The sequence below is a fragment of the Tauraco erythrolophus genome, chromosome 11 (assembly GCF_009769465.1).
Source record: "Tauraco erythrolophus isolate bTauEry1 chromosome 11, bTauEry1.pri, whole genome shotgun sequence".
Lineage (NCBI taxonomy): Eukaryota > Metazoa > Chordata > Aves > Musophagiformes > Musophagidae > Tauraco > Tauraco erythrolophus.
The window spans coordinates 17,026,448-17,098,536 of NC_141475.1; the positions used below are offsets into that span (position 1 = coordinate 17,026,448).

At 46.0% G+C, this 72,089-nt stretch overlaps 1 protein-coding gene across 1 annotated transcript; it reads right to left on the reverse strand.

Moving 5' to 3' along the window:
- Positions 1 to 23,772: 23,772 nt before the first annotated feature.
- IL1RAP (interleukin 1 receptor accessory protein) lies at positions 23,773 to 57,523 on the reverse strand. Its single transcript, XM_086618458.1, has 10 exons — positions 57,457 to 57,523; positions 44,781 to 45,066; positions 43,831 to 44,023; positions 41,901 to 42,066; positions 40,867 to 40,938; positions 39,619 to 39,748; positions 38,529 to 38,677; positions 34,938 to 35,087; positions 33,838 to 33,981; positions 23,773 to 24,497 (listed from the first exon to the last, which is right to left on the reverse strand). The coding sequence occupies exons 1-10, from the start codon at positions 57,521 to 57,523 to the stop codon at positions 23,773 to 23,775; spliced, it is 2,082 nt and encodes a 693-aa protein (XP_086474584.1).
- Positions 57,524 to 72,089: the final 14,566 nt, after the last annotated feature.

Here is a 72,089-nt window from a genome sequence, read left to right on the forward strand (position 1 = left end):
TTCCTGTTAGTCTGTCTAGTGCCCAAGCAGGATGCTAAATCCAGATGCACTGCACCGCTGGCACAGCCGTGAAGTGGCAGAGTGCTGGGTGAGTGCCACATCAAAGCTTTGCATGCCAGACTTAAGCGCTCATCCTGTTCTCCTTAGCTGAGTACATGCTGCTTAGGTATCTTGAGAGAAGAGAGATGCAGCCTGGCATCAGCTCACCTCAAGTGTTATTTTAAAACACGAGGCATAGCACACTTAGACAATTGGACTGAAAAACAAACATAAGTAGGTTGATAGCTATTTACACTAGACTTAGAGTTCCCTTTTATATGATGTCTCAACTTACAAAAAATACACGTATTTAATTCTAATTTTCCAAGACCTTCATATATTCATCCTCATGGTAACGTCCTTTGGCACCTGAGCCCAAATGAAAAGAAATGAGGACAGAATAAATATACACTAAGAAAGTTCAGTCCTACCCACTTATTTGAGCTAATCGTCTCATCTGTACACTGCTTAGCAAACAAAAGGCAATCCAAATCATCTGTCCTCCTTAATTTGACTGGGGAATGTAGAGCAGGTAGAGCGTGTCACCTAGGGGGTGAGTTTGTTATTTCTCCTGCCAGCTTGCCAGAAGTCCTATTTTGGAAGCATTGGGCTCAGTGGGGAACCAAGAAAAATAAAGTGACAATGTTAAGTTGCCCATTTTGGAATGAAAATACTCCTCTCGTTCTTTCATTAGTGGTAACTTCAGTAGACGTTGTGGAGCAACTTGTAACACAAACTGGCAGCAATATTTGGGCAGTCTTCAGTTCTCTCTCTCTGGGCCTTGGGTCCCCATCTGCACACATGGGATACCAGCATTCTTCTGATCACAGAGGTTTTGAGAGGATAAAGAGGTCAAAGCAGGGGAAACACAAAAGGGATGTTTTCAGGTAACATAAGATGTTTTTGTTGCTGCTCCACGTGTAGATACAGCACACATCAAACCAGCTAGTAACAGCCCTGCCAACGGTACAGCTGTGGCACAGGGAGCTCAGGACCCTGCCCAGGACCAGGGACAGATGCTGAGGCCACCAATTCTCACCGTCATCTCTGTGACATAATCACACTCACAAGTGTGAACTTGCCCATATCCGGATGTGTGCCTGACAGGTTTTGGGGGTGTTTGATTTTGCAATGCCCTGTCAAGAGCTCCAGCTCTCTTTAAAGTCATAAGATGCAACTCCTGTCCAGCATGGTCAAGATCTGTCCCTAATTTCGGTGTGTTTTGACCAGGCAGTGGTGGAACGTTTGCTTACTACCAGCTACTTAAATTCCTTTTTCCTTTCCATCCAACAAATATTTCTCCAAGCCAAACACAGAGAGTTATATTGTACACAGTCTTTGAAACGTACACTTAGTTGTCAAGGAGGCTGTTTCAAGGAGGCCAGCATACTGGTAGGTGTTTTGAACTAGCAAAAGAAAAGGAAAAAAATAATGCAATGGTGGAGAATTGAAGCATGACTCTTCTGATGTTTGTTTTCTTTTCTGTGCCAGCAAAGATTCAATAGTGTGGAGGACTTGTCTGCAAAGTCATTCTTTGCCCTCCTTCCCTTTCTTTCCACTTCAGCCCCCCTCAGCTGTAGTAGTTCTTTATTCTCATGATAGCTCATGAAATGCCTCATTTGCAAAATAAAGTATCACCAGCACCTGTTAGGTAAAGGAAATCATGGCTGGCATGTTGCTGTAACCTCTCCACGGGATAAAAACAGACCAGCAAGGCGCTCAGGTGGGAAACCCCATTTGGAAACTACCCAGGCTGTAGAACCTGTAGTGTTGCAAGAGGTATTTCTCCTTTCAGTCAATTATAAACCACTGTGTTTGCAGAAGTGGTACATAAGCTGCAAAACAGAGACTGTGACTATTCATATTCACTGAATTGCTTATTTTTGCTAAGTTCAAATATACCCTTCAATCCCAAGGCTGCACATTGAGTTTCAAGGGCTGTGTTTGTAAGGAATTTCCACATGCACATCTCATGTCTGTAAGGAAGGTTGGCTGATTAATTCTCTCTATATCAGTTTTCTTTCCACAAAATCTGTGTCCACAGAGGTATGGGAAAAGGATGGGCAAGAGAAGAGGGCAAGGCTTCTACCGAGAGTTCCTGGAAAAGCATAGATCCTCAACGTCAGATATCTGCCAAAAAGCAACTGCAGTTACATGCTTTGACCTCTGCAGATTACACTACAGAGGGTAGAGCACGGGTTTCTTGGGTGCTGATGGTACAGCACTTTGGTGTATCTGGCTCCGTATATTTAAAAATAAAATAGAACAAGGTAGATCCAAGGTAGGTATTTTGTCAGAGTTGTTAACAATCCTTTACATTTTAATTTGCTGTAATTTCCTTAAAAGTCCTGCAAAAAGAATGTTTAAAATTTTGGGTTATTGAAGAGCATATCTTAATTGAAAGAAAACTTTCAGCCAAAGAGGTTTTTGGCAAAAGATCAGAACTATTGACCTTTTCCAGAAATGACTTATTTTTTTTTATTATAAAACATTTTATCAAAAAAATGCGTAGCAGAACTAGACATCAAATTTTGTTCTGATTTTCAGCATCATCATGAACATCCTGCTAAGTATTCATGGTGACTGGGTTGCTTATGGGTAAAAAATTGGGGATGAAGTGATTCCTTCTTATTACCAAAATGGTGGTTGGCATCAGGTGGGGTGTTAGCACCTGTGTGTATGTTTCTGAGAGGAAGAAAAAGTTTGCTTTCAGTAGTTTTATGGAAACTCCCAAGGAATAAACCAATAAACTTTTCAAAATCTGCCACTATGAACTCAGAGATCTTGCCAATACTTGAACAAAAATGATCCCCCAGCTCACTTCAGGAGGGTATTTAATCATTGGGGGTAGCAAGGTGACAGAGGTAGTGTCTGCTTTTTTACCTTTGCATCCTTTGACTCAGCTTGGAGCAGGATGCACTGCTTGGCAGTTGTTAGCTACCCACAGCAGCTTTGTGAGGATCGGACGTGTGTCAGCCTGTCCTACTTGCTTTCTCTTCTCTCTCTCTCAAAAGAATCAGTCTCAGTTGACTTGACTTGATTTCTTTGTCACCAGAAAAAAGCCAAGTGTGTACACTCAGGTGAGAGTGCAAGGCTGGTGCACAGACGTTCAGGTGCGACGGCAAGGAACACTTAATCCCACTCCCAACAGTGCAGCCTCCCTCACGCTGCACCCATCTGCCCCCGAAATGCTACACTCACTGCACCTGAGGCAGCTCTGATGAATGAAGGATTTAATCACAGTCATCTGAAGGGGCAGCAGAGGTGAAGGGTACAGGAGATGAGGTGTGGGCTTTGCCCTCATGAGGTGCTCGGTGGGTTCTTGGCCCCAGGGCTGAAGGAAAAACCATCTGCAGTGCTGGGCTGTTGGTGCTGCAGGTGGGCAGGATTGCACCCCAAAGGATAAATGTCTGCATGATAAAAGACTTTTCTGGATGTTTGGGCCTCTTCCCAGCAGAAAATATTTTGGCATGAAATTCCATAAAATGTGAATATTGTGTCCAGTTTTGGGCCCCTCGCTTTAAGAGAGATATTGAGCTCCTGGAGTGAGTCCAAAGAAGGGCGACTAAACTGGTCAAGGGGCTGGAAAATAAAACTTATGAGGAGCGGCTGAGGGAGTTGGGGCTGTTTAGCCTGGAGAAGAGGAGGCTGAGGGGAGACCTGATTACAGCCTACAAATACTTGAGAAGGGATGGTGGGGAGGTAGGGGAAGGGCTCTTTACATTAGTGTTGGGTGATAGAACAAAAGGAAATGGGTATAAGCTTAGTCAGGGGAGATTCAGGTTGGATGTTAGGAAGTATTTCAACTCTGAAAGGGTTGTCAGCCACTGGAATAGGCTGCCCAGGGAGGTGGTTGAGTCCCCATCCCTGGATGTGTTTAAGAATAGGGTGGATGATCTACTTAGCGATATGGTTTAATGGGGATTAGGGACAGTTGGACTTGATGATCTCTAAAGTCTTTTCCAACCTAGAAATCTATGAATCTATGAATCTATGAATGAAGCTGCTCTTGAAATCCTGTGGCACATGCACATCCATTGGAGGAAACTCAGGTTTCCTCCCTTTTTGAGGGGGGTTTCACAGCCCCAACAATTCAGTATATTGAACAAGTAAGAATTTTATTTACATGGAAATAAAAAAAGACCACTCATATTTTAAATAATTCCTATCTGTCACAACAGAAAAAGTTGCATTTCACATGTCTTGCGAGCAGACAGGTGACACACAACACACCTGGCCTCTGACTCATTTAATTTCCTACTGTTATTTTGTGCTTTATGATGGAATTGCTTTGCCACAAAGCCTTCAAATTCACTGAGGATCATCTGTGGATTTTCTAAGACTGTCTACATTAACAAGTAAGATGGACTAAGAGGAGCAGAGCCGTGGACCAGGAAGGTTTTTGCTGAGGATTTGACATCCGCGGTAAATGCATTTCATGGTTGGATTCTTCCCACCCCCCCTCCTCTTTTTAATTCATGCCATCCACAGTCTGATCCCAGGATCAGTTTCCCAGTAGTGACTGGAATGGATTTGGGGAACACATATTCCAGAAAAGTTTCCTCCAAAGGGACACTAATTCAAGCATCATTAAGATGGCACCACAATGCAAACCAATTTACTTGCAAAGTGATCCTGATCTCAACAGAAACCCTGGTGCAGACACACACTCATGTCCTCACAATATTTTCAATTAATGGATCTGTAAACTCCATCTACATTTAGGAAGAAAATCACCATTAGCAGTGCTAAGAGAAAAAAATAAAGACTCAGTTGTGATGGTTTGATGTCGGGGGGGACGACATCAGTATTCCTTGACTATTTATATTCTCTAGGATCACACTAGTTGAGGCATTATAGTTACTAAGGGTATGAGACGAATAAGGTTTGCTCTACCTTGATCTCCAAGGTTGTTGATTTATGAGTTTTATCAAGCCTCCAGCCTCATATAAAGCTGATAGAAGAAACTTCCCATCTTGTCAAATATGAGACAGGCCTATTTCTCTTTCTGTAAATCTCACCTGACCTTAGAGGGAGTGGAAGCAAAGGAGGGGGGGGGGGGAAGGGCTAAGAAAAGAAAAATAAACAAGAAATTAAACATGGGATAAGATCAACAGTACTATTCATTTGTCCTAAGTGTGTGAGATAAATTAAAGAATAGAGATCTCTATCTGGGCAAAATGTGCATCCAGTACCCTTCTTCCTCTCCACTGAAGTAGGAAATATGTAGTTTATGACCAGCTGGGACAATCTCTACTGAATGGCTTTGAGGCAATAAATCACAGAAGCTGGTTTGTCCACATTTCTTTCTTTTCTTCAGACTGTTTGGCTAAGTCTCCCACAGAGAAAGTTACGCCATGCAGGGGATTCAGCAAAACGCATGAAAAATGTACTCAGGTCACCTACAAATTCTTCAGCCCTGGACAAGGTCCAGTTGTGGCTTTAATACAAGACAATGCCTTACTGCTCTCCTTCCCTGAATCCTATGAGGGCAGCTGTTTAAACATTTATCATTAAATGTTTCAAAAAAGAGAGCTCACTGTAGTACAATGACGCTATTTGAGCCCTCAGTTTTGTTTCCGGGACCTGTAGAACACATGTGGGTTTAGGTGGGGTCATCTCATAGTCCCACAGTTGGCTTAATTTGCTCACATTCGTGCTAAATTCCTCACTAATATATTTTTTTCTGTATGTTCCTGATTCTTCACAAACTGGTTCAGCAAATCCAAAGCTATGGCAAAGACTCAGCATGTTGGGAAAAGGGCTTCCTACAGCTGCCTCAAGGAGAAATTGAGCCAGAAGAGAGCTGGCTTGCTTCCTCGTGCTGCTTCCGACTGTTCTTCACATTCGTTCTCTCTAATTCACTTCTCAGATTCATTCAGTCTATCTCTGTCTAAGTATGTTGTGGATGCAACAAGTCTATGTGAGACCAAGGAGGACAAACTTCCTGACAGATAAATGTGTTGAGTTACTAAAGACAGAAACTCCTTTGGGCTCTGGCGGTTCTTGAGCAGCAAATAGTCGGAGTTAGGAAGAGTAATGTGTCCTTGCCAAGTTCTTATGTTCTTTCCTGTGGATTGCTTTTGTCACTGCTGAAGACAGCACATTGGGCTAGATGAACCTTTGGGCTGAGGTGGTACAGCCTTTCCCATGTTCACAGGAGACTGCTTATATGAGGAACCAGGGTCCTTCTCCTCTGGACAGACAGGCTCCAAAAGAGACAGCAATCAGCTCATTTCACAGCAAGATACCAAGGGCCGCTATTTGAGTGACCTTCCAACCTGAACCAGGTACAAGCCAATGATCTAAAAATGTAGAACTCTGATTTCCACTTTCAGAGGTCCTGTGGGGCTGTGGATCTCCTCTGTGTTCTGTAAACATGGTTTCAGGAAAGGTTTGATTCCCCCTGAGAAGACAGATTATTAAATGCCAAGGTGGGCTTCACAGCATGTGTTTGCAGGCTCCCAGTTTGCCTGTGCTGTTGCAGTGCAGAAGGAAACAACAGCAGCAGGTCTGCACCCCGTGCTAATCTGAGCCTCTGTTTGCCTTTCAACAGCCAAATTTCTTCAGCCTGGGTGGCTGAAATGAGACAGCTAATGCTATACTTAATGACCTATTTAATGGCCCATTTTCCAGAAGTGATGAGAACTTACAATTATCCCTGTGTTCAGAGTGAGCTGTGGCTGCTTAGCAATCAAAAAGTCAAGACCAGGCATTCAGATGCCTCATTTTAAATGGGTAAAAGCAAAAAAAAATGTAGCCTTAGACCTTTGTCTGTCCTTCAGTAAGGTCAAATGTAAATACACCAAAATAAAATACATCCTCCCATTGACTTTCATGGAACTCTCAGTGTGAGCTGGAACAGTTGGTCTTTCCCAAAAGCAGAGTACTCCTGGCAGTGGCTCAGCAACTGCTGCATACTCTGGCCCCGCTCTGCATCATGTAAGCTGCTCGCAGACAGCCCACCAGTCTCTGCTGAGAGTACAAATTTGAGTTGAATGCTCAGCAGTGCAAATCCATGATTCCATTGACTGGAAAGTCCCAGCCTTTCCAACCTCCTTGGGGTTGCCGTAGACCTCCCTGACCATTACATGCACCATGCTCGTTTCAGGGTTTTCAAGGTAATAAAAGATCTCAGCTAAATGGCTCTATGTGGGACATTTGCACAACTCAAAAAGCAATTATCTTTTCACAGCAGCAAGGCTTGAGCACAGGCTTTGTTGTTTTTGGCTCAGGGTTGGGTGTATTCACCCAAGGTGCTATTTATGAGCTGACTTGCTGTCTCAGGATAAAGCCCTACAGACTGAAAAGTCTTTCCCTTGCAGGAAAACCCATGCTGGCACTCTGGAAAAGGAGACCCTGCTGCTCATATGAAATTCCTTGTCAGCCCATTGCAGGCCCTTTCCATCTGGAGCTCAATCCACCTCCATGGCACCAGGTACACCTGCCAACAGCCAAACTGTTACTGCCATGTAAGCTGACCCATAGTGATCTCCACTCCCCAGGTGAGCTGGATTTAGTAAGTGGCAGAATATGGAGTGATGGAGACTGACTGCAGAAGTTGGTTTGAATGTTTGTACTCAAAAACTTCTAGCAGAGATAGTTGAAAAATGGTTTTTCAGGTCTGTGAAGAATAGTGAATTTTTTTTTAAGTACTTCAAGATCTGCTTATCAGAAGAGACTTCAAACCAAAGTGTTCTAATTTTTTTATGAAGTCCACCATTTACTTTAGAAACACTAAAACATTTCTGCTCTGAATTTCAGGAGCCTAAATATCCACCAAGGTGCTGAGAATCAAAAAGTTCAGCAGCACAAATCTCAGGTGTAAAGTTCTTGCTGCATAAGCACTCTCCAAAGGCATTTTAGTGCACACTGACATGAAAATATCTTACTTTCGGGACAGTATCAACAGAGTACACTCCTACACATGTGATACTTAATGTTTCATTAGCACCTTTTATTATCCTCTCTTGGGTGTTTTTTTTCTCAACATGTTGAGGATGCAGCCATGCCAAGAAAAATATCCTGTTGCCCTGGAGTTGTCATCTCCAGGTTTCCCTCTCAGTTGACTTTTCCCTGATTAGCTTCACACTGACTTCAAGGGGTGGTTCCTGATCTGCCATGCAGGATGAATGGCGTAGTGAATGTTCAAACCACCACATACCTTAGGCATTTTCACCCCAGAAGGGAAAAAAATAGGTGAGAACATAGCAGAGCTACTTTAACTCACAATGGGCCTGCTGAGGATGAAAAGGCAGCTTCAGCTTGCTGCCTCTAATATCAACACAGGGGGACATGGTATGAAACAACAAGGCAGCATGTTCAAGACAGGCAAAAAGAGGTGTGTTTTTTTCATGCAATACCCAAGTAAACTCTGGTCCAAGAGCACTGTAGGTCCTCAGGGGCTACTGGGATGCAAAAATCAATCAGAAATTCAAGAAAAACATGCATTATCTACAAAGGTCCAAGCTCTGCATCCTGAATTATCTGAGCCACAGGTGGCTAGGAGGATATTCTGGGGAAAACAGTTCAATATTTTTCCCTTGGTGTCTCCTGATAGCGAAATGCATGACTGGATGGAAGCTGGACTACGAGGATCCTTGCTCTGACCTTATGAGATGCTCTTCTATAACCAAAAGAAGATCAAAGATGCCAACAGTGTGTTCCAAAACCAGAAACACACAAGAAATGCTGTCTCTGGGCAAACTTGACTGTGTCCCAAACCAGGTAAATCAGCAGCCAGGATGAGACTGTCCAGTCCTATCCCTGCAGACAGGAGCCCACACCAGAGACTCATGAGCCAAAGGCAAGAGCCAGGTAACCTCCCTTTGGGCTGCAGGATCGCCTTACGGAGACCTGCTTTGCCCTCTAGTGACTATTAAGCATAAAACAGGGGATTTTGCACTGTCTATTCCAACTAATAAAAATCAGGTGCTGCTACATCTGCTGGCTGGCAGAGAAGCAGTGGGGTCCTTCTGACTTTGGCCTGATTGAGGATCTCCCTTCCCGAGGCAGCCTGGTCACCGCTATCTGGAAGGCACATGGGATGGGGCAGGGGAAGGAGATGATATTCTGCAAAGTTGAGAACAGACACCCTAAATTGGAGAATGAATGTCTGAGTGAATTGTAAAGGAAAACCCTCCAGGGCTGATGCTATTTCTAGTCCACACATGCCTCGGAACTGAAAAGAGGCTATTTGGGGGAAAAAGGAATGGATGAATAATGGAAGCAAAAATATAGTCACTCCACATTCCTTTCCCAAGCTGCGTTGCCTACAAACCCTTTGGAAACAATCGACGATTCATCAGAACATGAGCTCATATTTTGTGATCTATGGGACCATAGACTTTGTGATCTGTGGTCAGTGTAAGTAACTGTTAAAAGAGCTCTGAGATGGAAAAATAATAACACTGATCTTTGTTTAAACAGTAGCCAGAGAAGAGAGGTATTACAGTAGATATCTAGATAGCTACAATTGCTGAGCTGTATGGAAAGCAAACTCTTTCAAAACACTGAATAGAAAACTTTTCCTTTAAACTTAAGAGTAAATGCTAGTATTTTATTTTTTGAAAATGCTAGTCTGTCTATGCTAAATTGGAGAGACTTCTGCTATGATCCAAGATAATCCAAAAAAGCAAATGGCGTTAGATTCCCTAGTATCACAGAAATGAAAAGAAATGAAATTTCCATTTGGAAACTCTCACCCAGTCAATTCTTGTGGTCAGAAAATAGGGTTATGATCATGTGATGGAAAAATACTTTTTTGTGGTTTTATATATAAACTATATATTTTGCAGAAACTCAAAGTCAATCTAGATGTTTTGATGAGTAAATATTAGTATTTTCTCAAATACTCAGACAAGAACATTAAGAAAGGCACTTTGAGTACTAATGTTCACTAAATAAAAAAAATTCAGGACCATAAATGAATTTTGATGAAACACTTGAGTCCAGAAATAGTCTTGAGCTTTTGTGCAAAGATTAACAGGAGTACTCCAGGCAGGCTGGAAGCCATTCTCTCACACCACTCACTAGAGTGAGTAAAAAAAAAAAGCCCAAGACACAAACAACAACAAAAAACAACCCCCCCAAAAAAAACAGAGTTCATCCCAACAAATTTGTGAATGAAAGAGGAGAGGCTGCATTAGATTACTTGCTCGGTTGCCAATTTCAAAACATGTTTCATTTGGGTATAACAATACCTACAATTGCACCTAAGATCTCAGTCTGAATTAGGATTTTCTGCAAATCAGTGTCATCAACTAGGACACTGTTGGTAGGGAGAAACATTTGGCTCCAGTTGTTAAATCTCTTGGATGTCCTGCAGAAGGCTTTGGAAGAAACTGGGAAGACTCACACAAAGTTTGTAACCATGTTTGAAACCGCTATCTGGCTGTCAGCTCCATATCTGTGCTGGATACCCAAAGCTTCATGTTAACACCGTTTTTTTAAGGCTGCTCCTTTTCTGTGTTTTTCTACAAGAATTTACTTTTACAGATTGTTTCCTGCTGGGCTTTTCTAGGCTACAGCTGGCCAGACTCTGCTGAGCCATGTCTGTGCTGGGCTCTGCCTTGGATTCAGTGTTTTGATTAATGCCAGCAGATGATTAGGAGTGCGTTCATCTGATTTTTAACTTTATGCCTGCAAGAATAATTATTACTTGCTGTGCTCACTTCCCAAAACTGGGTTGTTGTATGAATTCTGTGCTCTTTTTCTAAGAGCTCCTGGCCCCCCGCAGTCACTAGCTGACATCAGGTGAGGGGAGGACACTCAGTTTGAGCTTGGTTTAAAACTACACTGCCAAGTTAGTTTTAAAACCAGGTAAATATACCCAGAATGTCACTCAAAGACATGTGCTTCTTTTATATGGGCAAATGCTGTTTACCTGCATTCACTGTCAACTACAGTACATGCAGATGCCTATCCACACTTAGCTTTACTGTCCTTGAGGACCATAAACTAATGCAGGAAGTCCTTCCAAAATCAGATCGGCCTGAAAATACTGATCAGCTAAAACAGTGATTTTTGGGGCTTTAAAAACTTTCTTCCTGTTTTGGACCCTTTAGAGACACAGGAGTGACTGCTCCACAACCAAGTGTTCAAGATCTTGCTTCTGATAATAACCAAGTGCTTCACAGGAAGGAAAACCACAGCAGCACATGTTTGATAGTCTGTTGCACATTAGTTCGCTACTGATCTCAGTAGCTCATAACTGATTTAGACCTGGAAAACTAGAACTAAATCACTTGATTTTCACAGATCATGTGCTTCTTGACAGCTGCAAAAGGTAGAAAAGCATCAGGAAAAGAAATTTAATGTTCTTTTCTGAACAGTGGCAGCTGATAGCCATCCTGCAGAACAACTCAGGAATGTCAGGAAGCAATAAAAAGGGTTAATCAAGAAGCAGTTCTCCTCTGAATTTCCATATGTGTATCTAAATGAACCGGTTTCCCGCCCATTTCGTGTGGAGAGTTGTCCTCTGGGGCAAACACATGGGTATTAACGGACAGTTCCAGCTCTGCAGAGCTGCAGGGTGGGCTCAAACACAGTTGAGGCAGAGTGAGGCTCCTCTGGCTTCTTGGTGGGAGCTCCAAGGATGCCATTGTCCTCAACCTGGGAAACCCAGATAACAGAGACAGGTTCAGTTTAACACTGACGAAATCTACCCACGGCAGATCAAACAGCATCCAAATTAGCAAATGCATAAGAGGGCACAAACTGCCTTCAGAGTTGTCCACCTGCACCCAAGTATTGCTGACAAAGTCCCGCAGTCCCATGAAGGCTTTCCCAGGAGCAGAAAGGTGTCATCAACATGTACATCCCACCTGATTCTCCATCTCTGAAGATTTCCATGTGTCGTTTTTTCTCTGAAAAGTCCTGAGAAAGCAGCACTTTAGCCTGTCCTTCCACACGGAGGGAGGTGGAGATGCAAGGGAAAGAGGGAGAGGCTGTGTCAGAAGATGCTACCAGTCCATTACTTGGTAGGGAAAAAGAGCCAACAGTGAGAAAAAGCATGTTAAAGCTGAAATACTCAAAATTAATTTTGTTGTATTTTTCAGACAACTACATTTTAACCAAGCAGTTAAGATGGTTAATTGGATTAAGAGAATAGTTTACTCCGAAGCAGCATAGCAGGAGAATGATTTAAAGAAATATCCAGACTTATAAAAACCCCTTGCATTCAAGCTGGTGAGGGCTGCTGAAATTCCCCCTGGAGTGGTTAAAGAATTAGCTGAACTAAACCTCTGAACCATTAGTGATTGCATTTGGGAAGGCAAAGATGACAGCAGAGGTCCCGGAGGAGTGGAAAAGGGCAACTGTAACACTTATCTTAAAAAGCGGGCAGAGAGGGGCTCTGGGGATTAGCCTTTGCAGGAGCCAGGACATGCGAGTGATTACCGAGCATCCCATCATTAGCACCAAACAGACAATGAAATGATAAAGACCTGTCACCAGAGATTTGAGGAGAACAAGTATGTCAAACTAATCTGAACTCCCTGGGAAGTTGAGTGACCTGATAGAAAAGGGGAAACTGATGTGTCCTACCTTGAGAGCAGCAAGAATTTTAACACTCCTTCCCTCTGCCATCTCCTAAGTACACTGAGGAATTATGCTCTAATCACCGCAGACTCACAGGCACTGGTACTGAGCAGCTGGGCAGGAAAGTGCTAATATTCCTGTCACTCCTCTAATATATTTGGATCCCACCAGTGTCATTATATCAAGAGTATATTCTGCTTTCTTACCTGCGTAAGCTCACTTCTCATGTCCTCACCATAACAGGTGAGGCTGGAAGTTTTAGTGCAGACCTTTAAAGATCAGCACCCATGAGGCCACTGCAGACTATAAACATAATCAAAAAAGCTATATGAAGGTGGAGATAGTCCAGACAAAAGGCTAGATCTCCTTTGCACTCAATTTTGAGTCATTTTTGTTCTCCAAGCCTAGACATAGATTTAAAAAATGTAAGGGTTTATAAGCTCTCCATACCTTTATTAGAGTTTGAGCTAAAAGCCACCTAGGCTAGACATGCAGTCTAGCAGTGAAGCACGTTTGTGAGCCAGATCTGATTCTGTGCCCAGCCCTGTGGGTATGGGCCAAGAGTCAGCTGAGGGGTAAGTCTCCTTCCCCTTCCACAGGCTGCTATGATGCTTACTACGACATGTAGAGAGAGGAAAAAAAAGATAATTTCAAACTAAATTCCACCTGGGGAGACATGCTTTGCCTATCCCCAGTTTTGGGGGAAAGGTACCATGCCTCAGAGTAGTGCAGCATTTTTTGATCCTTTCTACCAGAGCCCACTTCAAATTGGGAGACATTAGAAAGCAGCTTGGCAGAGCCTGTTTGACCAGATTTGACATCTAAATTGAATGTCCAGCCCTTAGATTCCTAGGATTTGATTAAGAAGCCAGTAGGATTGCCTCTTGGTAACGCATGGGCTGTAAAACAGCCTGTGTGCTCCTCCAGATAAGGGCTTCTTTGTGCAGCATTGTGTAACGGCTGCCACAGGGTTGATGTGGGCCAGGCCATAAATAACTTCTGCATAAATATTTTTAGCAAATACTTTCCACTCACTTGAGATACAATGGACAGCTTGAAGTGTGCGTGTATCTGTGTGTGAAGTAGGTGGGGGAAGCTAGAAGAGCTCCCATCCAGAGCACAGAGCAAATATCACAGCACTCCTGCTACGCATGTCAACACAATAGGAGCTGACGTCTCCATGCAAGGGTGTCTAGAGCAAGCAAGACATCTCAAAAGAGCTGCCTTATCAGAGTGGCAAGGTGTGTTGTCCTGTGGTAGAAATGTTAATGAACCCAGTGCCCATGAGAGGTGAGTGCCAGCAGAAGTGCTCTGAGCAGGACGATCTGTGGCCAAGCCCCGTGCTACCATCTTCTCTGAAGGGCCCCTGCCAGCCATCTACTGACCTTTCTAGTGCATGCTTAATGCAGAGGGAAGTGCAAACTGCTGGTTGCATTTCTTATGAGGATAACCTGCCTTTTCAGCTGCACCTGAAAGGCACTGTCTGACTCCATCTCTAGAAAACACCACTAATCTCTGTAGATGGTTGTCCAACCCTGGAAACACAGCAAGGGTTAACAGGGAAGCACAGTTACTAGAAGGCTTCAGCCACAAGGAAAAAAATGAACCCTTCACCCTTACATATGAAGCCATGTATTAGGAGTCAAAACATCACAAAAACACAGAACAAGACAAAATAACCTACTCACATTCCCACCCCGCCCAGCCCACTCCACAGGCACTTCAGAAAGGTGTGATATACTCCCAGTGTGTTAATCAGCCTGTAGTAGCTACAGCTGATGGCACAGTGGGAAAGGTACAAGCTAGTTACAGATTTCACATGTATTTATCATTACTGATTATCTGACTACTTCTGTGCAAAGCAAGTCATGAACACAATGCCAGGCTTTTGCAAGACTCTGTGTGCGTCTCTTCAAAACCAAACGGGCCAGCAGAAAAGGGATAGTAAATAGTAAGGGGGAATATCAAAAGAAAAAAATATGTTTTGGGTTGATCCAGACTAGGATTGTCCAGAATAGCCTGCACATTGCAACAGCTAGTCTAGGGGAGCTCCATAAAAGAAGTTAACTTCACAAAAACATAGAGAAGGAGAGAGAGCGCTAGAAACTTTTAAGGTCACTAGTTAAAACATCCATTTCACATGTAACAGGACATGAGGATACACGGGAGAGAGTAATCTTGTCCAGTCAGCTCTGCAAGTGCTGGGAATCTGGATCCCCAAAACTCAAAGCTCTTTTTGAAAGCAGCAAGAAAGAAGCAGCACATTTACCTTGAATTTTTCTACAGAGGTAATGCAGAAACTGCATTTCAACTGAACAAGTTAGGCTTAATAGATGCAATAGTCATCTCTCTGCTCCACAATGAAGTCTCTATGGAACCAGGGGTGATTATCTAGAGTAAGGTATCTGGAGGTACTCAGACATCCACATCTCAGTGTTTTCTCCTAAGGGAGATAGTAAGTTATACTTTACCACAGTGATCCACAGGAAAAGTGGTTTCTGGTGACCTTCACTTCCACCTCCTGCTTCCAAAGAAGGCATATGGTGATACAACTCAAGTCAACTCAACTTAACTCTGCCTCTCAGTTAATTCTGTAGGGCTTGCCTGCCCAGCTATATTCCTCAGACATGACTGATGTAGTTAATAAGCATTGACTGATTAGTTAATGAGGTGACCCTTAAGGGAGTTGCTAAAGGCAGTAAAGGAGTTGCTGCAGGTGGGACTTAACGCAAGGATTCTCCCTGCCACCTGCTAGCGATGTTACTTAATTATTTGGTGCTTTCTATTTTTCAAAAATGAAGGAAAATATTAATGTAACCACTGTCTAGTATTAATCCTGTCTGCTCAGCTTTTGCAGCCAGGGATGAGAGGTAGTAAGAACTTCTAACTATCCCTAGTTGTAAGGGAAGGGAGGTTACAGCATACGATATTTAAAAAGAAAGGCCAAATGCCAACCTGAGAGGAAAGCAATGAAAATGAAATAATGTAGTAGTTTTTCCAACCGAGTGATAAAGGTGACAGCAGCTAATGGGGAATGCTGCTAAAGTGCCAGCCAGGCATCTGTGAATTCTCAACAATAGCCCTAGAGCTCGCTTTTGGGAAAGTTGCTTTTCTTATTCTTGTATTTCTGTAAAAGCATCGGCTAAACAGGGAATAATAAAGGTTACCTTTAGTCTGTGAAGTGAGTGGCCACAGTTTGACTTTGTAGTACTATAATGGAGAGCTGCTATTTGCCTGCCAAATGCTGTGTTTCCAATAAAAAAAAAAAACAACTAACTCTACCATAAATAAAAGTGCAACTGAAAATGCCAGGATGAATATTTTTTTTTAATTGGAATGATGTGATCTATTTTCTCTGCCACAGTTTTTCTTGTTCCATCTCCTTTCATAACATCACCTGCTAGAGACTGAATATAAGCTAACCACCAAACTGAAACAGCCGATGACAGGAGCTGACACCCTGCAGGCTGCTCAGATCTGGATGCTCCGGCATTAGGCTGGTAACTGGCAGACAGGCGTCTGCACACTGATTTGGACCATGTTTGCTGATGAAGTCACTGCTCAAAAGCATCTGCTGTGTTGACCTCTTCACTGTATGCAGGGCCAAACTGGGGAGACTTGTGTACCTTCAGGAAGTTTACTGTCGGGCTATGTATGGCAGCTGGTATCACACAAAATAAGAGAAGAGCCTCTTCAGAGCAGAAGGTGTCTCCTGACATCTGCATAGCACCTGGCACATGCTTCCATACCCGTGGAGGATGGAGAGAAAGAATACACTAGAGACTGAATTGTCCAGATACTGTTATAACAGAGGGGTATAAGGGCAGGAGGCAAGCTGCTATATTTCAGTGAGAAGAAAGTGAGAGAAAGAAAGCACGCAGGTAGGCTGGAGTACAGCCAGACAGTGAATCTCAAACACCTGCTAAGTCTATTTTCCTCTAATAGGCTGGTGTGCAGAGCAGCTGGGAACATTTCGATGCTGCTTGTGTGCATGTCAATGGTTATCAAGAAGCTTCAGACAGGCAAGAAAGAGGGGTAGCTAAACTACAATTGAAGATGGGAAGCTAAATCATCCTGATCTAGTTTACAAAGTGTTGACCTTGGATCCTCCCTTGGCATAAAATTAATGTAAGAGGAGTTCATAGAATCATAGTTCTCATCTAGTTCTACCCCCTCTGCCATGGGCAGGGACACCTTCCACTAGATCAGGTTGCTCAAAGCCTTATCCAACCTGGCCTTGGACACTTCCAGGGATGGGGCGTTCACAGCTTCTCTGAGCAACCTGTTCCAGTGCCTCACACCTTCAAAATGAAGAATTTCTTCCTTATATCTCATCTAAATCTACTCTCTTTCAGTTTAAATCCATTGCCCCTTGTCCTATAACTACACATCCTTGCAAAAAAAAATCGCTCTCCATCTTTCTTGTAGGCCCCATTTAGGTACTGGAAAGCTGCTAGAAGGTCTTTCGGGAGCCTCCTCTTTTCCAGTCTGAACAACCCCAATTCTTTCAGCCTGTCTTCATAGGAGACGTGCTCCAGCCTTTGGATCATCTTCATGGTCTGGACCCGCTCCAACAGTTCCAAGCAGTTGAGCCAGACTGAGCAAAGTATTAGGTTTGGAGAGAGCTCTGGACATCTTCCCAATGATGTCTGTGCATAGGAGCTTGGTAGAAGTGAGAGGGGGTGTGCGGGAAAGATCTGACACACTGATAAGAACAAAGCAAAACAGAGGTGCAAGGTGTCCCCAGGGAAAAGAGTAACTTAGCGCTCTTACTCGGGTCAGTTTCCATATGTCCCAAAAGAGGCAATAATAAATACTTACCATTAGAGTGATATGAATGGACTCTACTGACACTGTCAGCATTTACTAAACTGTATCCTTGAAGACCTCAAGGCAAAAGGGAGCACGAAGCCAAGCAAGCAGAAAACTAGTACCCAGCATTAATAGAGTAGCCCTGTATGGAGTCTGATGGCTATTTGAGGAGCTGGGTAGTAACTAGGTGTTGACGTAACCCAGATGCCAGCTCTCTTCTTCATTCAGGTCCAGCTTTGTGCCAAATGCTGGGCCAAAGTAGACCAACTGAGCATTTACTGTTGTTTGGGTGAACTGGGACTCTGGCAGGATTGTGCTGCTGGAGTGGATGAAACCAACCAAAATAGATGCAGATATTAGGGGACAATAGCCAGATATTTGTGGATTGTGTTTTTTTCACGTGTGCAAATCTGCAGGATATAGCGAGTGAGTCTGAGATGCTGTCTGCCTCCATCAGGATGTTAAATGCACGTAAATGAACATGTGCCAGTGAGGCTGATACTGAATGGGAGCGAGCAGCTGCTCTCTCGTGCATCACCACCAGTGGAGCAGATGCTTTCAAGGCAGAGATGTGAAACAAAATGCTAGATGTTACTCTCGGCTGCCTCCAGAAAAGAGCATGCAATTAAAATGTTAGCGTGAATGGAGCAGAATTTTCTTTCACTGGCAACAGAGTGCACTGAAAGAGCCTGAGAAAAGCAGAAGGCATGGATTACTGTCTTCAGAGACATCTCCATTTGTGTTGGCAATATATAGGAGGAAAAAGGTAGTAGGGCATTATCCACAGCCAAGTTCTTGGACCTGAGATTAGTGAGATTTGAGGAGCTGGTACAATCTGATATGCAAACATGTTGATTTTTCCAGCTAGCTGTGAGAATACAGTTGGAGGCTTTTCAATTGCTAGAGGGTCGGTTGAGGAGCTCATGGCATCACTGACCTAATTCTTTAATAAATCTTAGAAGACTGGGAAACTGCAAGTACTGAAAACTGAGACGACATGCAGAAAAAGGCAAGTGTGATAACCGATGCAGATCTGATAGTTTGTTTATAATGGAAGTTGTCTTTCAAAGGAAAATGCTGTTCCCGTTTAAGTTGAAGTGCTTTGAAAGATACTAGTCTTAACAAAACATGCTGCAAGCAAAACAGAAGTGAAATACCAAAATGTTTTTGACGCTCTTGGTGTAGCACATTTTGAGCTTTGTTTAAAAAACTTTTCAAAACATGTTTATGTTAAAGAAAATAGAAGTCAAAATTGGAATCAAATACTTTCCATTCGCTATGGATACAGATTGCTAAGAAAACATTTCTTTCAGAGAAAATTTTTAAGTCATCTTTTGCTATTTGTGCTCTGTTTGATGACAAGGGAGGAGAAAAAAAAAAAAAAAAGAAAAAAAAAAACAAACCAAAACAATACAAAACAATGGGCTTTTCTATGAATGGGAAACTCAAATTCTTTGTGAATCTGTATGGCACACTGCAGGGTCATTCCCAGACTGGTCAGTATGGAATTGCCCACATATGGAATTTCAAGGTGTCAGCATAATTAATTGGTAGCCAGTGAACATGGCTCAGTGGAAGCAGATATTCCCAAATGACCTTTTCCATCAATAGTATTTCCAGCTTGACTGGTAACTGTAGGTGCATAGATGTGGTAGTGTTTTGTAAGCATCACCCTGTGCATATTAACAGCAGGTTTTTGGTTCTTCATCCATTAACCTATAGATCTCAAAAGATGAGAACTTGTCATTGAACACATTTCTGATGGGAGTCGGTGTCTTCACGGCTGATCTGGAGATAAATAAAACATCATTTGCTAATAACTGTGGCAGATGGCACAAAGATTGTCTGTCATTGTTATTTCCCGCTTCACCAAGCATGCAACGTGATCTGGCTTGCCTGATGAACTGGCCCCAAGAAGATACAGTGCAGCATAACAAAAAGAAATTCATCTAAGATCATGCTGGTGGAGTGCTGGGGGGCATCTCAGCCATAACACCTCCTTGGAAAATGTGTTGGAGTGGATGAGCAATGAAGCCTGGTTTGCCACTTAGATGTGGTAGCAGGAAGGAAAGAACCTACGTGCAGCAGTGAAGAACCACGGGTCAGGGTCTTCACTGCCTCATGCAGCCCAGGAGACTGGAGAGGTGTCTCTGCCACCCAAGGTCTGAAAATGATTAAACAACAAAGAAAGGAAGAAAATCTTTTGCAAAACTTGAGAACAAACATTTCATGGGCAATCTATTGCCAGGTGATTTGGCAACAGTGTGCAAATACCGCCATGAACAGAAAAATCCCTGAGAAGTCTGTTTGCTGCAGCAGAGAAAGGCAGAACAAGAGCCCAGTCTAGAAGCAAAAACCAGGCAAGACAACAATCAGGCATGATATTAAGGGTGAGGCTGATTATTCACTTGAACAAATACTGATTAGTTGGAAAACTCTTTGATGTTTTCAAGCCAAATGACTTTGTGGCAGATATGTTTTAGTAAAGTACACATCATTAGCCTGATTACAGGCATATCGGTGTAAACGTTGTGTCCCCTGGGTCTGGCCATTACTGTGTCTGGCATTATGAAGAATTAAAGTCTTATTCTTCTACAAACCATTCTGCAACATTTACGTGTCTCATTAACATCTTTGCAAAAGGGGCCTGAGTTGTTCATTTATTATTTCTTTTTAGAGCTGCAGTCTCTCCCCAGGATGACCAGTAATGGTACGTAGCATGAACACCCATACGAGCAAGAGTCAAATCTTGCCTCTTTCACATGGACTTGGGCAGGGAACCACGGGGTCATTCATTAGTGTTTCTCTCTACTCCTGCCACGGTATTTTAACTCATATATTTCCAGAACAGCACTGCATCTTCCTGGGTACCAGGTGAGGCCAAGTACCTTAGTGGTGAGCAGGGAGCACCTACATCTCCCAGGCTGCATCTCTGTGCTATGGGTGCATTCTCTTGCGTACCTTCATATGGCTTCCCCTCACGTTGATGAGGCTCTGGGATATACCCTTACATTGGGTATAGGTGCTTATAGGTAAGCACCACATCCTACAGGTGGTGCTGCCCTTCACAGATATTTGTGATGAATCAACGGTAGGAGAAAAAAATACAAATGTGGAGCAAGGATTAAAGATTTGAAGCATTTTTTCCCTGTTTCTGACATCTGTTGGTTCCTTCAAAATCTTGTCATCATTTGGGAAAATGTCTGCTATAAATACACTTAGATCAGATGCTGTGAGATCAGCATCTAGTGTAATAGATGAGAATAAAAATCCTGTTACTGTTAGGAAGAGAATTTAAGTTCTTGCAGGTTAGCGATTCATCCAACATTTCAGATGTGAGGAGCAGCCCATTACTGGCGTTTCCAGTGGAACTTGCCAGAGAGAGATTTCCTGGGTACCAGAGCTTCACAGTCACTAAAGTGAAGACAGATTGATGTTGAGATGGACTAAGTGACTTGCCTGTGTTCCCAAACTGCCTAGCTAGCTCTGTTCAGTGTCTTCATGACACCACTAGCCTTCCACAGATTAAAAACATCTAGAGAACAGTGGAAGTACTGTGCAAATGACTCTGCACATTATGACCTGGTAGCCTTGTACTACTGCATGCCATAGGTAGGCTATACAGGGTTGTATGAATGCTTTTGTATTGAGATATGATAGAAATTCTCCATATAGACTAACTCTGCTTCCCTCTGAACAGTTCTTTTGAGGGGACTGGGTAGGGCAAAGGAGATGATAGTGTTGTGCTAACTTAACTTTGGAGATGATTGTATTTTTGTACACAACTGACAAATGCACGTGTACTAGAGAAGAGAACAGGGACTACAGTTCATCTGCACCGGTCAGTGTCAGGTGGGACATGAACAGATTTTAACTGCTTTTTGGAGAGCGGAAATCAAACCCTGTGCAAAGAGCCTGTTCTGGTCCTAAAGTAAGACCTTGTGCTGGTGCTTGGTGGTATTTCTAACCAACATGCTTAGGATGAGAGAGAAATACAATTGAAATTGGTTCCCGAGTTTAGCCCCTGTATCCTTGCTGGAACAACTCATCCAGTATGGCATGCCTTTGGGCTCTGGGAGCTTGGCCTCAGGAGGCAAGGTCCTGCACATGCTGAAATCCACCGTGTCTCAGTTGTTTGTTGTAAGAGCAACCAAAACCCTGAGTTGGTTTGGTGGGTAGTAAAAGGGGTAGTAAAATTGCCCTAGCTCTGTTGAAGCAGCAGGAGAAGCAATGGTCCTTTCCAGTTTGCATTATTCTTTCATGAATAGATGACAGTTGGCTCAAAAAGGCTGAATTCAGCCATTCTGTACATCCCTTAGAAGCTCCAGCTGTTGTTTCCTGTGTCTTTGGACTGCTGTAGTTGACCAAGACAACACCACGGTCAAATAAGGGCAAAGTTTGTAAATAAAAGCTGTTTAAATGCCAACAAATAACAAATATGCTGGCTCTGGAGGTTGATTGACTGCAAATTACTTGTATTTTGTAGTTTATGTTTTCAGCTCTACCAGACTCATTAAGGATACCCTCCCACATCTAGTTGTAAGCAACTGGAACCATTTAACCATTTAATGGTATTTGGATTACTTCTCACAGAGCATTCTGTAATTTACCAGCTTGCTTTCCAAATATCTCATTCCCGCTCCTCCTCTTCGAGCATTGAGAATGGCCACTTAAGGACAAAACTTTTCTGAACCATTTAAAATGTGGTTGCTTGAAAATCCAGAGAGAGTTCTCTAGAGTCTGAATTTCTAATTCCTATAGGCTGGTAGGGTGTGGGGTTTTTTGCCCTTATTTTATTTAGATTGAGTCAGCATCAGGTTTTTTGGTTTCTATTTTCTTGATCTGTTGCAGCAGGGCTGTTAAGATTCAGCTCACAGAGACTCGTAATGGGAGAGCTGTGCTTGATCTCAGAAGGAAAGGATGGAAAAAGTGGGGGCAATACTAGGGAAGAGGGGCTGCTGAGGGAAGGAAGGTGATGTGTGAATTATAAGCAGGCTTCAGCACTATTAAAATGGGTGAGATGTGGCCCCTTCCCTCCTCACAGCTCCAGCAATTTCACTAAGGCTGCATATGAGGACATCAGATGAAGGTCTGTCCTGGGGGCCACAGACCCTGTATCCCGATAGCTCAATTCATATTTCCAAGGCAGAAGAAAAATAATTACTTGCCAACCTGAGAGACAGCAAATAGACAGACCAGAGTGGTGAAGGAGACCTTTAGGTTTTGTCTCGGGGAAAGAAAAGAGATGTAGTGTATTACCTGGTCTGGGAGGTCTGAGCATCAGCTGAAGGTGGGCAAACGACTCCCAGGATTAGCCCCTTCCTTGGTGAGTATCGAAGTCATTACACAAAGCGGAATGAGGCAAATGAAGTCCTCATTGCAGATGAAGAGTGGGAAACCACTGACAGCCAGCTCAACGGGCTGATGAAACTGCAGCCCAGGGAGACTGTTCAAAGGCTCTTTCGGTTATTTAATGAAGTATGGTTGAGTTTTGACCCCTCAGCTTCAGCACCTGAGGTTTTCTGCGAGTGTTTTAGGTCTTGCAATCCCTGAGCTCATTGACTACTCGCAGAATTTTTTTAATCATATTTCCCTAGATTTGTAATGGTTTTCTTTCTTGCTACACAAAAGGCCACACAACTGACGGAACAAATTCATCATAAGGGGAAGCCAGGAGAGGGGCTGAGCCCAGGAGCCCGCAGGAAGCACTGGCAATGGGAGGGGACCTCAGCCAGCTTGGGCAAACCACCTCCCCAGGCACTGCGTGGTGAACAAGGCTCCGGCATTTCTCAGTTCCCACGGCACTTGTAACAACAGCAGGTTAGATAAATCGGTTTTATTTAGAGAGAAGGGACTTGTCTTAAAACTTTTGACAAGTTCTTTTAAACCACAGTGGATAACGCACCGTACTGCATGGTGCACTCCTGTGCTGGCTGGGGCTTCTGTTGCCCTCATTTGCCAAGTTTTATCCTTTGCAAAACGCAGCCTTGCTCCTCCTTCTCCAGAGGTTGCCACCAGGAGCAGGGCTTCTCCCTCACCCCTCCCTCCCTCCTGACCCCCGGATAGGGACCTGCCCTCCCGCACCCAATCCCAACAGCAGACGACCACAGGTGGGGAAATGCAAGGCCAGAGAAACACATTTTCAGCTCCACTTTGCAATTTAAATTAAGGAGAAGGACCCGGGTGGGCTGCTCTATGTGCGCCTGCAGGTCCCTGGCTCAGATCACCAGCACCAGTGCTATCGCTGCAGTCCTTCGTGCTGGCATGGGACTGACGGTGAACGACACCACGTCAGCCTGAGATATCATAAAAATATCTTAGCTGAGGCTGCAGTGAGTCTCTTTTGTGGGCCCAGCACCCGCGGTGCCGGCAGCCTCTTGGCTAGAGCACGTAGAAGTCGTTGTTGTTGGACAGGTCACTGTAGTGGCAGAGGGCGAGAGCGGGAGCCTGCGCTGGCGGGGGCTCGGGTCGGCTTCTGCCCTGCACCCCCTGCGCCGTGGGCCTGCCCGAGCCCAGCTTGCAGAGATGAGCGTCCCACTTGGGCTCAGCCACGGTCCGATGCTTGTGCTTGAGTCTGCTGCCGCCATCGCAATAGGTCCCACAACACCGGCACGTCAAGAAGTGCTTGGCTCGGTGTTTGGCCGTCGACTCGGGAGCTGGGGACGTCCCTCTGGGAGCGAGAGTCCCTGCTGTGGCGCCCCGTGGGTCGGGCTGCGTCTTCCACCGGCTCCTTCTCCTCTGGACGGGGTCCAGGCTGATGTCTGACTGGGAGGAGCAGCTCTCGTTCCAGCCGGTGCCGGCACTCAGGCTGCGCAGAGGCAGGGCGAGCCGCAATGCCTTCCAGAACTGGGAGCCAGAGCGCTTGGACTTCTCCCCCTTCCAGGTGACGAAGGAGACGGACTCCTTCAGCTGGAGGATGCTGGGGTGGGTGCACTGCAGCGGCCTGTACTCCACCACGATGAGCTTAGTGGCGATGGCGTTCTGGCACATGATGCCCAGCTTGAATTCCAGCAGGCTGATGCTCTTCTCCGTCAGGTAATCGGGACTCAGGACTACGATCATCCTGCGGCTCCTCTGGATGAAGTCAAACACGGCTTCAGTGGTATCTAAGAGCGCAAGGGCAGAGGAATTGGGGTGCATAGGGGGAGGGAGAAGGGAGAGAAAAGCCAAAGGAAGCTGTTTGGTGGCACACCTGCACAGATCCCCCCTTCCCCTTGGGGGGAAACCTGGTGTGAACCCAAGGACTTTCAACTTGCTCATGCCCCTGCTGGCAGGGAATGCGGCAGCAATAGCCGTGTTTTTGCTTTGCGGTTGGTTTTTGAGAAGGCTGAAGTGGTAAAGGAGAAGCCAGGACAGCCAGATAAGCCAGGACCGTACTCTGATTTCTGCACTGCATGGCATCTCTCCTGCCCGGGGAAATGCAGGCATTTGATAAAAGCCAGGACTTGTTCAGGAACCACCTGCCCATAGCTCTGGCAGCCCTTTGCATGGGAGAAACAAAGTGAAACAATCATCTAATCATGCCACAGCTTGCACTGCCAAGGCTAAGACCCACCTCCCTCCTCTCATGCTTTCTCATCTAGAAATGGAAACCTCCAAACTTAGAAAGCAAAAATGTCAGCCTTAAACCTCTCCATCAGTTCCTCTAGCTGTGATTGGGGGGTGAAAATACTGTCCTTCAAATCATTTCTTGGGATTAGTTGCAGTTTATAAAGCTCAGCAAGATGCTTAGCTGGAACAGTGCCAGGCAAGGGCAGCATCTCTTTTATTATGAACATTGAAAAGCAGCAAACCAGAAGGATGTCCTTGGACTTCTATCTGTGGTTTGGGATGCAGTAAGCATATTGAAGGTGTCATGACGAATGGGTAAGCAGTGGAAAGGATGGGAATTAATATGGCTATGGCACTTAGCAAATTAACCCAAGCTGATTAACAGAGCTGTAAAAACTTTAAAAAAACCCACCCATTTACTGAATGCTGATGCCTGAGATAGAGGGGGACCTGAGGACAAGGTGGTGTTCAAGCAGGACAGGGAGCACTGGAGTAAGAAAGAGCTCTTGCACACTCAGTGAGGAAAAACCTTGCAGGAATGTCTCGCAAAGAGCTGACTGGGGAGAAGAGCTACCCTCTGCTTCCATCACCTTTTCTGCTGCTAAAGCCTTGATTCCTCAGTCTGGAGACTGCTCTCTCCCTGCCAGTGCAACACTGGTCTTCTGTGTAAGTACAAACACTGCTCCTTCCCTGCAATGGCAAAGCCTCTTATTCTCATAGCACTTGGCTGTCTCTTTATCTCACAGTGGAAGGTGCACTGTGCTGCACCTGAATCCATCTCATTTTAATACCGTACAGAGCATTTTATATTTTTTCAAAGATATCTGACTACCATTGTCACTAGATGATCTGGGAACCAAGAACTTGGGATAGTAAAAATGATTGAACAATAATATCTTAATGAAGAAAGTAAGGCACTTTTTGGTTCTTTAACATAATACTGACATTTAAACCAAACTATTTAGAGTATTTTTTTTTCTTGTATACAAGGTTGGGGAGGATTCTCCCCCGACACACACAGGAAAACACTGATTCATTGAAATCAAAAGTAGATGATAAAGTCAGTTCTGTCAGAATTGTCACTTAACACCATGAAATGTTCTTACCACCCTATTTCAAAGGCACGAAGAATTGACAGCAATCTCCCAATTTACTGAGTCTGGACCTCATTCAAACCTTTCCATAACTGATTGAGATCTATTTTGAAATCAGCCAAGCTTCAACATTTTGTGAAAGAAAAAGCTCCTTTGCTGTTTTGAAAGTTGTTTCTTTTTGATACTGGAACCACAGAATCACAGTGAAACGTAGGCAGGAGCAGCCCTGTGAGGTCACCTATTCTACCTACCTGCTCAAAAAGCACATGTTCACGTAACATGGATGATTCCAACACCACTGAAATGAAATGTTTTGACTGAGCTGACAGCGATGTTTTTTTTATTCATTTTGAATTTGCAACACTTTTTAAGACTCGACATTTTTTTGGCAGGGAAAATGCTCAAATTCCCACAGATAGATTTTATTTCTGAGAATGCGATGTTTTTAGACTTGGCTGACCGGGATACCTTGGGATGTTCTCTTTACAATGTAATCCCAGTTCATGAAAAATCTGGAGTGGCCCCTTCACAGGGTTCAGACAGGACGGTTCCTCCCAGTGACACCAGGGAGCAATAATGCTGCAGGGGTTTGGGTACCAAGAGAGCTGGAAATTTGATACTCTCAAAGACCTGCTTTACACTAAAAAACTCCTGTTTTTTCTACATGGTTGGGAAGGACGACGCATGTTTTTGTTGGTTGGTTTACTTGTGTCTCCCCTAATGCACCCCAGAGATGTAAAAGAGGAGCACAAGCCACACATTTGACCCAGTCCAATAAAAGTTGGGGGATCACACACCCCATACCCATACCCCACAGCCCCCGAATCCATGGATTGTCACAAGTATTCATTTTGCTAGTGGTTTGGAAGCATTAGGTTCTCTCTCACCTTACCTGCTAGCACGTAAACAAGTGAAAAAGCCAAGAAAGGGGCTTGGATGAAAAAATATGAAGCTGAATGAACCTTTTCTACCCAACTACCTGGAAGGTGATGGGCAAAGCAGCTTAAGAGCAAGTTTGATTTCTGTGGTCAGGGCAGGTTTCCAAGATTTCTGTTCAACACTCTGGCTTGGTCTCCCAAGCAAAGGGATGGTGTTTCCTTCCCATCCTTCTATCTTTTGATTGCCAAGTGAGCACTGTTTGGGTCAGAGACATTCTATGTGTGCATGTTCACTGCTGGGTGACATCTAAATGCTGCATGTCACTGTGTTTCTGCTTGCGCGGCCCTGGCAGCAGTGGTGGTGCCTCAGGATCTCTGCAGGCACACCACAAAACAGCTGGGAAAACGCCGCTCTCTAAGGAGATGTCCCCCAATGATCTTGATGCTTGGACTACACAGTCATCTTTCTTGAATGGCCTTTCACAGACATAATGGGGCGGAAAATGATACGTATGAGAAATGCACAAGGACTGAAATGCAAAAGTGAAAATGTTTTATTGAAATGCAAAATAAAATAATACTGACACTTCACAGACCAAATAACACAAAGGCAAAAACATACAGAAAAGAGTAGGGAAAACTCCAGAAGAGCTGTACAACATCAAATGGCACAAGGTGGGGGAGGAGAAGACACTTTTTCCAATTTGTGCCTCACTGTTTTCCTATGAAATAACAATGAGGAACTTTGTATGAGCTGCATATTGCTAAATGTCAGGCTAGAGCACAGAAACTCAAATGAATCAACTGAACTAGACAGACGCTGTGACAGAATCCCATAATGGAAACCACAAGTGGCATAGGATGAAACGGCAGGCGTGTCTGAGGTGCTTTGCAGATCTGCAGTACTGCTGGGATTAGGGTTTACCCCCGGCCCGGCAGCTCCCAGCAAAGCCAGTGGTAAAGCTCCTGGGGGAGCAGAGCCTTCTCCAGCACGATTCCTTCCACGCTGCTCCCTCTGGACCTCTCAGACCCCCTTCAGACCATCGCATCCTTTGTGGTTGCTCTGCTGATGTCTCTCAGTAATTGTGGTTTGGGGTTGCACTGACACTAAGGGCCACTGCAAGGTACACCAGAGAAACACCTGGTCTGCTGTTTATTTGGAAAACTTTGAACAAAATCAGCAAAATAAATGAGGTGGATTTAACTCCTAAAGCAATCAGACTAACTAAAACATCAGCAGAAGTTCTCTTGGTACCTCAGCCAAAAGTGAGATGTCATGTGGTGAGGTCTGGGATGTTAACTGAATTTATGCGTATTTTTGAGTCAACGTTTTAAAAAATAAATTGGAATCTAACAGAGTTCTGCTTTGGCCTCAGGGCCTTCCCTCTCCCTGCAGATCTGGCAGCCGATTACAGGGATGCTGAAAACACAAAAAGGTGAAGCCGGGCAAAACAATGCGGTTGCAATGGCTTCACAAAGCTGAGCATGGTTTCAGGTGCAATCTCGTACAAATGAAGCTTTCTGGAGCGTGGGAAGCAGCTCTGCCCCTCCACAGACAGCCACAGCGGAAAAGCTCGTAACAGCAAAGCTTTTAAGCACTTCTGGGCAGATGAGGAGCTCCACTGCCTTCAGTGAAGCTGACTGTAATTTTATCTGCTTAAAGCAAAGCTTGCTTGGGGGGAGAGGATGAAGAGAAGGTGAGAAAGAAGCTCTATTTGTTCCACATTTGTACAGTACCTGCCCAACAGCATGGGTGGCTGCGGCTCCACTGCCCTGGAATAACATTATTAATCATAGGATGCTGAGAGCAAGGGGCTTTGCTGACGCCAGGACTCAGCTCCACACCTTTAAAGCTGGGCTGTTCACTGGGATGCCCTCAAAACCTCCCTGCTCAGCTGGGTGAATAGTGCATAGACTCCAAACTGTAGTGGTTTTTTAACGCCATCATGAATGGCTATGCTTCACACGCTGGGCACCAACAGAGTGAAAGCATGAGTCAGATGTGACTCAGGAGCAATCATTATTGACAAAAAAATAAGCATGCACTTACTGTGCGTAATACTGAATTCCACAATTAAGTGGGCAGGCCCTTGTATTGGGAGCTACAGGAGCATGGAGACACCCCCAGAGCTTGTAGTTTCATGTGAAACCATTGTGAACAACAGTACCAGTCAACACTAGGGTCCTGCTGTGCTTTGGTCTGTCCTACAAGGGAAGGGACACTCCCCTCCTCGATCTGAAAAGCCTGTCTGCTGGGGATAACTCACTAGGTCTTCTCCTATGCCTGCTGCCTCCCATTGAAGCAAGGCCTGGTACTTCGTGGTTTTTTATATTTCCATTTTGTGCAAAAGTTGCAAAAGCTGAGATACATCCTCTGTTCTGCGACTCTAGGCTGGAAACAAGATGGGTGGAGACTTGCTTTATAAAGCCAAGGCTAGTTTAAATCTGAGCCCTGAATTATGAATGGTGATGTTGCTCATGCCCAGGCAGAGAACACTGAGTCCTCATGGAATCATAGAAAAGTCTGGATTGGAAGGGACCTTTAAAGGTCATCTAGTCCAAGCCCCTGCAATGAGCAGGGACATTTTCAACTAGATCAGGTGGCTCAAAGCCCTGTTCAACCTGACTTTGAATATTTCCATGGATGGGGCATCTACCACATCTCTGGGCAACCTGTTCAAGTGTTTCACCACCCTCATCATAAAAAATTTCTTCCTTAATTCTAGTCTGAATCTACCTGCAACAGGCGCTACTAAAAAGTCTATCCCCATCTTTCTTATAAGCCTCCTTTAAGTATTGAAAGTCACAATAAGGTCTCCCTAGAGCCTTCTCTTCTCCAGGCTGAACAACCCCAACTCTCAGCCTTTCTTCATAGTCTTACCCAGCTGGACAGAGCTAATAGTTTTTTAATAAGTTTGTATGATCTCCTGGGGACTTGGACATATATCCAGTGTCACCCCAGAGTCCGCAGCAGCATCTTGCATGATGCTTTCCCCCAGACAGAAGCACAGAGACAGCAGGCGGGTTCAGCAGTAAATTAGGAAGTTCCTGAGTTTACCCTACAAAGAGGCATCTCTCAGACATGCTCCATGGCCTGTACTAATGAGAGATTTCCCTGAATTACAAGCATTACAGCCCTGAAGGATCTGGGGTACTTGGGAGACTGCAGAGTCCCAGAGACTGACCACTTATTAGTAGAAATGCTACAATACAAATATCACCTTGCACGTTTGTCACAGCCATTTCACATTGTCAAACTATCTGAATGCACCTGCTCCTACAGAAACATGGGGAGCAAAGATGAGGAGCCTCAAGAGTCCACGCTCCTCCCTCAGAAGCAGAAACCTGTGATCCCACAGTGACCAGGACTATATAGCTGGGACATGTATGAAAGGCTTTATACTGGAGCCACCTTCCAAATTGTTCCCCAGGCTCTGCAGGAGGGACCAACGACCAGGAAGGAGTGAAGACGCTTGGGAGCGGAAAGGATCTCTGTCCTGGATTTTAACAAAAGTCCCATAGAACTGGATCTAGGAGTACTGGCCTATACAAATACCATACTATCACAAGGTGCTGGTTGCATCCCACCTGGATAGTCCAAATTTAGACCTTGAGCCCAGGGTTTCTATTGCTGATGATGAGGACGTGCATTTGCAGAGAGGAGGTGTACGCATCTTTGGTCTCGCTACTGCCAGGGCAGTAGAAAAGCTGCAGGGAGGCACAACTGTCCTCTGAAATGCTTGGGACGCAGTCCTTCATGGCAAAAACCTTGAGTTCCTTCCTACTCCCTGGTCTAACTTGTGGATTTCTGAGGACTGGTTTGGTTTGTTTTCTGATGGAATCATACATTTTTCAGGGATACATATGAGCCCATCATGGCTCAAACTCCTGCTAATTTTTTTCACCGGCATTTCCACCTGCAGCTGCTTCCAGAACCTGCCCTTTGGGAACTTGGATTTCTCGCCTTTCCATTTAATGACAGTCAAGGCCGCCTTGGCCTGCTTCAGCTCCTTCACTTTGCTCTTCTTGATGGCTTTGTACTGCACTAGAATGACTTTGATGTTGCCTTTGAAGGCCATATTCTCTAGACCAGCCTTGAGCTCCAGCAGGGCCTGTGTCCCCTGCAACACGTAGTTGGGGCTCAGGACAACAAGCAGACGTCGGCTTTTCTGGATGAAGCTCAGGGTTTCATCTGTGACAACTGGGAGAAAGAAACATTGAGGTGGTTAGTGATGGCTGAGAACATGCTGCTGGACTGCTAGTGTGACACCAGCTGTCTCTGGAAGGGGATAATAAAATCCCTTGGAGGCCATCTCTAGAGACTATACTGGTGCTTCCCAACCCTGCAAGTGATTCCAGGTAGGGCCTCCTACACCATGGCTGGTACCCACCACCCCACACAGTGACATCTTCTACTCCCAGCCCCAGCCTGCCTACTGATGTGTTTCTTTCTCCCGCTACACGGAGATGCCTGAGGTAGCTGCATCTAAAAGGCACTGTACTACATGACAGTGACACCACCCAGTTCTATAAGGATGTCATGAGAGCCGCTCTGGTAGGCTCAACTTTAGCTTCCTTCTAGTGAAGAGTGGACAAAGGGGCTCTCTGGAGCAAAGCAGGAAGATTGTCAATGGGACAACACATCACCTTAAGGAAAAGGCTCACTCTGAAAAGGCGTTGAGAAGCCTGGATGCCTACACTTACATTCTCCTCTGACAGATGTCCAGCATGTCTCTGGGTAATCCTTTCAATCCTCTTGCCCCAGTTTCCCCACACCAAACAAACACAGTAAGTATCTACACCCTCCCTGAGCGTCCTCAGGGGTTCGTTTGCTTTGGAAATACCACCATCCTATCTCTTGTTACTCATCCAGCTCTTCCTGTCACTGTCATCAATGAAAGCAGATTTGAGTGTTTCTAGAAGCAACAAGTAAACTGCTCTGAGGACTTTTAATGAAGTGTCCTAAAAGTGACACCTTTCAAGCTGGAGTCATGTTACAGTAACTGTGGATGCTCTTTGATTTTCTAACATCTGCAGGTAGCTTGTCCTTAGGCACCTTTCTGTAATTAATGTGAAAATTCCTTGTAAGTGTGAATCCTGAGAGCTTGCTCTCTCTGTTGCAGGACCTCCCACACTTCATTGTCAAGGAAACACTCTTGACTGACCAGAAAATATGATGGCGAATAAAATAACACTGACAGGCAACTTCATTTAGCTGTCAAGCACGTTGGTTTAGTTCCCGTCAGCAAACTCACAGGATAATCCATCTCCCACTGTTTCTTCACAAAGGACAACACAACTCTCTACCCACGACACAGATGCACGCTCTGGAGGCATGACACCAGCTGCCAAAAGCTTTTTCGTGGCCCATCGTGCTTCCCCATGAAGGAGATTAGTCAGATCCCAGCTAAGAAGCAAAGGGGAAGCCCCAGCAGCGTTGCAAACAGCAGTGCCACGACGAGCCACCCAGCAGCGTTCCGAAGGGCTGGCGCTGGATTGAGGCTGGCAGCGATTGCCTCAGTGAGCAGGGATGGGAGCACTCTGGGAGCAAGGGTGGGGGCCAGGGAGCCCAGAAGAGCTGCGCTGGGAGGAAAATGAGACCCTCCAAAGGGAAAGGGGAAGGATGGCAAGAAGCAACAGAGGGAACAGAAGGGAGATGTATATCTTGAGGAACAACTGGTGAGAAGAACTCAGAGCAAACCTGCTCTAAGCCTGGTGCTGGCATCAAGCAAATAGATCCTGGAAGTGCCCTGCCATGTCATACAAGCTCTCTCTCAAGAAGGAACAGCATCAAGATTGCAGCTATATCCCTGTCCCCTGAGGCATGTGTATTTAATTGCCCTCAAACTTGGAGGTGCTGTGCCCTGGCAACAATCTAGGAGATAAAGACAAAAGATCCCAAGACTGATTCTACTCCCTCTGTCATGCAGCTGGGCTGGGACTCCAGCAGACCCTCCTGTCCTACCCAAAAGGGACCCCAATGGACTTTATCAGCACAGATTCTGTCATCAGTGGGGTCCTGACCCAAAGCCCATGAATTCAAAGCAGGGCCGTCTGCACTGACAAAATTTCAGGCTTTGAGCTTTTAGGAGGCATCAGAGATCACAGAGTCAACTCGGCCCCAGGACACTGGAAACTGAGAGCGTTAGATAGATTTGTGCCCTTGCTGTGGCATCTGTGTGACTGTATGCACATCTGGAGAGTTTTGCAAACTTCCATTCTTGGTGATTCCCTGCATCCTTCCACCAGATGCTGTGTCTAGAATCTTGTACGATTTAGCTTGAAGCAGTGAAAAAAAATCAGTTAGTGAACAGATGAGTCTCACTACCTGCAACAAATTACTTTTAATCACAGCAACTTAATTGTGTGCCATGTTGGACACAGACTCTCTAATTAACAAGACTGAGTGGGAGGCCTTCTGGGAGGGCACGTTATCTTCTCACTGATGTTAGCATGGTGCTCTCCACACTTCCTTGAAGCAGACACTCCTGGTTTTTACAGGCACTCACTGTTACTCTCTGAGAGCTACCAGTCTGGTCCAGTATCACACTCCCTCTGCCTCTTTTCTTTCTAGCCCCGATTTTATCCCTTTTTTAAGGCAGCTCAGAGTGTTTGCATGAAAGTCAGTGGTCCAGTTCCCTCATGCGGATAGATCAGTCACTCCTGCACATCACTCCTGGGGAGAGCAATTGAAACGACCAGCAACCACCACTTGCCCGCTTCACTCTTTGGTGGCCTGGAGCATCTGCAACATTGTCATGTGAAGCAAAAACATTAGAAGACACCAACAAGAGAACGCGAATGGAGATGAGGTAAAAACCAAAAGGATAAAGTTAATCTGGATAGGCCAGCTCCTATTGATAATCAGTACCTCAAAGAACAACAAAGAGCAGACGCACATGGAGCCCCTGTGAAATACTCACTTCCCCCAGGGAGGCTGTCTCTGTCGAAGATACACAGCTTGTATCCAAACTCGTTCTCCAAGACTCCTCGCAGCGTTAGCAGCACAAATTCCTCCTCCTCGGCGTTGCGCGCGTAGGACACGTACACGTCGTATTCCTTCCCGTCTGAGCATTGGGAGCGCAGAGAAACACAAACGGCAGGAGAGACACTTGTGATACTGTGCATGCTGAGACTTTGACTTGCTTCCCGGGAAAAGCAGATACGAAAGCTCGCTTTGAGCCCAGGCACTGCAGGTTAAGATACATCGATCTCCACAGTCACAGGCAGCAGTGTTGCCTCTTTGACTACCCAGCCTGAACATGCAGGTACCCAGACACTGCTGGGTTGCTGAAGGCATGACACCACAGCAAGATGACCAACCCGTTCTGTCCAGGGTCCTTTTGTCTTTTGACATCTCTGACATTGCTTCCTCTCGTTGCTGTCTATCCACACAAGCAGTCCCACCAGACATAGACTTGGACCCTGTCTACACCGTCTGCGAGCTGCTGCACCCCCTTGGCAGGTTCACACCACAAGCTGCGAGGGCTCGAACACCCTCCTCTTCCTACAGAGGAAGAAATCTCAGCTCAGAGTCCCAAGAGATGAACTCCTGGTAACACAGGGAAGCTGTGGAAGAACTGATGACAGAAAGGCGAACTTCAGATCCATCCTTTTGAATGCCTTCCCACATTTTAAAGCCAATCACCATGGATGCATGAATCCTTACATACAGTCACCAGAGAAACCAGGGACTTAATGAAACTTAGTGAGTTGGCTTGACCATCTAGATCCGACAAAACAGCTAGCCATCAGCAGGGCACTGCCGCAGGGAGTCTGACACGTCCATGCTTCACCTCTGCAGAGAATACAGAGGACTTCTCTCTCCTCTCCCTTCATCCAAGCATGACACCTCTTGCTCTAGAATGACCCATACAACTGAACGCCAGTATAGAAATGGAAGGTCAAAACGTCATTATGGTCTGAAGAGGGTTAAAAATAGCTTATACGAAAATTCCTATGTGAAAATGAAGGGTCTGGCCCATAGCAGGATAAAATAAATGTAAGCCCTTTAACTCCTTACCTAAAATGGTTTCATCTGTTCCAAAATGAGCCCGATAGAAGAGGACCATTTCAAGCCAATAAACGTGATAGATGACTATCAGCACCACAACAAGCAGGATGGTTGCCCCCAGTCCACAGGCCAGCTCCACGGTGTACTTCGGTGCTATAACTGGGTTTGAAAAGGAAGAGAGGGTCTGGTTTACAGAACAGGTTGGGCCTTCAGATAAGCAGGAACAAACTTGTCACATGCAGCCAAACACCACAGAGGAACAGCTAAGAGCCAAGATGACCCTTCAGAGGAAGGCGGCCAAGTCCAGGTTTTCCTGGCAGGAAACGTGATGGCTGGCCACCCTAGAGTCTGCATGCTGAGTTACTAGGTCTGCTTGGGCTGGCAGGGCAAGTCAAAGCACAGGCCGTACTTCTGCCTGAGTGAGACTCTGGGAGCAGCCAGACAACAGAACGACCTCTTAATGGAAACCACCTGCACAGTCCAAAGCCAGCTCATGAACGTGACCTTCTCAGCAGCATATGCACACTCCTGGAGCAACACAACAGCACGCACTTCTAGGAGAACCAGCCAAAGCTCACCTGCGTCACAATAAGAACAATGACCACCACCTTCTGTCCCCATCTGTGGTGGGTTTACGTGAAAGTGTTCAGGTAGCAGGAGCAGGGATCATGCCCTTAATTTCCCTGGCTACAAAACCAGGTCAGACCCCTCATCCCCTCAGGCCAGGGTCGAGTTAATCAGCACCTCTGCAAATTCCCTATTTAAGTTGGGCACAAAGGAGCCGGAAACATGTTTTGAACCATAGTGCAGAGAGGGTGGAGGTGGGGGTGAGGGTGTTCCTCTCTCCATAGCCTCCCAGGCGGGGGCTGTCCACGCAGGGCCAAGGCCACCTGGGCTGGAGATGGCCGCGGCAGTGCTGCTCGAAGAACTGGGAAGCGCCCTGCTCCCGGGGTGCCCACTGGGCTGAGTTTGTCTGGAGAGGATTAAGATCTGAGAGAAACAGCCAACACAGACACTGGGTCATCTCACCGGTCAGTGAAGATGGAGCGGGAGGAGGAGTGCCAGAGCTGGGATTGCCCTGCGGCCGGCGGTGAGACGGCAGCGGCCCCTCTGCAGCTGTGAGAGACTCGGTGGAGGAGAGACCTGCTCGCAGCCCACGGAGAAGCCCATGTTGGAGTAGAGATGCTTGTGCTTGATGCATCTGGAGTTCGTGGGAAAATCCACGCCAGAGCAGGCAGCAGCTCCCTAAGAAGCCGTGACTCTGTGGTAAAAGCCCGTGCTGGAGCAATCTGATGGGTCAAGATTGCATCCTGCAGGAAGGACTCACATTGGAGAAGTCTGTGGATTTTCCTTGTGAGCAGGGGATCCATGGGAGCAACGGGAAAAGAGTATAAGGACTCCTCCTCCTTTGAGAAAAGGAGTGGCAAAAACAACATGTGATGAACTGACCTGCAGCCCCCATTCCCCATCCCCCTGTGCCGCTGGGGGAGGAGGTAGAGCCAGGAAGAAGGGAGGAGTTGGGGGGAAGGTGTTATCTTTAAGATCTGGTTTTGTTTCTTGTTGTCCTCTCAAGTAATTGTTAATAAATTGAATTGGTTTGTACCCAAGCCAAGTCCATTTTGCCTGGGATGATGGTTGGTGGGTGCTCCCTCCCTGTTCTTGTCTCGACCCTCAGCCCTTTTGCTACATTTTTCTCCTCTCCACCTGGCTGTGAGGAGGAGTGAGACAGCAGCCTGGTGACAGCTGAGCCGTTGGCTGGGCTGAACCATGACACCATCAAAGTTCCTGTGGCTTGTCCCAGACTGACAGCAAGAATATAACTAGTCATAGTCTGATTGTTTTCTACCAGGAAAGAAGAATCAGAGCTCATTACAGAAAAGCTGAAATGCTTGCAAACAAATAGGACAACCTGTGGACATCAAACCAGAACATCACAGACCCCCCTCCAGCTCATACACTGTCTGTCACACCACTGCTGCTTCTTTGTATCAAAGACAGAAAATGAGTCTTCTAACTGTATCCCCGGGCACCTCCGTTTTTATGGCGATTCAGGTGGCAGCTGACATGCACGCTGGCAAACGGCATGACAAAAGAACAGCAGTGAGCGGAAACATCACCAAATTCCAAGATTTAATAAATTTTATTAATTGAATTACAAAAAAGAAAATGGAAGGAATTTAACTTTCCTTAGGTGATGAGCAGAAGAGTACATGAGAGAGGGAAATCATCCAGAAAAAGCAGGAGAAGTATATAAACTCACATAATGAAAGAGTTGGAGCCAACACATATAGCTACTTGCTAAAAACTGGAAGGCAAGTGCTGAGGGGTTAGGTTCTGGCATGCTTGATGTTCCTAGGCGCAATGAGGTGGTCTGTGGTAAGCTTAGCTTAAAGTTGTTCTGCCAGCCGTGGTTGGGGATGGTTCTTGGATTTTGCTGCAGAACAGAGCAGAAAGGAGGGGTAGTGAGTAACCGGGTCCGCTCAGAGCAAACCCACTCAACTGCCCAGAAGCAGACAAGGGAGGACGAGAGACGGTAGTACAGATCAGTCCACGACAAAACAGCATTTAGGCACTGTTGCATAGAAAAAAACCTGAAGATTATAGATTTGTTTCTGCTACACGCACATTGTCATCCCAGAAGAATTATGTATGTATGACGAACACACTGGCAGATGGTTCCAGCCTCAGTTGTGTGTTTGGTACATTGTTCCTTCCTAATGATTCAGAAAACGAATGGGGCTGAAAAGGAAGGAGGACAAGTACCAAGAAGGAAGAGAAAAAGCTCTTTCAGTTAAGACCTCTGTGAGCCTTTCAATGTTAGTAGGGCAGAGTAGGGGGAAGAAGGTGTCTGTCATGAGCTACACAAGGCAGGACAGCATCCCTTATGGGAGAGGGGAGGTCTGACAGCAAGCAGATGTTAAGTTCTAGATAAGGTTGATAAAGAGGCAGAATTACCCACCGTAATCTGGAAATCTCACGTACCCATAGTGAAGGCTCAGTTCTTATTACTGAGAGGTAAAGAGAAAAAGAACAGAATCTTTGACGAAAGAAAGATGTAGGAAAAAACCCACACTGAACAGAGCTGGATCAGTCCATACCATCTATGTTGAGATGGCTGTATCTAGACTGAAGCATCATCGCAGCAAGAAGTAAGACCACAGAGAGGTGTGGTTAGACTGCCTCACTCCCTGAGCAACATCAGCAAGTGCAGTCTGCCCTTCTGGAGGATGCCAACTGGTAGCTGTCGCGTCACGCGATCAAGTAACCTGAAATCATTTCAAGCAGCCTGTCCCCTCAGGTCTGCTTCAGTCGTGGTACATGGATGGGATGAGAACAACAGGTCTATCTCTCCCTCTGTCTCCCCAGGCACTTGACTGTGGTAAGGTGCATGTGACATGCTTCCTTTGCTCCTCGCCTCCAAGAACTGGTGCGGTATGACAGCAATAACACAGCATTGCGTACAGAACAGCATGTGTTGGGGAAAAAGGCCTGATGGAATTACTTCTTCCCCATGGTTTTGCAGGGCAAGGCTCAAGGCAGGACTGCCAGCCCTCTCTGAGCATGCCTCATGTCACACCTGTGCTCTGCAAGTATTTTTACCTTTCATGCGCACTATGGCCTGGCTATGGTCCTCGCCTTTGGCATTTTTGGCATAGCAAGTATAATTCCGTTTCAAGTCCTCCGGTGTGGCTTTTGCAACTGTTAGAGTCCTTATGATAGTTTTGTCTTCAAAATCTCTAGTAATTTCACTGTAAGAGAAAAACTGGAGCATTACATATGTAAAACTGCAGGAAGTTCTTAGTGACAAATACTCCTCTCCCTGAGATAACCTGACTTTCTTCAAAAAAAAGGAAAACATCTAAACTGGTATTTATAAGTCGATACACACTTCAGATTTTAATACAGCTGCAGCTGTTCCTTTATCCGATTTTCCTTAATATTTATTTTGCCATTCATAATTTCCTCACTGCCGTTATGTCACATCGTATTTTAGAGATAAAGGAAGTTCTTGCCTACAAAGCAACAGACCTCATGAACTCAGGATTCAGAGCCCACGTCACATTGTCTGTGCAATCCTGGATGAGTCACTTTGTCTCTCTCTCTGCCTGAATTGATCGTTTGCGAAATAGGAACAATAGTATTTCCTTTTGCCGTTCCTTTTTCTGCGTAGGTTTGCAAACCGACTGGGGCAGCGACTGCCTTCCACATGTAATTCAGTACCCAGCAAATGGCACTCAGCCTCATCTGGGTTCTTTGTGTAACTGAATCTCTATTTCTCTTAATCAATACTATGTATAATACTAAATTTTTGTTTTCAGACTCTGATTTTTGAAACATTTGTGTCACTTATGCTCTTTGGAAACATTCAAATTGTGTCTGCCCTTATTTTAGAAGTCTCACAATAACACCAGCTGTTGGCACCACTACCAGGACCTGAACAAGTGATGGTGTGACCCCTTGAACCCTTCTGCAAGATGAGACACTGTCCAGGTCTGGAGGCCTCCTCCCTGGAGCTCCTGGTCCTCATCACAGCATGGTGCAGACACGGGGGTTTCTGATTAACAGGGAAGTGGGGGACTCCACACTCCCTTCCAAGGGAAAATAGGACTGTTGCATGTCTGTACCCACATCCCTCTGCAAGACCCAAGAGAGGGTTAGATACAGATGAAGGTTCACATTAATATGTTACCTTTGTACGACTTTTATCTTGGGGTCCATAATGTCATCTGTGTTCTTCCCATCTATGGTCCACCACACCTCAGTCCGGGAGTCCTTCAGGAAGGTGAAAAAGACCTCACAAGGCAGAACAAGGTCATCTCCTGGAAAGAAAGTACAATGGTGAGGCATTGCAAAGCAGGAACAGCACCCCCCTGACTTTTGTGCTTTCCAATGATCCTACTGGCCTGGGCTCTGCCTCCCTTCAGGAGGGAACAAGGCCAGCATCTGCCTTCAGACATCTGGTAACAGTTTAACACCCTGGAAATGTTGATTTGTAACAGACATATAAATAGGAAAAAAAAAAATCCTACCTTCCTAAATGCTTTAGAAATTCCTTAACTGCACCAAGTGACCCACCCAAAGGGAGATGCTCCATGTCAACCACTTCCTTGGAAAGCTGGGCAGTGTTAATCATCCCCACTGCACAGAGGACAGATGCCTTAAAAGGAAGGATCCCATCTCCACAAAAGCATTTTGGTGTGGGAACACTTGTTCAGGCACTTAACTTCCCTTCAAGATCAGACTTGGGAGTGTGAGTATCTTTGTGATCAGCCCAGAAGTGACTTTATCTTACAGAGTGACTATTATGAAAGAGGTCTGACCTTCTGAGCCAAAAAAGCAGAGCTTTATAGTGAAGACTGCTGCTAATCATTATCATTGGCACCACGTTTATAACAGCAATTCAATATAGGGAATTGCTCCAAAGAGCCATCAGTCGAAACAGATTTGGTGGGAGAAAGGGTGTGATACTCCATTACACAATCCTGTGAGGTCAGCAAAAGGAGAGCTGTCATTAATTAGGATGTAACTAGCCAAAAGGGAGAAGAGATGAGCAAGAAACAGCCAGAAGGCTGAGGCTACTGAATGGCTGAATAAAGGAGGGTTGGAGCAAACCACAGCCAGGAACAGGGCTGAGACAGTCCTACAGGTACTTTTCTAAGCAGCTGAGGGTCCCCATTTTGTTTGCAGCTGCAGTCCTGTATCTCCACAACTGAATATCTATCTTTACTTGTGCTTGCAAAAATAAACTTTTAAAGCTGTGCTCTCCTATTCTGGCATCGAGAACTGGCACCCAACATTGCCTGCCAGGCAACCCATAGCAGCTTGCGTGCTCTGCAAGGGAAAGCACTGGGGACACAGCAGAAGGGGAGAACCTCTGTGCCTGGCTGGGTCTGCCCGTCCCAGCAGGCAGGCAGACAGGGCAGCGACAGCAATTTACCTGCTTCCAGTTCGTAGGCAATTTTCTCATTTGGAGAGGTGAACTGTGGTGGCAAGGCCTTGTTTGGAGATCCTGCAAGAGAGAACGGAGAGTCCCCCATGGGGACCCGGACTTCATGAGAACCTCGGGTCCTTGCAGCCTCGCTTATGATGGTCTCATGCCTGCTGCACATGCCCTAATCTAACTTGTGATACAATCCTGCTGCAGAGTTCCATGCAAAAAGAACCTAATCCTTGCCCCCAAACTCAGGGTCAGACCTACATTTTGATGCTCCTCCAAAATTTAGGTAAGTCTCGATACAAGTTTTTGGGTGTCTCACATCAAAAGAGCTCCATAGCTCCTCTCATCTCCCACAAGGCACAACCTGTACCTGTTTCTTTTTATTGCTGCTTCTAAAAAAAAAAAATACAAACATCATTTCCTGTCACAAGTATTTAATTCAGCTCTTAAAGCAGCAGTTGCCATGGGACTCAGCATGGGCTCTATTGTTCACTCAGTTTTAAGCTCCATCTACTATTCCCCGGCAGGTAGACTGAGCCCTTGCCCTGGGGATGAACCTATCCAAGCACTGGGCTGGGTAACTGGAGTCCTGCCTGGCCAATTAACAGTCTTAACCCCAGCACACAAGGCTTTGAGATTGCAATGAGGCTGAGGCAAGTTGGCTACAAGGGGACAATCCCACAAATACTGATGAGCAAAGGGCATGGGAGACAAAAATGAGCAGGAGTGCCAGGGTTATGCATTCACATGCCAGCAGAGGGTACCCCTGGCCATCTCATGGGCTGTACCTCACCAACCTAAGCCTGGTGACCCTCTGTGTTGTTTGGGGCACTTGACACGGCAGTGGGTAGGACCTCGAGTGCAACATGTCCTGGGCAGTCACATGCGGCTGACCCCAGCAAGCAAAAACACATCAGGGCAGTTGAGTAATGCAGATTTATCACAACCAAAAATGGATCCCGTGACAGGCTCTTCTAGCTGTTTTCACCACCAGTTATCCACCTGCATGTTACACATTTTAAAGTCATTCTTACCCACCACCTTCATCTTTATGGTTCTAGTGAGATTATAGGTTCTTCCGTGATCCTTGAATGTCACAATACAGGTGTAATTCCCTTTATACGCGCTGCGGACAATGCCGATGACAAGTCTGGGTCCTTGGGGATATCGGTCATAGAAGCCATCTACCAAATTGCAGTTCTGGAGTCAGGCAGAAAAATACTTGAGTTTTGGGATTCAAAAGTAAAGATATTGGTTTAAATGCGACTACAAAGATGTGTTTTAAAATGACGAATATAACATTTGGGATTATGATGCAGGTAAGATCTAAATACCATGAACTTTGAGTATGTTGGAATACAAACTGGTATATTCACCTTGAAAATGAGGTGATGAAGCAGATGATCCTAATAGTTTCATCCCACCTTAAATGCAGACAATTTTATAAAAGTACATTTGAAATCAAGGTGAGCACCTCGGCAGAGTGAAAATAAAAAGAGACAAGAAGAAAATGATGATGTATTCACAAATGGATACTAAGACTAAAGGACACGTCCCCCGTTGATGTCAGCATGTCTAACTCTTTCAGGACCAATCAAGCCACCCTGACTGACTTCAGCTGAGGATGAGGCCCCAAAATTGGCAACTGGCAAATGAGAATCTATAGTACAAAAGCCTTAATAACTCTTCTCTTTCTGTCAGGTGAGGCAGGAAACCTCTGCCAAGTCCCAAGCTGGAGATCCCTTCTCAGAAAGGGGTTATGCAGATGACATCTTGATTGTTGTAAAACTCAAAGATGTGCACATTTTCTAAGAGATTATTTCTGAATGGTACAGTTCCAAATCAGATACGTCCTAATGGGGCAGTTTAAGACAGGGGTCATATATAATTTTTAATGATTTTTATTAAGCATGGGATGACTTGCTGCCTGACAAATTACTTCCATGGGGCTTTTTGCTTCATTCTGCTAATTGATTGCTGAGATGTGAATTTCAAAGAATGGTACAAGTAAAGCATTTCAACTACCAGAGTGAAACTGCTCCTCTTGGATAGAAAACAAAGTTTTTCCTGAAGGGTTTCAGAGTTGAGTTTTATCTTTTGGAGTGGGTTTTGCTGTGGGGTTGGGGTTTCTTGTTTGTGAGGTTTTGTTTTGGTTTGGTTTTTTTTAATCAGCAGATACATTTGTTGCCAACTTTCTTTATTATTAAACTCACTCATACAGAACCATCTATATAGAAATCTAAGTGCTTCATAAGCAGTTAGAGAATTCAGTCCCATAGCCACCCTCTGGCTGCACATCCTCTGAGAATTCCTATTCTCTCTTGACTAAAGGCATCCACCTAGAGAAAAACACTGAGGTCAAAATTTAATAAAATTGAGCAGTAATTCTGCAGGCAAGAGCCTGAGGATGGCTGGAGACAGCCTAATTATCAAGGCACTATGGAGGGTGGGGTAGGGATGTTTCCATCTTCAGAAAAGAGGTTTGCTGAATTGTGTCAAGGCACAAGTGCAGAGGCCTGATGTACCACTTCGTTTCCTGACCTCAAAGGATTTTGGAAAGGATGCTATTTTCATTAGCAGGTGTGGGTTGTTTGGTTTTTTGTTTTTGTTTTTACAGAAGACTGAATATGAATCACCATTGCCTTTACAGGGATAGTAACTGGCTCACACAGCTGGTCAGGCATACTGCCCACAGCTAAAGTGAGGTTCCTAAATCCCTGCTAGAGTACTCTCCACTTGTGCACGTTGGTCAAAAAAAAGTTTCAGTGTTAGCTCTCAATTCCCTTCCAAGAGCAGCTTTACCCTTGAACTCAATGGAAACAAAGCTCTTAAAACTAGTAAAGCTTCAATAACAGCTTCATCACTGGAGAGACTCTAAAACATAGCTCCATGATTCTCATGCCAACCATTGCTTTTTCAGATACAACAATGCATTTCCCCACTGCCCAAGTAAGTCCTTCTTACCAAGTACCACTTGACAGTTGGTGTTACACTAGCAGGGTAAAACCCATCAATATCTGGACATATGATGTTCTCATTGGCGTGCTCCAAGTAGAACATCTCCTCAGTGGGTTTTATTGAATGGCTCACACAAGAGTGTTGGTCTTTCGGAACAACTTCCAAAGGAAATGCAACTTTGCTGCAGTAGGTTGTATTTCTGAGGACAGAGGAAGATAGGGCTGATTAGTTGAAACTTGTTTAGTCCTATAGCAGTGGAATGAAATAAAAATCACATCTGTAAAACGAGCATCATAGCGCTGATGAGGTATATAGATCCTTAGTTGACTAATTTATAAATGGGAAAGAAAACACCATCAGAGATAGCCACACTAGCTCGGAAAAGCCTATAAAGTTGACTAACAAGCAACATCCACTCCCCTGCTGGTAAAGCGGATAATAGGGTCAAAGACACGATGAACAAGAGACAATGTGAGGAAGATCAAAAAGAGCTCTTGTGCTCAGTGTGTAGCAGATGCTATGTTCGTTTTGTACCACACTTAGAGACACTTTTAATTTCCTAGAAGTCTGAATCTAATGAATCTTTGCCAAATTAGCATGCAGTCAAAACATTACCCCTGCATCTGAAGCTATTTTTACTCTAGACATACAGATCGCTTCTTAATGGGGAGCGCCTGTGGATTTTGCCATGAGCTCAGCAACAATATTTTCACGGACACTTGCAGCTAGCAAGGAGAGGCATGCTCATTAATGTTTGCAAGGCTCCAAGCATTATTACAATGTAAATTGGCTCAACACTGAGTGGTCTTATAATTGTAACACTCATTTCCCATTAATGCTTATGTAAATGGTCTTCTCCCTACAGAAAGATCCGGTGCTAACAGCATAATTTTCCCACTTCCATGAAAGACCTTCAAATACGCTAAGACATACAGAAGCCACACCACACAACCTACCTGAGCATGCACGTATAATTCCCAGTGTCATTGAGAAGAGCAGGCCAGAACCAAAGGGTGTCTTTCTCCTTACTGATGTGATTGTCTGGGAGACGAAAATTAATGGGCTCCTCCAGATCCCGGTCCTGCCCGATCCTGTACCAGATCAGGGTTAAGCCAGCAGAATGGGCTGTGCTGTAGTTGTACTTCAAGAAGGTCTCAAAAAGCGGGCATTTGATCTTGGCAGGTTCCCCATCATAAATCTGGATCTGCTTCATGGTGTCCACACCCCAGTCATCACAGCGTTCTGCAGCCAAGAAGAACAAGGTGTACCTTAGCTTGCAAGTCTGCAAGAGAAAAACAGTTCTGCCTGTGTTCCCCACAGCCCTTGGTCCTGTCCCTATTAAAATCAAAAGCAAAAATGTAGTGTTTTCCATGGAGGCAAACTGGGCTTTTATAAATCAGGGCAAGAACACTGCGTTCATTTCTAGAGAACCTGCAAACCTCTACTTTCATTTGTACACCCCCTACGTTTCTTCCAAGTTATTTATCCCTCATCAGGACAATAGGACGGGATAGGATATTCCTGCATAACACCAGGCTTCCTAGAGAGCTCTGAGAAAATTCAAACCTAAAGTCTTGTGCGGGAAGATAAAATTTAGATGAAAACAATGCTAGAGATGCATGTGCATCCATGCACAGTGACAGGGAAGATGGAAATGGTAGTGTTGAGATAAAAGGGGGGAAAAAAAAAGCAATGTAAAGAACAACCCTCCCTTAGATCTATGGACCATTGTCCCTGCTAGAAGAAGCTGGACTGTGGGTTCTGGGAGCAAGGACTGTCTGTCCTGCAATGGATTCATGCGACGCCTGTGCACACGATGACAACACAAAGAGTACAAGCACTAATAAATGACCCATAGAAATGGTTTAGAGTGAAGTTTGGGAAGGAAGGCTGAGGGGCAGAAGAGACAGTATAGAGGAGGTGGCAGCAGGTGGTCTTGGGGATCCCCAAGCAGCCCCCACGTGCAGTCCCCAAGTACAGTTCAACAGGCTCAGCACAGCTCACAGCACACTCAGGCTGACATAGAAACCGGGCAGCATCAGAAAAAGCTGTTCCGCGTTTTTTTTGTGTGTTTTTGGTTGGTTTTTTTTTTTAGTTTATTCTTGTCATTAGCAAATCATTTCCGGACAAACAGCACAGTCAAAACCCATTTCTCTTCCAACTGCTCTTTTCCACTCCATTCCTCTTACTCATCAGGATGCACAGTCATGAAAGAACTCAGTGCAAGCAAAGCACGGTACCAGGGTGTCAGCACACCTGAGAGCAACCTGCACCACCAGCGCCAGCTAAGATGCACGGAGCAGCTGCTGTCACTGCATCTCCCGTCTCGCCGTGCTGTCAGGGCAGAGCATGGCACGGCACAGCACGGCACGCTTCCCAGCCCACCTCTGGCAGCTGCTGGGAGGCATTAGCTAGGGCAGCCTGATGTCTGAGAGCCGAAAACAAGTTGAAGAGGAGAGGGGTGTGCTGCCTGCAGCGGTCCCCAGGAGCGGTGTCTCAGCACATCACAGGCACAGCAGAGACAACACTGCAAAGCCTCTCTGGTCCATGGATATCAGAATGTGGACTGAGAGGAAAAACAGAATACAATACGCTCTTTGAGCCCAATTCTTCTGAACTGACTTCACAGGCCCAAAGCAGGACTTCTGGCATTTTATCTTCCTTAAATAGACAGTGGGATGTAGCTTGGCCCCAAATTCATACTTAATTTAAAAAAAGCAAAGAAATAAATCTTTGAGAAGACAGGTCCACAGCGCTTTAAGGCAGCAGCACTAACTCCTGTGGCTCAGCAATGGTTAGTCACAGTGAGGAGGAATCTGGGCCAGTAAGAATAGAAATATTTTCTAGTGGGTTTACACATAAATGTAAATGCAAACTGCACTGCTCCTCCCGTGGTATGCCAAACACCCATATGACAGGGTGCTACTTTTGGAGGAAGACAGTGTACTGGGCTAGGAAGAGGCAGTGAAGCTACCCAGGGTACAAGTTTTGCTAGTAGGAACCCCAAACCCAAATGGCTGGAGAGGGCCATCGCTCGTCACCTAAGAAACATATAGATATTTATTTCAAAACTGCACAGCATCATCCACTAAATTTGCTGCTGCAGCCAGTACCAAGGCTTATTTTGAAAGACCAAACCACTATAGGAAGCCTTATACAATGGGAAGGTGCATAGTCACCAGTCACCACCACGGTCAAGGCTAACTGGAACTAGTACACTGCTTTATACTGGTGGGATCAAGCTACTGGATGAGGCATGGTTAAGTTTTCACAGAGTGGTAAATGAGATAAATGAGCCTGCCAGAGACCTCTGCTAATTGCATGATAAAGTACTGATTACTATTCATGGAGGGGAGGCATTTGTTTTTATAAAGAAAGGGTTTCCCTCTGAAAGGAGCAGACCTGGGCCTGTAAATCAGGACATCAGGGCTCTCTTCCCTACACCTGTCTTTGCTGTCTCCTCTTGGGCTGCATAAAGGCAAATTGTCCTTATTACTTCAAATGGCAGGACTGGAGAGAAAGGAAACCATATAAAACATTACAGTACTGAAATTCTTACAGTCAAGATCAATGAAATTTGCAATCCTGAACAGCTCTTGCATTTTGCAACAGCTCATAAATCAGCGTTGTAAAACTACTTACCTGTTCTACCTGAACGAGTTATTGAAAATAAATACAACTTTTTTCTTTCTTTCTAGATTACTCAAAAGCAATGTACGGGCCTTGTCTTCTCGGCTGGGGAAGAGGCAACCCCAGCCTTTGTTCTTTACTATGAGAGCTGTACCTGGAGATTTTGCCTCCGAGCTGGCTAATTCACCTGACTTCAGGAACACCATCATCCCAAACAGCTAGTCCTAAGGCTCCCCGTGTGCCTCCTGCCTTGGGGTGCTGTGTGCTCCGAGCTGAACCCCAAACATGGCACACAACATGCTGGTGACAAGCAGCTGGACCACAGGAGCAGCCGCGCGGCTCGAGCTTGCAGGCTGTGCTTGCTGCCCACTGGCAAGGACTCCTCCTGCCTGCCACAGCTAAGCCAGCCCGGCACAGCTCCAAGGGCTCAGGAAGCAAAGCCGTGATCCAGTGCTCACAGCAGAGACAGCAGGAACACCACCAGCTGGAGTGAGACATCCTTCACGCGTTTAACACCGAGGATATAAGTTGTGGTGCTCTGTACAACTTCCCTCCTGCCCATGCCATGCTGAGGGTGGTACTGCTATTTTGATTTTTTGAGTGTTTTACACCTGAGATAGCCGGGCTCTGCCTGACAAGGCATGTGAGGGGGCTACAGGGCATCCGTCGCACACATACACCTTCGTGAGCCTCTTCCTCCTTGGCTGTGACATGCCTCTTCTCCCTATGCCAACAACTCCCTTTGCTGCAGTGGCACTTTTGCAACAGACCCAGCAGACAGGTCAAGCCCAGACAGCCGCTGCACTCCCCACACACTTGTAAAGCAGAGGGGATGCTCACGTTATTATTGCTATACCATCATTTGCATCCAACATCTCCCTGCAACATTTTGTGCCCCTTCCACTATTTTAACTTTCGTTGGATATTCAGAACCTATTTGCTGCTAACACCAGCACGCAGCTACTTGGATGTCAGTCTAAACAGGAGATAGGCTGGAAAAAAATGGCATGACTTCGCACTGAACCTCGCTGGCATAAAGCAGCTCCCACTACGGAGGACACAAAATAAATAGATATACACACACATATATATCAATATACGCTCACTCCAGTAAAAACATTTGAGGGGGCAATGCAGAAAGAATCATAGAATCATAGAATGGTTAGGGCTGGAAGGGACCTTCAAAGGTCATCTAGTCCAACCCCCCTGCAAGGAACAGGGATATCTCCAACTAGATCAGGTTGCTCAGGGCCTCGTCCAACCTGGCCTTGAACGTCTCCAGGGATGGAGCATCCACCACCTCTCTGGGCAACCTGTTCCAGTGTTCTACAACTCTCATGGTAAAAAATTTTTTCCTAATATCCAATCTGAATCTACCTCCCTCTATTTTAAAACCATTACCCCTTGTCCTATCACAACAGGCCCTCCTGAAAGAAGACGCAAGAACCCAGTTCTAATTGTGAAAAACAGCACTAACATTGCTACAGTGCTATGCCGTTTGCAGCAACTCACACTTGTTTTCACTGGCAAAGCCTACGAAGCGAGTTTCTTCTCTCTTGAAATGTTTCATGCACAAAACAGCCGTTGGAGTTAAGAGCAGCTCCTGATTAAATCGGGTGGGATCAGGATTTGTGCTCTGACTTCCAAGGTTCGTAACAAATGGAAACCAGTGAAGAGATGGGGGAGCTATATGCAACTCCACAGCCCCTTCCACGCTGCAACAAACAGCACTACACAGGTGATGGAGGGAGAGAAGAAAATTCTCAAAAAATCCACCACCCCACAAATGCATATTCCTAGAAATGACTCTGCAAAATACTTTTGAAAGAAGCCATCCTTTTCTCGTTACTGATGAGGTATCCTGCAGATGCCTCAGCTGACCCCTCTTACTGCTGGGTGCTCTGTAATCACACAGCAGGGCAGCCTGTGACCCGAAACACCTACCCATGACAGACAACACAGGAAAAAAGGCAAGAAACAGTCCTGTTTCCACAGCCCTGCTTGGGAAAAGGAATGAGGATTGTACAGGCTGGAGGGAGGTTGCTTGGTAGAAGGAAACACCCACCTCCAGCATCGCAAGGGAAAGTGGAGACAGAAAGGTCAGAGGAAGGAAGGATGCCCATCTTGATTTCACGTGCCTTGAGATAGAGATAAGAGCAGGCTGCTGCCTGCTGCTCCTTCCTGATGCACCCTGGGGACTAGGTGAGCTGGCAAAGTTAGCTCCAAATGCCTTCCTCACTTGGACTGTATATTGCAATCCATGTTCACAGGGGTATCTACTACTAATACAAGGGACAGAATCCTCTTCTGTTACAGAGATAGATCTGTCCCGTTTCTGAATCTGGTGCTACAATGCCCTTAAGCACCAGGTGTCCCAAAACCGGCTCCTTCTCAGAAGCCAAACAAAGCTGAAGAAAGAGGCTTCTTCAAATATGAAGCAAAAAATGAAAGGAGAAATTAAGAAAAAAAAAAAAAATGTTCCTCCGCTACATAAAGGTGAAAACAGACATTTCTGGAAACTTTTCCCAACTTTCACTTACTGCACTGATTTACCCCCTTCCAAACAGAGGTCTGAATACACCACTCGAAATACTCCTGAGATGCATCTGCAGCACCCATTACAAGCACCCACACAGTCCAAATAGAGATTAAGTTGGTGCAATTATTCAGATTTTTTATAAAAAGACAAACAGCTTAACCCGTGGATCAAAATAAAAAAAAACAGAGAAAGGCCACATCAAGAAATGCTGTCCCATTTTGTCTGCAACGTGGCAGTTCTGTGCAGTCATTTTAAATACCTCCATTTAAAAAAAAAAAATTCCCAGCCACCAAAACTCTACCAGCACTACACCACCTCCACCCTTCCCTCCCCTGGGCCTACAAACGAAGGCTTCCTCTAGTCAAGATTTCTGTGAAGAAATAATAAAGAGCCATCCTTGCGAGAGGCCATCTATCACACCAACACAAGAACACAAGTTACCCTGCCATTTGCCAAATGATGCACCCTTCTTAATCATCTCTAATTTTGGGAGAGGGCCTGCCTGCATGCAGACTGGGACTGTGCAGCAGCAGCAGGACACAAAGCCATCAACGCTGCCAGCTGAATGACACGGCGGACCCCTCTTCCCCACACCATTTCAGCAGCGGCATCAGACGGGGCTGCACTATCTCAACAGCTTCCCACCTTCTTCCGCTGCCCCTGCTGCATTATCTTAAAGCAAAGCTGACATGAGTCACCCTCTACCTGGGGAGCACTGAGAGGGTGGCCAGGCCAGTGGTTAGCTTGATGCAAGAATCAGCATCAATAACGCAGAAAAAGCTGGTCACATAAAGCGATTAAGAGAGAATTAATCATTATCACCTTGAAAACCATTTTTTTTCCCCTCACCTCCTTCAAGCTGACAGCAGTCAGTGAGAAGGAAGCAGAAGAAGTCAAACTGAATGGAGGACAGCGGCTGCGAGCACAGGAGGTACCAGCTGTGGCCAGCTGCCACACGTGGGTGCACTTTCCACTTACATGGGTGCCAGCAGCAACTCTTCCACTGCATCTGCGTTTTCCCTTTCACCTGCGCATCCTGCACAAGACCCCATGCTCCCCGGCCGTGCGGTCTGCATCCCATCTGACCGGACAGCGTGGTGGAAGGAGGGTGGCACGGTGAGAAACAAATTAGAATATCTTCCTCGAACATACCGAAATCAGTGGGAAGGACAAGAACTTGGGTTAGCCCCAGCCAAGATCAGCTACTTCTGACTATTTGCTCCCACTACCTCTGCAGTGGCGATGGTGGCCAGAGAATGCCTAAAAACTGGTCAGAGCTCAACACTGCCTTGGAAGCTCAGCCTGGAAGCTGCACAGACTCTGCAGAAATTTATAATCTGACTTTCAGCGGGAACACATCAAAGAAGGCCTGTCATAACTGCACAGTCGTCTTCCCACAGCCTTTCCAACAGAGCAAGTGGAAATGGTGCCGGCAAAAATCTCCCTGTGATCAGCTCCGACACACAGTGCAGCCTCATCTGCGCAGTTCAGCTGCAACAACACTGGTGACGTGGATTTATGCTTCTTCCAAATCTCACTGAATTCATCCCGTGTTTCCACTAAGCTGTGATGCACCCGTGGAAGCAGCTCCACTGGAAGCTGCACATGAGGATGGAGTCTCCCTCTCTCTCTTCCCCCAACCACTTTTATCATTTAAATAGCTAGGACAGCCCAGAAAGGAAGACTGAAAACGACTTTCTGTTGCAGAATGGCTCATCATTTCTAAAAGCACTTATACCTTGTGGTTGTTTAACTTTTGATCCTGACAGTCGAGTTTAAACAGGTGTGACGGTCTGCCTCTCTGCCGACTCCATCAGAAACAAGCTGACTGCGTAAACTTCTGTTGACAGCCAGAACTTAAGAGGAAGCAGCCAAGGCACGACATCCAAAAAATGATGATTCTGTAATAGAGCCCACAGATCCTGACTCCAAATTTCCTTATCTAATCAAGCATAGCCTGTAACATGGGAAGGGGTAGTTGTTGTTTGTGTCTTTTAAAACTCCTCCACATGGAGCTTCATGCCTTCACTCTCTCTCTGTACGTAAAGCTGTGTTTACTGTATGTGGCACAGTATTTTGGTTACCTGCAGCAACTGGGCGAGGAAAAAAAAAGAAGTATTCCTTTTTCTCCAGCAAGCTTGACATGTTTTCCTGGAGACTTTTTAAAAAATTGAGATCAAAACGATAAAGGTAGGAGTATGAACCACTTCAAAGCCTGAAGGAGAAAAGGAGCAAATAGCTACACTCCATCAGGCTTCATTGAGGAAATTGCTGCATGAAGCAAAGCAGAGCGGCATGGGAGGAGGAGAGACAGGGAGGAAATGGAACAGCCCCTCATAAAATCATCTATACAAGAGGCGTCATGAAAAGGAGGTTTACCTGACTGGCACCACTGTAGAGCTGTGCTCAAGCTGGCAGGAGCTCTTCTGTGTGCTCGGGACTTGATGAGGTCCAGGCTCAACTCCTGGCTCTGCCTTAGGCTTGCTTAGTTAAACCCATGCAGCTTAGTTATTGCACTTAGCCAGGGTCTCTGTTGCCTGCTTTAAAATACAGTCAATCAATTCTGCACTGCCCACCACAGACATCCACAGGGACATCTGCATAAAAACAAACTGCTGCAGCGGTTGCCCTTGGATGAGGATGGGAACTGAAAAAGAGCAGCAGGCAGTAAAACGCCTGCAAGGGTCTACGAGCCTGGCCGAAGGCACTTGTGTGCAATAAAACATATGATACTGAGCACACAACTGTGCGGCTGCAGCTCGGGGACACGATGGATAAGGAGGGCAGGAGACAGGTCCCTGCTGTCCCTTCCCTGACGCCCTATTTAATACACACAGAGGAGCAAAAGCGACCGCACGATGTCACATCAGCAGCACGCCCCAAACGAGCTGCTTTCCTCCATACGTTTCTGCACTTCATTGCAGATGGGTCACATCACGTTGACGCCTGCACAAAACTCACGCCTCGCAACCTATTTCCTCAGCTGACAAGAAGCAGAAGTGAGGTCTTATCTCCTCGGCGGGCACGACTCTGGTTGGTGCAGAGGGAGGCTGGCAGCTGCGGTTACATGTCTGCACCCAGGCCAGCTCTGCTCTGCAGGTTTTATCTCCGTCCGCTCCAGGGCTACGCACCTTTCAACACCCTTGGTGCTGAATAACTTCATGCCCCCAAGCGCCAAAAACTTCTACAACTGCAGTAACTCACAGATGGGTATGGATGGTTATAAAATCATGTCCTAAATTAGGACAGTAAGAAGCTGAGATTGAAAGAGTAGGAGGAAGTCAGGAAATCCCAGGAGAAGATGATGGGGGAGGGATTTAGACTCTTTAGAAAACAATAATGCAGTTTAATCTATTTTTCTTTTGACTTTACACACTAAAATAAGCTTCTCAGCTTCTGGGGCTGTCACAAATCATAAGGAAAATAAGGCCACTGGAACCCCATCAGTAGAATAAGAGCTATATAGTAATAATCCTGAGAAGCTGCGCAGGGCTTTCCATCTTCAAAGTGTTTTACAGACAGTAATTTATTAATCTGCAAATATCCCCTGGCCATAAGTAACTACTCTGCCTCTCTGCTAAGTGTAAGAGAGACACACAGCGCAGATTGGCACTCAGGAGAGATGGTGCGGGCAGCAGCTTTGACCTCCAGAGCTGGACCTTGGTTTGTGGCTCGCTGCAGTCAGACCTTCAATGCTCCAGCCACCACCTGAATCCAGAAGCACTCGTGATGTCAGGTCCTTTGGAGTCAACTTCAGAGGGAACAAAACTGGTGCCAGAGAGCCTCTGGTACAGGTGACGGTAAGAGACATGCTCACAATCCAGCATATAACAATAAAATCTGAAATAAAACTCCCAGGACAGAGGCTCCTGGCTGCCATACAGCCACTGCCTACCATGCTGGGTGTCACTCTGGGCAGAAGCTGAAGCTGACCCCAAACCTGAGCTCATCCTACTATGCAGTCTGTGTAATACCCCCAGGATAGCTGTCAGAGGAGTTTTCTATGCAAACATGATGCTTCCTCCCACCAAAGGGCTATTTACGCACAGCAGTTACCTGTTCACACTAGGTGGGTCCTTTAGATCATCAGCATGAGGCTGCTCCTCCTCTCCGGGGAACAATATTCTGCTTTTCTAATTCCCCAAGACAGTACTCCTAAACATGATCCTCTCCTCACCCTGCAAAAGCTGGGACCTCTTGGAGAACGAGAGAGTAGCCTGGTTAGCAGAGAGAGAAAAACGGAACAAGGAGTGCAACTACAGCTACATCTTCTAAGTCAGTATTTAACATAGGCCAGCTCTGTTTGGAAACAAGAAGATAACATTATTCCGCATTCATACTGGCTGTTATGTTCTTTGTCCAACTGGTTTTTCATCTCTTTTAAGCCAGTGTATATTTGGCTTAAATATGTATATATGGCTTCAGTAGTGCCAAAGAAATAATTCTAAGATGAAAACTGGGTTCATCAGTTTTTGCTGTCCTTCTCAGGATATCAGAACATCTGACTTCATTAAGCATCCTACAACACAAGCGCAGAGATGTAAGCCTTATTCCCATCTTAAGGGTGGCTTAGCTGAGGCAAGGAAAGTAGAAGACCCCAAGAACCATGGCAAACAATGTCCCAAAGGTTATGAGTAAGGAATTCAAACCCAGGCGCTGCAGATCATGTATATTCTTAAGACCAGAAGAGGTTTGCCCACACATACGGCATGAGTGAGTAGCAGAGTGAAGCACAAATTCAGTTTCAGACTCCAAGTCTTTTACTCTACACTACTCAGATCACATCTCTTTCCTCTTCCAGCTTGCAGCTCTCTTTCAGCAAATGATTTTATTTCAGCCTCCATACACAACAGAAACAGCAGAGCCCAAAGAACAGATGTTTAGAGCCAAAGTGCTGTTGACAAAATCTAGGGGGAAAATAAAGTTTGTGGATCTGTCTCTCTGGCAAGAAGTAGGATGAAGTACAACACTGAAGCTCTCCGACACGCTGCCAGGGAGACTGTCAGCCATACCGGCTGAACTGGGTGGAAAGGCCATCTGCATTATAGCTGGAGCAGTGCGAGTATTTTACGGCCGAAATTTCGCAAGTGTCAGCTCCTCATCCCCTCTGTACGCTCAGGACTCGGCAGAGCCGGTATCCCTGGCTTGGGCAGTCCCTGGTCAGTGTTGCTGACCACGCTGCTCCCCCGGGAGGGGCTGCAGAGGCAGGCAGGAAAAGTGGCAAGAAACCACGACAGGACTCCTGCCCCACTCCTGCCTCCAGCCTCCCCAGCCCCCTGCCAGCCTGGGCTGGAGGGAGAGCTGGTCCCGACAATACACCATTACATGATTATCATGGTGAAGCACAGAAAAAGATCCAGCTGAAATGACAAATTCCTGCTGAGTTACACATCTTAAATATCCCAGGAGCCAGGTTCCCTGGACAGATGTACCCATCCCCCTGGCCTCGCTTGGTGCTAGGAGACCAGTGGAGCACAGCCCTTCTGCACTCACTCCAGATAACGTCCGCTCTGCTCCCCTCACCTATGCTCCCTGCTCTGAGAAGAAAAAGCAAGCCCAAACGTGGTAGCATTATCAGAGCACGTCCATTCTCCCACACTAGTCCATGTTTACGACTTTGCGAGGGTGAAACGAGCTCCAGTTGCTTTTTGGTGCCAGTCCCAGGAAACCCCGCAGTGTAACAGAGGGCTGCACAGACGGCTGCCCCTCCATCCAAGTACAAACAGCCGTACAAGCCCATCATGAATAACAAAACATGTTTTGACAGTCCAAAGTGGTTTATGATGTCCATGGAACAAAAAGGGAGCTCTGAACTGAAGAGTGGGTCTGTCAACCAAGGACATGCAAAAATTAAATGTATACACTACAGTGGATTTGCAGGAGAAATGTATTTTAACTGATAACATGTCCCATGCATCACCCTTTGACAGTTATGTTCTTGCAGCACTCTACAAGGGCTCTAAGCATCCTGTAGAGAAAACCTCTGCTAAAGCAGGAATATTTAAATACTTCTACATACCTCACAGAAAAGAATGGAGGGTTCTGCCAGATGAATTGGTACAAGCCTGTGTGACCGTAATGCCAGGGTGCTCGTTTCATGGCTCCCAGCTGGCGGTCTCAGCTTTAGAGTTTCTCTAACATTTCCTGGGCAATCCTGATTCAATTGCACCTACCTCCCATTTCTGAAAGAGCCCATGATGACTGCACGTGGGGTGTCGTAACGCTGCCTCAGCAGGAGGAGGATATTGCGTTGGTGGAGAGCAGAACAGCACGTCCAGAAGCACACGCAAAGCAGGGATTTTCCCAGCAAGCAGCAGCAATCTGTGCCGCTGGGTCTCTCCTTCCCCAAGCACTACTAGAGCTGAGCAGAGGAGACCTGGGCCATATATTCTTTCTCCTTTGCTGCTTCCCCATTGCTCACCAGTTCCACCAGGCCCCAATTAGCCATGATGGGACATCCCCTACTGATGACTACACCCTACTGTGAATGCCTCCCAGCCCTTGGGCAACCCAAGGGGAAAAGCCTCCCAAGCCTTGAGTCTGTGTGATGAGCCCTGCACTGAGATGAACCTCGCTGAGGTGCACGTTGTGAATCTGCCCCGATCATCCAGCGTGGTCCAACAGCCGATACAAGAGCTGTTCATCTGCTCAGGGTATTATAAACGCTTGTTTGCCAGCGCTGCGGAGGGGCAAGGGCTCACGGGGGGGGGACTTGCTCAATCCCCTGCACAGCCCTTATTTCTGAACATTTTCCCCTATAAAGCCAGTGCCTGTTCTTTCCTCTCTCCCCCTTTCCACTCGCCTCCTGCTGTCTCCTTCCACCCCCAAATAGGAAGTCCGGAGCCGACATGCACACAATCTGCCTCTTCAAAAGAGCTGGGCTGAATGCGTGCCAGAGGAGCTGCAAGCATGACAGCATATTTCCTGTCAGGAAAGTGACTCAGTGCGAAGGGTATGAGAGCTCCTCTTACTCGAGAAGTTCCCTTCTCCCCTTGTATTGCTGAGGCATGAGTCACAATCCGAGAGCCGGAATTTCGATCACCTCCGGATCCAAGTAGGAAAAGCAGAGTTCAGGTTCAAGCGCAGGTCCTGCGTGCGATTCGGTGACAAGTCAGTGCCATGTGCTGAGCCCCGGTTTCACCCCTCGCAGAAGGGGAATAATGGTACCAACCAAGTGGGCAGCTTGAATTTGCCAAGCATGTTCAGGTTGAGAAGGTGCTTACTGCTATTTGCTTATGCACCCGTTTACACCATCCTGGTAGCCTCCATACGTGAGCATTATACAACACCCACACAGAACTAACGTTGTGTTCATGCATTTTGCTAAGGTCTTTTCCACACAATCATTTCATCCAGGAATACTTTAAACGCTTCAAAATCCCTGCAGCCAGTTTTCTTTCTCTGGCATCAGATCAGCTCTTGCCCTGATAAGCGGGCAGACACATCGCGTGCCACGTCCTTACCCGAGCCGCTGCCAAGGGTGACCATGGACAGCCAGAGCATAACCAGCACAGCACCGACCATCTTCATCCTGCTGAGACAAAGCACACACAGAGCTGCTGGTTATTTTACAATATTTCATCACCGCAGACAATTTTTTACTCTGAGTGTATGTGTTTATTCCTCCACCCACCCAGTGATCCTTCAACTCTGGTATGTTTTTTATTTCATTAAGATTCTTTAAGGACAGCATCTGTATGGCAGCATCGTGCTGCCTGCAGGCAGCCACACGAGCTCTCCCAGCCTGGAAGGTGATGGCTCAGAAGAGGACAGTTGAGCTCATTGACTCAAGTCACTGGAATAGTCTATGTTCATGAGCACGAGGACTAGGGTAGATGCTCACAGGCTAGAAATTCCAAGCTTTGTTTCCCAAAACACTAAGGTTCTTTGCCGAGACCTCATTCTGCCAGGGCACATGCTCGTTTCTAGGAACACGTGCAGAAAGCACTCGCGATGGCAAGCAGTGGCTGAAGCACGTTTGCACTGAACACACGTCTGACAGCTCAGGGTCACAACCACACCGGTGCGGTCCGAATTCACAAGGTCTGCCTGCCGGCGACCTGCAAAGAGGCCGGCTGCCAGCATCCTGACTGCTTCACCTCGTTCCCGCAGGCAGGTCGGGGCAGGACAAGGCTCCAGCAGTCCTTTCCAGTCAAACCCTGCTTGGAATGGCCACCTTGTAGGAGTAAACAAGCACTGGGTTTGTACACTTTTTGGAAATTACCTGAACAAAGGTTTATTCTTTCAAAGCAGCACTGATAGGCAAAAAACAATCCCAGACTTCTCCGTTCCCACTACAGAGCACAATTTCCTGTAATTTGAGATAAAAGTACACTGCCAGAGTTTCACTTGCCACCTGCTCTGGTATCTGGCATTCGGCTCTCAGAGCTGTTCACTCACTGGAATTAAATTTCCCTGTGTTTCTAGGTTTCCCAGGATGCAACTTGTAAGCTGGTACTCACGAAAGCCGACATTTACTAGATGCTCTCATTAATGGGGCAAAGGTTGTATTTGATATTCCTGGGTGCTGTCAGATCACAAAGGGAGAAGAGATGGTTAAAAGGCTGAACTTCATCAAAGCACCTCAGCTCTGTCGGGCAGATGCAGTAATGAGCACAGTGATACTGTCAGGAGCACGCTCCTGCGATGACAGGGAAATCTGCTCCATCAGGGTGGGCTAAAAGGATGGAGAGAGAAGCCACAGAGCTCCCTTCAAAAACATCCCTCATAAACCTGTCCATAATATATGCCTTACACAGAAGGGCTTCGAGTATAAGCAGAGAGCATCTAAGATTGCACAGATCGCAGAGATTAACAAGAACGGGACGCATGAACTGTACTACTCAAAAATCCAGCAGCGGATATTGAATCCTTCCTTTTCAATGCTTGCATCTGAAAAGTCTTTGTACGAAGCTTTCCCTCTGCTGGGCTCATCTCAAAGAGACAAAGGGAACCCAAGCAAGCCTGCTCTTCCCCACACAGTCCACAAAAAGGGTTGCAGACTGCCTCAGCAGCCATAAAGCCTTCAGAAACAGGCAAGAAGCTGGCAAGAAGGTGAGTTTTCTTCCCTGGGGTCCAGCTGAGAGGGCTAGTCATTCCTACCTCCTTCATCCACACTGAAACACCAGTTGCTAATCAAACTCTGCTCTGTTGCCATCTACAACCAGCTCTCGATGTCACTTAAGATGACTCCACAGGAACGAAACAAAATTAAGCACTCTTACCCTCTGGAAATGCTGAAGAAAGATAAAACATCTTTACGCCTTCAGATTGGACAGAGAGAATCAAAAAGCTGCACTTTTGGAAGGAATTTAGGAACTTTCGGGAATTCGGATGCTAGAAGAGAGGGAGTATGAATAGTGGGGGAAGGGATCTTTCCCATAATAAAGATTCCTCATGGTTCCCTCTCCATTTGTCATTAGATAAATGCACAGCGTGTCCTAACTCACCCTTATTTCTAGTGATTCTCTCCTGCATTTTGCACAAATCAGACTGAATTCAGCCCTGCAGCAAGCAGAAACAACTACCGACTCTGGATGAGTGTCTCTCGTTTAGAGCAAGGCCATTTACGTGGCCCGAGGCCAAAATAAACTACTATGTTTCACTCAGAGATACATGAACTCTGCAGCGAGCTAATATTTACATCCATTAACTATGCTCATAGGAACATGCTCCTTTCAACTCTCTCAAAGAGCCACCAGGTCTCTGTTCCCACGAACAAGGTATCTAAGATTTCCATGCTCTGCCTTCTAGTAGGAAAATCCTTGTTTCTTGCTCTACCCAGCTCTAAAATCAGAAGCCCTACACGGCCTGATTTACTTCTGGTTCATTCCAGGCTCTCCAGAGATCTTATCAGTGGAGACAGATGGACACAGAGCCTGTCAGATTACAGCAATTTCTCCATTATGGGAACGGGACTCAGTTGACCACAGCTCTGGCTGCTCTCAGACTATAGAAAATACAAGAGGCAGTGGAAGGCACGTGCATGGAGTCAAGGGGAGCCATCACAGCCTCCTGGATGCCCTGACCATGCCAGCATTTGCCAGCTGAGATGAAGGAAGAGGATTCTCCCCCTTTGGTAAAGAAACGGAGAGCTCACACACACAATGAAGAGGATAAAGTGGACTGTAGGGCAGGATGGCTTCTGCAGTCCAGCGCCATTCCTAGGACACATGATTATTTAAAAAAAAAAAAAAAAAAAAATCAATTAATGCCACAGAATCTGATGGTTTGTACTACTAACACAGCACAGCACAGGGACCAACCCAGTACTGCTGGCACTGCAATGCTTTGCTTAAAATGGCCCGAAATCTGTGATATACCCAAAGAGAAAGGTCTTGCCACAGCAGTCCTGTGGTCACACAACGTCATCATTTCTGCCTAGGGGAGGATAATGTAATTCTGCCAGTGCACCAGGAAAAGAGCATTGCATCCGTTTGGTCACAGAGACAGGGGGTGGGTTTTGCAATGCCCTAAGAACCTGACGCCACAGGACTACAACCCACCCCGCTCCTGCCTGCAACAGAAGAGTTTTTTCATCCTTTTCCAGCAACTTGCTTCTTTGTTTCGTGACATCAGAAAGCATGTTGATATTTTGCCTGTATGTGATGCAATTCCAGTGGTGTCCGATCAACTTCTTGCACAATTCGGTATCACAGCACGGAAACACCAGCTCTGGCCGCAACCGAAGGAGCCAGAGGCCAGAGAGTGCAAACCCCGGGCTGCAGCAGAGGGGTTCACCCACCTGCATCCACCCAAAAAGGCCACAGACCTCACCTGTAGTACACACACAAATAAAAAGCAAACACTAAAGGGACTGAGGAGTAAAATCGGTAAGCAGGAGAGCGTACCCGCTCAGAAATCACACCACAGCTAGAAAGCAGGCAATCAGAGCAGCCAGAAGAAGGCTGGAGAGCTCTGATACATCCTCAGTGCTCCAGGAACTTCTCACGAGACATATGTACTCTGAGGTGCTCTTAATGTCTCCATAAATTAACATTTTAATAATAATAACTCATAGAGCAGTTGGGGAACAGTCCATCACTGCTGTTGCTAGAAATTTTTTTAAGAAACTTACTTGAAATGTTCATATTGTTTCAAATGAGAAATTGTTTCCTTTTCATTCCTGAGCATTTTCTTCTTCAAACTTTCACCTTCTGTCTACTGGGAAGCAAAGAAAAGCAGGGTGGGGTGAAACATAGTCATGGAAGCGTCTCCTGTTCTTAAAAGCAGAGGTGGTGGAAAAGTTTGGTTTTTCATTTGATACTGGCCAGAATTGGCCTTTATGTCAGAAAAAGCATGAATATTTTCCTATAAAACACCTTTTAATAAAACACCCTTCCCAAACAGACCTGGGCAAAGAATTGTTCACTCCTGCCTTTAGCAGCATGGACCCCACAAAATCTGTGCGCTTTCCAAACAATTATAAAACCCAAGACAGATGTCAAATAATTAACGAAGCGAGCTGTAACTACCATACACCTATTCTCAAAGACACTGTACCAATTCTACAGAACAATGCTGCATTTTCCAAGAAAACGCCTTTGTCCCTCCTAACCACAGGCACCTAGGCAGAGCTGACAGGTTTTTTGCTTTTTACTGAGAAGTCATACCATGGCACGCAGAACAAAAGCACCCTTCAAAACCCTGCCACTAAGTGCTCCGGCTTAAAGGGCATTTAAAATAAAGCAGTTTCAGAAAAAAGGCAAAAAATAACACCAGCCAGAGCAGGTTCTACATGTTATTTTCTTTCTGAAATTCTGTCCCAAGCCCCTCTGAGTCAAAAGCATTAGAGAGCACAGGACTGGCCCCAGGAAAAGGGATGCAGACACAGCAAGGCTAGTGAAAACCAGGGTGGGCTAGCTTAGGAAATGCTTTGCTTCTGCGCCACGTCATCTTGGGGCTGAAGGCTGATGGGCTGCAGAGCGAGGTTGGTGCTTGGGAGAGGGGGAACATCTCCTCTGCTCCCACATCACTGCGTGCCCACAAGCCCTGCGTCCCTGCATCATCACGCAGCAGCACTGGAGAAGGCTGCTTGATGAGTTTGCTGGGTTTTCTCATGGGGAAAATAGATGTACAGTGCAAGTAAATTCAAAGAACCCAAAAGGCAGACAAAGGGCAGCCTGCAAAAGCAGCTGCAGAAAAGTAATAGCAAAAACACTAATGGAAAGTGGGAAAAGGCCCTTCAGCCCTTCAGGAAACGCTTCTGCTTTTGAATATGTGCAGGAGTAAGTCAGACAAAGGGGGGAATTACTGTAGCATAAACCATCTTGATGCCACTTAGCCGGGATTTGCGCAGCATCTCTCCAACCCTGCCTCTCCTCCAGAGGCCATTTGGGCAGTGCACGGCACCGCCCCTTGCCGCAGCATTGGTGTTTCCACTCGTGCCCCTGCCCGAAGCAGAGCCACTCCTGCAGTGAGTTGACCAGTCCTGCAGCCAGCCCTCCTCAGCAACCCAGCCTTACACTGAAACCTCTGGAGAGGTGGGAAGACAGACAGGCAACGGATTTCGAAAGTCCAGCCTTTTCTCCCCAGGAGAAATTACCACGTTCATTAAAATTTTCCTTTCCAGACAGCTTCCAGGAACAGAATGGGGAGGAAACCAGCAGCGATTTGATGCTGAAGGCCATAAGCAGCTCAGGGCACTTTCCCTGCTCTCGTGCACACTACACCACACTCATCACTTCAAACGCGGGCAGGCTGACCAACAAAGGGCCTCCAACGCCGTCCTCAGAAAAACATTCGCATCTCTGCTAAGGGCAGAGAGCCCAATTTGTCTTGGCAGCAGCTCTCTGACAGTCAGGCACGTTTCAGCAGGAACCAGCCAGGGCTGAAGCCTGGCCCACAATCAGGGACCCCGCGTAGCGGTCAGCGCGACATCGGGACACAGCCAGGGCAGGGATCTGCGACACCGATGCTGAAGTCTCACTTCTCCCAGGGCAGCACCACTCAGCAGGTTATCACATGCCTGACAATAGAGTGGGCTGAAAGGATTTTGTTCTGGAATATTTCTATTATAAAAGCAATTTATATCATTACAACATCATTAAAAGGAAACATTTAGACTCGAGCAGGCTGAAACTTTGTCACTAGCTAGAACCACAGCAAATATTATCTGCTTTTGTGGAGAGAGGGGAAAAAAAAAATACTAAACTAGCAAGAGCCAGATGGAAAGCTGCCCTGGTGAGAGGTCTCCCCTGTCACTAGCACAAAGCATCTTCTGCCTTCCTTGGCCGGAGCTGGTCACCATCACACAGGACCTGGAAGCGCTGGCTCCCGGTACTGCGGAGCTATGGTGTTCACACGGAGCTTTACACCCAGATCAACCAAGTACCCAGAAAACCTGGAAACAGACTTATCTGTCAGTGGCTTGGCCAGCTCTTTGTCAGCTGACGACATGACACCAGGCACCCAAGGTAGCTCCATTTGTCCGTCACCCACCGCTCCCTGCCCTCCTGCACTGCACATGCAGGCCAAGGGCTGCGGTTTGCAAGCTTTTTACTAATTACTTTTTACTAAATCCCCAACACGGGGATGAACAAACCCAGCAGTGTCACTCCAGGGATCACCCCGGGAGCTGGTCCCAAGCTATTTCTCCTTCAATGCAGCAGCACAAACTGCAGGAGCAAAGCCAACCTTCAGAGAGCACCAGGAACTCCTGCGGGCAGAGCAGGCAGTGGCCCCACCTGGAGCTCAGAGGTTTGGAGAAAAGTGGGGAGACGTTCATTGAAGTGAGTCATTTCTGAGAGCTTCCTCGGTGGTGCAAGATTTGTCTCTTCCAGTGCCAACATTTGGGACACGGAGGCGATTGCCAGGCAGGGAATTTGTGACCAGCTATTGGCATTTAGATACCATCTCCTGGTGTCCTTTTGGCTCAACAGATTCAACGCAAATAATAAGAATTCAGAGGAAGAAGATATTTTTTTCCCCCCTTCTCAAGAGAAAAGGAAAAAAGTGCAATCTAGACATGTGTAGACAAGTAGGAGGGGCTTGAAAAATATATCTGAAGAAAGTCAGTATCCCCTCCTTCCCTTTGCAGTTCTCCTGGGGTCCTCTCAGGGCTTGGCAAAGCAGAAATGCTACAGATTTTGCACACCTCTCTGCTGGAGCCCAGGGTGCCGCTGATGATACTTTGGCAGCTGTTTAGCAGGCAGAGCACACCCCATTTCATACATTTAAAATAAACTAGCTCAATAATATGACACCTCTCCAAAACATATGCACATCTGGACAAGACAAATAAACAGCTGGGACTATCACCAAGAGATCTGCAGAGCGGGCTGAAGAGGGGCAGGTTGAGCCACAGCTACGAAATCAAACAGCATGGATTACAAATGCATACACGCTGGCCACCGAGTAGTTCAAACACCAATCTACAATTCCGTGCTCAAGCAAAAGGTATCCAGCCAAGACAGCCTATTTTTTGAGTCTGAATAGCCAGGGAATGAAAAGCTTCCAACAGAGCTTCGAAGAGAGCTAAGACCTTCCATGAAGCCGGACACAATGCTTCTATTTTGGATGGCGATGTTGCAGTGAAAGGAGAGCTCTGAGAAATACCCAGATATTGTGCTACTGGAAAATAAACTGACAAAGTAATCTTTGCACAGAAAAAAAGAAATCTACAACCAACACAGCTCAAAGATCAGAGGAGACTTAAGGAATCCAGAGTGAGATTCCTCCCTTGCTGGAAGAGTCCGTATTAGCGCTCACGGAGCACCCGGAGACATCTGAGAATAAGCATTTAATTTATACATTCTGCCTCCTGACCTTTTTAATGGCTTTTAGATGTAAGCAACTCCACTGCCTTCCCTAGGAGGTTATTCCACTGGCCCTGCAGACATAGCAGCACATCCACATTGTGCAACAGATTGCACAGCAGCAGCCCCAAGCTAGCCCAGCCCAAGCCTCTAAATTCAGAGAATACCACGCAGACTCAAGCAGGTTTATCAGCTGGGAGCACTGCTTTTCGCAGGACTGGCCTGGGACTCTCGAACCGCAGAGCAGCTTTCCCAGGAGAGGCATCTCCTCAAACGCCTAGGCTGGCACGGCAGGTGCTTTGCAGCCCCACTGCACATCCCCACCATCGCAACCAGGGCTGCATCCAGCCCTGCTGAGCACTACCCACAGTGGGTGCTCAGTCTCAATAAACGCTCCACGAGTTTCTTTTAAGTTCAAGCCCTTGCTGCCAATTACATACCTGCTCTTTCACTTCATTCTCCTCCCCCTATAGCCCTCAGTGCTTGCAGACTGGATTCCCAGGGTGCCTACTCTATATTCAGCCAACATCTTCCTCTTCTTGTTCCCCCAGACGGGGACACAGCAGGCAAAAAGCCTCCAAGCACCACCATGCTCTAGAGCACAACATCACTGTGTTTCACTCCCCTTTCCCAGCATCTCTTTTACCGTACTGTTGCCACAAAATCCCCAGGCAGGCTGCAATGCCTCCAACACCACAAGCAGGTTTACCCATGCTGCTGCCAGTGATGAAGACCTGATATCTAACTTTCCCTGTGGCATAAGAGAAAGATTTCCTTAAGTGACTCCAGGTACCCTGGGATGAGCAACACATTCAAGGGTAAAAGCAAGTCAGCTGAGTTTTTCAAGTTTGGGCCACACAGGGTTTCCACACCTGGTGCTTACATTAATCATGTCAATTTAATCGCATTTAACCTTATAAGAAAAAGCAAACAAGAATAAGACATGAAGATGCCTCATTCCATCTCCCCCAGCTCAGACAGGCTGCTCTGTAGCTGTGCTTTACGCACTGATTCACAGCAAAATTTAAAGCAATAGAAAAAGGAACAGCAAAGGCACTGGAAGCCCAGGAGCTGCCTGCCTTCTCCAGGACAACACCCCACTTCCGAGCAGTTCTCCAGAGGTCCTGCCAGCCCTCCACGTCCCCAAGACACCCACTTGGTCCTCCTGGTGACTATCAGAGCAACTTTCTTCTGCATGCTTGCCCCTTCCTGTAGTACAGTACAGCCGCTTTCTGAAAAGGGGAGTAGAGAAACTTGGGTACAGGCAGCAACAAAGAAGGAAAAGAAGTGATGAGACAATTCTCCCCATGTCTCTAACATTTCCTTCTGCAAATATTAGGTTGCGCCATCACAGGGAACTTGCTTAGGCTCTGCCTGCACTGACCCATCAGTGCAGCTCTAAGTTCAACCCTCATACAACAGCACCCTGAATTTTCAAGTCTAGGAGCCTCCTACGAGAAGGTCTACTCTGTGACCCACAGTACCTACATAGTGGGAAGGCTGAGAGGGAGCTGCAGGCAGCAGTATGCTGTGATTGTCATCAATATTAATTATTTGGGGAGAATATGATTGATCTCACAAGGGCAATGAATTTATTTCCCCAGCTGAATGACAAACAAAAGGCAATATATGTGCTGCTGACATTTCCAAAGGCTACAAGGAGCAGCGACAGGAGGAAATACCTCTGTATGTTAAAATCCTGCTGCGAAGGGCCAAAAATCTGAAAAATCTCCAAAATTTCCATTTCTGAGCACTTTCAATGCCAGGAAATGAAGCAACATGAGAGAGAACAAGGAAGGTGGAGAAAGATAAATGCACTAAGGCTGAGGCTATTTTTGCAGGAGAACGGATGAGCGGAAAGACAAGCCAGTCCATGGGCTGTTACTCCAGCAGAGCCTGGGTTTTGCCACATCCTTCAGACAACCCAACGCATCAGCTCCATTCAGTTCAACTGCAACCAGCATAATTTGCTAGAGCAACACGTTTTGGGATCCAACAGCACATCTGTGCTCATTCAAAGAGGCTGGGTGCCCTACAAGCCCTTCACAGCCTGCCAACATTATCACATTCAGCTACAACACATACATCCTCCTCCCGTTATCTGGATCCCTCCTTATAAACAAGGGCTGGGAGGCGTCTGTGCTTGAAGAAGAAGGGGGGAGGCAGCTACTTCTCAACAGAACAAATCCAATTATTTGTATTAGAGTGAATTTGTACAGCTCTTACTGTCAGAATAAGTATTTTCTACAAATCCCAGAGCTTTGAATCGACAGCTAAATTTATGTAGGTGGGGTCCTGAATGTTACTATGGTGGGATGGAGGCAAAGTTGTTTTACTTTTGGTTCCTTGAGAGATTTGCTTTCTGCAATAGGGCTAATGCTGAACAAAATAACTAGAAATTTGGGCTCCTGCCACTGCCATTTACTATGCCCCTCTAAGTCTCTATGGTTGAGGATTGTGCTCTTGCGGCCCAGAAAGCCAACCGCATCCTGGGCTGCATCAAGAGGAGCGTGGCCAGCAGGTCAAGGGAGGTGATTCTCCCCCTCTACTCTGCCCTCGTGAGACCTCACTTGGAGTATTGCGTCCAGTTCTGGAGTCCCCAACATAAGAAGGACATGGACCAGTTGGAGAGGGTCCAGAGGAGGGCCACGAAGATGATAAGAGGGCTGGAGCACCTTTCCTATGAGGACAGGCTGAAAGAGTTGGGGCTGTTCAGCCTGGAGAAGAGGAGGCTCCGGGGTGACCTTATAGCGGTCTTCCAGTACCTCAAGGGGGCCTACAAGAAAGATGGGGAGAGGCTGTTCAGGAGGGCCAGTTGTGATAGGACAAGGGGTAATGGTTTTAAAATAGAGGGAGGTAGATTCAGGTTGGATATTAGGAAAAAATTTTTTACCATGAGAGTTGTAGAACACTGGAACAGGTTGCCCAGAGAGGTGGTGGATGCTCCATCCCTGGAGACGTTCAAGGCCCGGTTGGATGAGGCCCTGAGCAACCTGATCTAGTTGGAGATATCCCTGTTCCTTGCAGGGGGGTTGGACTAGATGACCTTTGAAGGTCCCTTCCAGCCCTAACGATTCTATGATTCTATGATTCTATGATTTTAGAACAGTCTACTAATTTAGGGTAGCAATATGAATTTCTGATTAATCTACTTAAAACCTACAGAGGCATCAATCACCAACTGTAGTGCATGAAAAATTTTGTGCCTCCCTGATAATCAGGCATCAGAGAGCTTATAAATGGTTGTCCTCTGAACCGAGTGCGTTAGTAGAGACCTCTGAAATCTGTGCCTCTGTTTCCCTAGCCACTTTTGTAACAGCCCCTCCCCACCTCGCACCACAGCTGAGCATCTTAACATCTGTAAAGGGCTTAGAGAGGAAAGATAACATATGAGTGCAAAGTATAGATTAATTCCCTGAGCTCAGCAGTCACTGCAGCTGATGGGGCTAGATGTACCATATATACCGAAAACTTGGGTTCTGAGCCTGTCCTAAATAGTAACTACTTAAGCAGCATTTCCCTTGGAACAAGTCATTTTGGGGCTAGTTGGCTGGGCACATGGAGCCCCAGCAGGCAGGAAACACAGAAATGCAATATACTACTATGAAAAATAGATGCTTTTCCAGAATAAGGTCTCAAACCTGTTCCTATAGAATTTGGTAGTGGGATTTCAATTCATGTCAGTAAGAATATGACAGAGCTGTTCAGGCTTTAGCAACTGGCACGTTGAGAACATGGCCAAACATAATTTGAAAAGCTATTTCCATTTCTGTTTGTTTTTTTAAATTATTGAAAATGCAGTTTAAATATTGCAAGGAAAACTTTAAATTGAGCAAGATAAGTTTTGGATTCCTTCCGAGTAGAAGGCAAACCCCAAAACGCTACTGAAAATCTAACAGATGGGAGATATTTTTCACTCCTTAAGAATTTCATTCCCTTGCACTGAGATTAACTGTAATTAGCTCTTTATTTACATCTAGGACAAAAGGTAAAATAATAAAGAAAGGCAACTATAACCACAAATCACAGGCAGAAAAAGCAAAAAAAAAAAAAGTGAAAATCTCCTCTGAGAAGAAAACGTCATGTCTTTCTTGCCAAGCAGCATAATTGTTATAAATACATAGTTAAACAGCTCCACAGCATCCTGTCAGCACTAAGGATAAACATTTAGGTCACAGTTTTGCAAGCTTTTACACATAAGTTCATCAAATATAGAAGAATCATCCTCTGAACATCTGAAAATATTACATCGGTATGAGTGGACAGGGTCAGTTGTAAGACAGCCAAGATACTCCATTACACTTTTATTTCAGTCATGCAAGGGAGCAAGAAAAACCAGGACAGAAAAACAAACAACAAAAAACCACAGCAGCTTTTCCAGTTAAAAACACAGAGAGGTATTAAAACTTATCTTTCTTTTTTAAAGTCCTCTTCTAATGCTAACAACACCCTGGCTTAGTGAAGCTGAAGAGGCTTCTAAAGTAATTGCGCAAGCGTGTGATTCATGTTGCATCTTTGCCTTTCAGTTGCACAACAAAACTGTCCAAGGAGCTTCACGCCAAGCTAATGACCAGCCTTTTACCGTGGTATTTCCAGGCCATAACACAGAGCTTGTGCCCACACAACCCGCTGACCCACAGCTCTCGATGGCCCTGCTCTGGGTGGGATTGCCAAGGTAACGGCTCTCTGGCATCTCACTGGTGCTCCAAGAAGGATCCACCTACAACTCCCCTGATTCAGCCCAGGATTCAATCAATCTTATTCTCTGCCCCAAGTAGAGCTTTTAAATTAACGGTCCCTTTTTGTTAACATACATAAATCTGAAAAGACTCCATAAGAATCAATGTAACTTTTTCATATAAACATGGAGTTGGCACATAACAAAAGAGGGAAAAGTAGAAGGAAAGAAAGTCCAAACAAAACAGGAGGGACCTTGACTCCACTCACTGCAAAAGTTAAGCACTGGTATAATTCTTCTCATGTTACTCGTAGGACAAAGTGAAGCTCTCACTCTCTCACACTCTTCCCTTCTCTTTCCCTAACACTCTCAGAGACTTCTATCTTTAGCCAGTTATCCTTACTGTAATTTTCTTAAACTTGTAATTGGATAATCATCCAGATTCATGGGAAACCTGTGTCAGAGGAATTCCTGGGGATATAGCTCCCATTTGATGAAACTGAGAGCTAACGAATTAACAAAGGACTGACTAAAGATATGATTCTTCACTTGTAGAAATCCTATTTTACCAGCAACTGTTTTCAAGGAACCCTATAACAAAGTATGTACGCAAGTACATTCACATTCCTGTATTTTATTTTCTGTCAAATGAGAGTCTGAATTTATGAATATCATGATCTGTGCATGTGTCTCATTAGCACCTCTGAGGTTGAAGGTAGCAAGCACACTGGCTAAGGCTGAAATTCCCAAAAGCATGGACACTATTTGAACTAATTTCCCCAAAACGGTTTCCTTTTTGAACTCTCTCCGAGTGTACAAGTGGCCAAGCTGCATGCAAAAGCCCTGCACGTAACAAAACTGGGGCTGAGAAACGTGAAATTAGCCTTCTGCTTTGAGAAAACACTGGGCAGCAGAGGGGGAAGAAATCCCAAAATACCTCCCAAAAGAAGCATCTGTTTTGTTCCAGTTTAGCGGTGACCAAACCTCAGCTATACATTTTGCCGATGGCAGGGGAGAACAAAGTGGTTACGAACCATGGGGGGAAAGAAACCCACCTGCACGTGGGTCCTCGAGCTCCGCTCGGGCTGCAGAGCTGGTGCGAGAGAGGGGGTCTGCTCAAGCATGGCAAACACGACCGCCACCTTTGCCTTCCTTCTGCTCTGCATCCGGCCCACCTTGCGCAGCCGGAGGAGTGCCAGGGCACAGGGATGCTCCCGGCCGGGCTGCACCAGCCTGGCAGCCCAGAGGAGACAGCTCTTGGCTCTGACAGTGAAATTCATGAGCTGTGTCAAGAGAAAGGCAGGGGAGGAAGGAGGAGAGCAGGGAACGTCTGAACTGTGAGCTCCGCTGTAGAAAGTGTTTCAGTTCCCAGATAACGTGGCGCTGTTCACAGATTTCAGCTTATATAGGCTTTTCCATACATCTATTTTTATTCCCGAAGCATTCCCCGTTGCTGTATGATGAAAAGAAAGACCGGACAGCATGGACGCTCACAGATACGTGAACGCATTTACTTGTCGGGTATAATCTTCCTAACTGTCCACCTGCCAACGCAACCTCTGCTCCGAGACCCAAGCTGGGACATCTCTCCCATACCACCAGCTACAAGGGTTACCTCTGTGGCAAGTTTTTGCAAGTCAAGAGTCTTGCTGAAATGGGAGGACATTTGACAATAGTGGGGAACCCAGGACAGATGGGAAAAGGAACATGAATCACGTGTCTGCCAAAATAACCAACGTAAAAATCCAAACGTAAGTGACAAGAAAGAATAAAAGAACATGTTCCAGCCTCTTATTTTGAAGGAGTGAAACGCTTCTTCCCTGGTGCTGGCATCTGGTACATGCAAGTCTTGAAGGAATAAAGCTGGGACAAGCTCCCTCTGCCACCTCCTCTTTCCTATATGCATATTTCAGGGCAAAAAATGACAGCACCAGGGCCAGCAAAGAGGTATTCTCCATCCCTCCACGTATCGAAGCATCATCCAACCTCCCACTACAGCACTCTCCCAACCCTCTGAAGTCTTTCTTACCCATGTGTTCCTGCGAGGCACCCCGAGGTATGAGCCTGCTCAAGCCCAGCCCAGTGCAGTGCTCGTCCCCACTGCACACCCGCTAATGCTCAGGTGCAGGATGCCTGCACAGAGTCCCAGAGGTCTGGAAGGAGAGAGCCCTGAGGTGGTCAGGTACCAGCTTTCCTTCAGGGACTCTAGAAGGAACAGGCATGGACAAACTTGAGCAAGCACAGCTTTTCCTATGTAATACACAGACACTTCAAATTCAAGCTATATCCAGAGACATGAGAAGAAAGTCACAGGGCTGCATGCGTGTAGACCTGCCCTCTGCCTTGCACTGAGGCACTGTGTTAGAAACTTACGCTGTCACCCCACAGCTCTCTGTTTCACCTCCATGCAGCATCTCCCACCTTCCCAGCTTAATGTTTCCTGATTGTTTCAGTGCCCTGCACACTTCCACCTCCCCAAGTCCTCAAAGTCTTACTCTCCACATTCCACATTATTCTGCATCCTTAACTGCTTCTACAGAGAAGGTGTTTCCAGTGACAGGAACAACTCCGCACCTTCTTCAAGAGCTGAATCCTCTCCACTTTCCCTTTCCAGCTCACCACAGACAGGCAGACAACGGGGACAGAAAGCAGGACCCCTCCC

Coding starts and splice junctions, on each gene's coding strand:
- IL1RAP (XM_086618458.1), bottom strand. CDS start 57,523: ATGAAGATGGTCGGTGCTGTGCTGGTTATGCTCTGGCTGTCCATGGTC. Junction 38,678..39,618: donor AAGATAAAAGTCGTACAAAG/GTAACATATTAA, acceptor TTTCTCTTACAG/TGAAATTACTAGAGATTTTG. Junction 33,982..34,937: donor AACAGATGAAACCATTTTAG/GTAAGGAGTTAA, acceptor CCCAATGCTCAG/ACGGGAAGGAATACGACGTG.